Here is a 70,326-nt window from a genome sequence, read left to right on the forward strand (position 1 = left end):
ATTAATATTAATTAATCAAGTTTCGATATGAAAGATCTTGGATTAGCTGATGTGATTCTTGGTGTAAAAATAAAAAGAAACCAAGAAAGATATATTCTTACACAGTCCCATAATATAGAAGCTACACTTAGAAAATATGGTCATTTGGAAAGTAAAGATGCAATTACTCCTTTTGATGCCAATAACAAACTTAAGAAAAATAGAGGTGATGCTATATCTCAACGTGAATACTCACAAGTTATTGGAAGTCTTATGTACATTATGAACTGTAAAAGGCCCGATATAGCATACTCAGTGAGTAGACTGAGTAGATATACATGCAATCCTGGGCATGATCATTGGGAAGCTTTAATTCGAGTATTGAGATACTTAAAGCATACAATGAATTATGAATTGCATTATACGAGGTACCCTCCTATGCTTGAAGGATTTATCAATGCGAATTGGATATCGGATAGTAATGATACAAAATCCACAAGTGGATATGTATTTACTTTGGGAGGAGCAGCAATATCTTGGAAATCTTTTAAACAAACATGCATAGCCCAATCAACTATGGAATCGGAATTTATCACTCTTGATATGTCTGGAGGAGAATCTGAGTGGCTAAGAGATTTTTTGGAGGATATTCCCATATGGCCTAAACTTGTAACGGCAATGTGTATACACTGTGATAGTTTAGCTGCACAATATCGAGCTAAAAATAGTGTATACAATGGGAAGTCTAGACAAATTAGACGAAGGCATAATACAATAAAGCAATGGCTCTCTAGTGGCGTAATTTCTATTGACTATGTTAAGTCAAAAGATAATATTGCGGATCCGCTTACTAAAGGTTTGTCTAGAGAGCAAGTTAAGCATACATCGAGGGGAATGAGTTTAAAGTCAATAGAGTAAAATGAAACTGCCAAACGGAAACCTAACCTAGTTGATTGGTGATCCCATGGTCTAGGTTCAATAGGCAAATTGGTTTGGCTAGATTCAAGAAGAAACACACTTACATACCCATTCCTATGATGGAAGAAGTGTGGTGACTGCTGATGATGTAGGATACATTAGTTTAATGATATTGATACTTGTAAATCGAGTGGAATAGTAGCAGCCTATTCTTAATCAATATTACCTATATGAGAGTAAATGTGGGGTCGCATTTATGAGAATTACATGGCTACATTCTTTAAAGCTCTCATGAATCCAGGATTTGTTCAGGACCAAAAAGAACACAAACGTATGAATTTGTGATGTGTAAATGTGGCATATGTTTTGCTTATTGTCTTGGTTTATTGCGGAGATGAACAGTTCAAGATTTTATATTCACTACGTCATCTAGTAAATCGGATAAGTATATACTAAGGTAGGTTCAAGTCCAAAAGACATCTCTCCTGATGTACGTCACATCTATTGTTTACTCTTGTATCTTAGTGTTTTTAGGACCAAAGAGTCGTCTCAAATGTGGGTATTGTAGGAGTTTGAGACCCTCTTGTCCCATGTTGGTCAACATTATTTTTTCACCAGCCTTTATATAGGCTTATTCCTTTTTCTTAGTAATTAGAACTTGGACCATTTGGAAATGGATTGAAGGCTTGTGCCTTATGGTTGTGTGGATTAGGCTTGATGATTATACTATAATATTAATATTAATTAATATTAATTAATCAAGATAAGGGCCTTGGGCCTTAGGGCACTTGGGGGCCAAGGAATTAAAATTAATCTGATCAATTAGTTTTAATTTCAAATTAAGGTTTTAATTAAATTAATTAAAAACGTTTTGATTAATAGACACAACTCTTTGGAAAGAGTTGTATAGCTTCAGATACATCCAAAAGGTGTTTGAAGAGGTATGAAAGAGCCTATATAATTGGAGTCCTCAGTTCCATCAAAAATCATTTTTTTCTTCCCCCTTGTCTTCCGTACAAAATTTCCAGAGAGTAAACACACAAAGCAATTCGCTAGAGTTCTATAATCCAGTGCGGGTTGTAGAATTAGGTAGTTGTATCCTGATCGAGTAGACGTTGTAGAACCACAAGCACACAAGTGGGACTGAAATACTGTTCGAATGACATAGCGTTTGTGCTAGCCTCTGCCTTCAATTAATTCAAGTTAGTATCATTTTAATTTTTGTTACTATAACATAATTGCATTCTGTATTACAAGTATTTTTTAATAATAAAGTATAAATATTTCGATTTTGTATTTCTGTTATTTTATTGCTTCTAAATTGTTCTCTAACATAGATCTTACTTTTAAACAGATTAATTTTATTCAACACGAATTTGACATCGTACAATTGGTCAATTATCGTCTTTACTTTTATCTCCTTTGATTGGTAAGTTGATTAACCATCAACACGAATTTGACACGACACGGTGTATCCCTAGCTTTATCTCCTTTGGTTCATTTGCTCCACCAAGCTTGGGGCACAAGCCAACGACTCAGTGCAAATGACCGTTAACGAAAATTCCGTTTTTCCAACCGTACGTCCACCTCCATAACCGAACCCTTAATTTTAGCCAAGAGAGAATTAGTCATGATTAAGCACCATTACTATCTATATCTTTTAGGTTAAATTTCCTACCCTTTATAAACCTCTACGTACAGTAACCCTAACTGTCTGATCACAGAGACAGACCTGAATTTCTACGGAAATTTCGATCAAGAATTTCGAAAAAGTTTCGTAGAATCATCTGAAACAATGGAGAGTCACAATGTTTGCAGCGTCAAAGCCGATACAGGGAAGGCTCCCACTAGGCTACAACAGCGTGCCCCGGCATCTCTTCACCTTGATCAAATTGCAAGCACTGCCTCGACCAACCCTCTATCAAACGACGATGCCACAACGACGATCCCATTACTGTCTCCGGTACTCATTCCATCCCCGCATCCAGTGGCAGTAGCGATGGAAAAAGCCGGTGATCAGAACGTGAGAAGTAGTATTGCACCGCCTTTTCCTGCTGCAGGCGGGTGGCAACACCCGGCTGTGGCTCCTTTTGTGGATGCCTCAACGTTGTTTGCCATGTTTCAAACCCAGTGCATGATCGCGAACCAAGCGCGGTACTGACATTTAAAGATTTCGACTGGATGCATTGAGTTTTCGGACGAAAATTAATGGTTAGGGCCTGTGTTTTGATAGGGCTTTGCCTGCCTGCTGCATTGTGTAGAACAGAGTACAAATCATTCTCAAACATTAACCTGCATTTCTCCAGGGTTTCTGATTATATTTGACTTCATGATTCCGTATTGTTTTTCTTTTTTCTCCACCTCACACTTTTGTCTTCAAAAAATTTCAAGTTACTCTATCAAAACCACCCAAAAAATGGAAAATAAAAGCATAGAAACGACACGTTGCTGCTTCAGAACCTCGGGTGTTTGATCGGGCGAAATAAACATCATCTGTTAACCTGAACCAAACGAAAAAAAAATCCGAAAGAGAGAAAAGTTCGTACGGATGCAAGCTTGAACAAAACTACAAATGCAGAAATAAACACTTGAGCTACAAGCCCCTTGCTCAGTCTAAACTCGTTGTCTAAAAAAAAAATCGTTGTAATAAGTCTACATTTCTAGACTCGAAGCTCCCAAAACATAAATGAATCACGTCGCATTTCAAACCAAAAAATGGCGTTGGAAACGCAGTGTCACCAACTGCAAGTAAGTCTTAAACATAAAAATTACCGGGGGCAGAGTACTTCCCGAAGATAATAATCGAATTGCATTGTAAGTAAACCAATTTAATGCAGTTGCATTCCATCAAAGAAATATAAAACGTCCGAACGCACGAGTAGCCAATCCCATTTTTAGAAGGCCAAAAAAGCTCATCCTGTATGTACAATAGGCCAACAACATCCATCCCATATTCTTTAAAAACAAAGTATCTAGCATTGTCTTTCTCTTCCCCTCAACCTCTCTCTTAATAACAATTCATAAAGAAAAATTAGGAAACACCCGATGATATCATCTCGGACTTGCTTCACTAGGGCAACTGCCGCTGTTTGCCAAAATAGGCTTTCTCCATGAAATTCAGAACTCAAATTCTCCCGTCGCCTGTAAGAGCCAGCATTCCAAAAGAAAGGTCATGAGGATAACAAGTGCAAAAGGAATGAAGAACATCAAACCCTTTAAAGTACACTTTACCTTGTTGAAGAGAATATCCTTGTTGTTCATGTGCATAATGCCGTCCTTCAATGTGCACTTCCACTTGCTCTTGGTGCGCGATACCTACCCAACCAAACACACGAGAAGACAATTGTTAATCATATTGGAGAAAGAAAACTGAAAAACCTATATGGAGCCTAAATATTATAGTCCTAATGCTGCGGAGAGAGACCTTGTCAAACTGGGCCAAAACCAAATGTGCTGTGTTTAGCTCATCGCCTTGGTCCACATCATCCAACTCATCATCATCATTTTCATTCAATGGGGGCTCATCATCATCATCATCTCCAACATCATTTTGAACAACCGGAGCTGGAGTGCTCACTGGTATATCTGGAGGTTAAAAAATGATGAGAGGAGGAGGCTTCAACACCACAGAGATGGATTTATGACACTTAAAACTTATCCACTCCTACGGTAATCACAATGTTCACAAGTTTATCACTAGATTACCATGGGGAGCAGGTGTGCTGGCAACATTGTAGTCTTCATTGAAAGCTCCTTGATAATTGTATATCTGTAGGGAAAGGGGAGGAAAAGGCAACAGTTCATAAGTAAGAAAATTATCATATACTAAGAACAGATCCAGAGCAGATCAGAAAGAGGGGCATTGAAAAATAGCTGGTTCATCATCCTTAAACTTTCAAAGCACGTAGCCAACGCAACACAGCTTATTGGATAAATAAAAGATATGTATGTATCCAGAATTTATACTTCAGAGAGTTTAGACATCAAGTCAATGGTTAAGAGATACTGGCTAGTACCCGAGAGAGACTGGCTAGAGTCCAGAACCAAATATCAACAACCAAGTAAATCCCACGAGCTAATTCAAACAAGAGAAAACAAAATCCAAGTTCCCAGTACTCTATCTAAAGACTTGCACCATTTTTCCTTGACCATTGATATCACAGTCGACTCATTTCAGGCTGTAAACTACAAGTTGAAAACTTAAATATAAAATAAAAAAGCACCAGACTTATTCCCATACAATATTTCAAGTTAGGGTCCTCCAGGCAATAGTGCATCACATGGGCGACACTAGAAATGCCCAATGAAAATCACCCTGGTGGGCCCTAGAAGAGATGAACTTAATACCATGTGGATCACTTATCCGATATTAAACTGACAAGGACATATGGTACACTTGATCTTAGCCAAAAAGGTAGAGAAAGGTATTTTTGCTATACGGTAGAGACCTCCACCAGAAAAATAAAACCAATACAAATTTGATGCGGATTCCTATATTAACACTCTTTTGTTTGCCAAAAGGATGGAAAATCAACCTCCGTAAACCAACACAGCAGTGGCATGCAGATTAATGGTGGTCACTTGTATGTGTTACTCTAACATTATATATTATAGAAGGCAATTTAGACTACATAAACACACAATTTCGAGCCACATGTGAAATTTTCATAATAGTTCTTACATTGGGAGTAGAAAGCTCATCATAAGGATCAGGGATTGGTCCATCAAGTTGAGGAATCTTGAGAGTAGAACTTCGTACACGAGTTAACATCTCACTCCATGTACGGCTGGCAATGGATGAGCTCCCTTCACTGACCTGAAAGTTTATCACCATTAAATGATTAAATAGCATATAACAAAAAAGTAAAAATAAATAAAGGCGAAGCGTGCTGGTTTAGAAGTGTTTTTCCATGCTCTGAGTAACTTGAATTCATAAAGATAAAGAAACAACTATTAATAGCAGCAACAGTGTACTACTCCGACAACATAAAGATATGACCAGTCACATGCCATTGTGAAGCGCAGAAAATAGTCTTATCTAAACAATGTACTAAGATTAAAACACACAGGCCTCCTGCCCGGAATATTTGCAGCATAATGGCTAGCTAGTTACAATTGTAAATTCTAACCTTATTTAATTGATCCAAAAGAGATAAAACAACAGTGACCCCAACCATAATTTACAGCTACATAGATGAACTATAGTCCTTTGACATCAAATGACACCTAAAACATACCTTTCAGGAAAAACTAATAGACCCCAAAGGAGAAATCACTTGCAAAAGAAAATTGCAGTAACAGTGATCATAATATATGAGACCATTTGAGTCCAAGTCCTAAGTCAAACACCAGGTACTGTGACAAAACCTACAAAACTAGCCCAGAAAGACGAATATCTAATATAAATGAGGAAATGGCCTTCCAAAGTGAAGAAAATACGCTTTTGTCCATTGAGTACATTCCCATTAGAACCATTCATGATTTTTCTATCTTTCAAGAAATGCTAAGGAGACTCTCTCAAAGTGGGACTCTCCATGGACTCTCTCACACCTCACAGTTTAACGTTAGTTTTCATGCTAACATTATAAAACATTGTGCCAAAAACATGAGGTGGCAGAGAGTCCATGGAGAGTCCCACTTTTGAGAGTCTCCTTAGCATTTCTATTTCCACTTTCAGCACTTTATGATTTTTCTATCAATTACCACTTTTAGCACGTCCTACTTGCGCTAACATTCACCGGAAATTGAGCAATTCCACAAGAACAACCTACCTCATCGTTACCATTATTGACCAAATTTCAAGCATTAACCATTTTTTTCTTTCAACACTTGCAAGGCCATCAAACCCAATGGAATTTTTCATAAAATACACAGATAATTTTCCATTCAAATTTTATGCTCCTCCAATGAGTGCACAAATGAAGACAAAAAAATTCGTATAGCCAACCGTTTCATACTTAATGAGAAAAGTCTTTTTTCCACTTTAAAAACAAAATTTGTTGAGCAAATTAATTTATAAAACAATACAAAACCAGAGGGTCCATCGACATGAAAGAACAAATCAAGAATAGAAAACGACAAAACAGTCTCAAACAATCAAATTTCCCCCTTATCTTATAGCTCCTGTAGAGGCAGACTTGCTCCAGATAACCTTTTAATCCTAACAACTGAATTGACCTATAACTCGCCAAAGGAAAAAGAACAAAAAAGAAGAAGAATCTCAGCTTCACGAAATGAAATCAGAGAGGGAGAGAGAGTTCTGAATGATCACATAGGACTGTGTAATGCCATTTATTCCATAACAGTTTATGCACTTAGACAAATACAGCCTAATTGGAGCCTCTCGAGCTTTTTTTTTTTTTTTTTTTTTTTTGTTTTTGAGAAGAAACAAAAACAATTTATTAGAATAATAACATGAATTACAAAATAGTGGCTAAGAAATCCACCATCTAGAAAAACTAGCTAAGACCTCTCAAGTGTATCTATTTACAGGTAACACAACCTCAACCAAAATCATTTTATAGCTGCTAACATATCCCACACTATATAGGAGAATAATCCCTGAACGCATTTGAAAGTTTGAAACTGATGCCCAGAGGGCTGCCCAGTCTCTTACTCTACCCCATAGTTCTGCTACCCCCATTCCATTATAATCCTCAAAAACTCTTCTATTATGCACCAACCAAATGTTCCAAAAAACTGCCAACACCAAACAGCCCCACAAAGCTTTAGCTTTCCTCCCCTTTCCTAAAGCCTAAAACTTGGTGCTTAGAAGCTCGAAACAACCCTTTGGAATGACGCAACTATCTCTAACTTCCTGAAACAATTTCCACCACAACTGTATTGAGGAAGAACAAAGGAGAAAAACATGATTGACACTCTCCTCCTATTAAATCATCCACAACCATGTCCCACCAAAATATACAAGTCACCTAAACATTTGAGTGCAGTTGAAGCATGAGATAATTTGTAATTCATTGGATAAAGAGTCTCAGGTCACATTTTCTTCATATTTTCAAATGCCAGTAATCTAGTCTTAGATTTTACAAAACATAGACACCCATCCAGAGATTCAAATGAATAAAAATCACTCATACAATGGATGAATGTTACCAATCTTGTCAGAAAGTTAGGGGGAAAAGCAGGAAAGAAAACAAACCTCAATCTCAAAAATCTCAGGTGCAGCATCTCCAGCTCCATCTTGCTGGGGTATATATCCACCAGCTTGATACTTTGCAGGAAAATCTTCACGTTTTCGCTTTCCAGAATTCATCTGGAAAAAGTCCTAAAATTTTCTCCAACATTACAATAATGACCAACTATAGTGGTAATCCAACGACACCATCTCCATGGCAATGACCAAGTGAACCAAAGCCATTCAGAACTCTTTAATCATGATTTTTCTTCGTACCCAGAAACCCAGTCATTTTTCTGCTAAATTGAATTGTAAATAATAGTAGGGATTACCTGTGTTGGGGGTTGATGAGAGGCCCCTCTATCCGCCTCATCCCGCCCTTCCACGTAAGCTACACCAATAAAATGTGAATTACTACAGAACTTTTGAAAGTACAGCTATATACAACAATACGCTCCAACTTACCAATATTAACATCAAGAGGGGGGCGGTGGTTAATCCAAGTAGATGGAGGTTGCTGCAAACAGAACAAAGATAATTTAGGTTCTCTTATACTATTACTGTATTACAGTATTACTGGAAATTTATTATAAGAAACGCGTGTAAAGAGAGAGTACAAACATAAATTACATAAAGCGATGTAATTACAATCACCGTAATATCCTTACCTTTGCAATTTATTATAACTCAAGGAATGTTTGATATTTCATATTTATTAATTAGCAAAGAGAGTGCGTAGTAGTTGTTTATTAAACAGCGAAACAGCTAAATCTATTTGAAATCAAATTTAGATACATTTATAGTAACCAGTGAGAGAATTTCATACTCCCGCAATGCATTTAGAAAAATAATAACTGCATACACCTTATAGGTTCCAAATTGAGTGTTTACCATGTAGGGGCCAGATCTTCCAGTTTTCAACTCTGCATTGACACCACCATTGCTACTACCAGACTCATTTGCAGAATATTCACTACCGCCGGTAGGGATGTTATACATGTTGTCACCAGTTCCAGGTAGAGGTGTTGGAATTGGGGTTGCAGGAATTGGGGTTTGCAACGGCGTCTAGCATTACAATGAACCCACATCAACCATGTGTTTTAAGCAAAGGTTTTGATTACATAGAAAATCAAACACTCACTGGAGGGAAGAGCATCTCAGCAGTGGGAGTTTCGTACTCCTCGGTCCCTTCATACGGTACATTGAGATCGTGAACTGGAGTAACCCCACTGCCAGGCGTTCCCTTTGCCGCCGACCTCTCTATAGGATTATTTACTACACCAGCCTGCACCGTCTTCGCCTCCCAAGTCTGAGATATACCCCAAATTTAAAAATTAGCTATACCCGAGCTCATAGCTACGTTCCAACAAAACAATTAGCCCCCTCTTATCATTCAAAACCATAGAAATTGATCGGATCGAACTCGAGAACCAGTCCTCCAGAAAACCCTAAATCCATCAACACAATAAAAGAAAAAAAAACCCTAATTCTGAACCAATATCCGAAATTCAAACAATCGAAACGAAAACAAAAACTTGAAGATGGAAATCGGAAATTGAATTTACTCCTTGAAGCTCCTTCAGAACGTCTTCCCCGGGGCCGTTGTTCATGAACTCCTCGCGGACCTTGTTGATGACATCTTCAATAACACTGACGTAGACACTGCTCGTGGAGGCCGCCATTTTTGAAATCTCAGCTCCGCCTACCTCCGATTCCGTCAAGCAGAAAGCAAAATCGAATGAAGATTTCCCCGTAGAATTGAGGCAGAGAAATCTTCAGCGCAGATAATCGATACCGGTTTGAAGACCTAACATGCAATTAGGTTTGGGGTGTGTGAGTGTAAGGGAGAGGAGAGAGAGACAACGGCGGAGGATAGAGGGGCGAGAGCGAGGAGGGAGGGAGGGACGGAGGGAGGGAGGGGGAGGGGGAGAGAGAGAGAGGGGCGGACGAGAACTGAAGATTAAAGAGTGGAATATAAATAGGTTTGCATCCGATTACATGAATCGGTCCACGTGGCGAAATCTGCACGGTCCTGATTTGGGCGTGAGAGACTAAGAACAGTTTCAAGTTTCGACCCGTACAATTATTGTCCAAAAATTGAAAGAAAAAGGAATTCTTCTACACTATGTTTGGATGAGGGAAATAAACATAGAATTTTGGTAAAAGTTAGAATTTATAAATTAACAGAAACCAATTCTCTTGTTTGGATTCATAAACATAGAAATTTAGAATTTCCGCGTGGAAAAAAAACTTGGAATTTGGGACCTCCAAATCCCAAGTTCAAATTCCATGTAAATAGGTGTCATTTCTCAATTTCTATGATTGATAGTTTAAAAATAACAAATTCCGATTCAATTCCATTGTTCTTTTAGGTTAACCAAACAAAAAAATTTACAAATTCTAGAAAATAAAATCTCGTCATTTCAATTTCCGTCATTTTTAAATTCCTTAATAATTTTAAATTTCTTCATCCAAACATAGTGCGCCATCCAGAAAACTATGGCAAATGGTGGGCACAATTGTGCCCGACCACCCAATCAGGTAAGAATTGTCTGACTCTGCACCCGAGTGGTTTCACGTCATGCTGACATCAGCCATATTCAAAACTCATTCTAGAAGTGATGGTTGGGTTAGGGGCAGGGTTTGTGGAGAGATGTTGGCTGGGAATTTAGTGTTGGGTTTCAATAATTATTCAGCTTTGTTTTGGTGATTTTGTTGTTAATTGATGACTTTGATGAAATGCACGATGATAAGGAGGACGAAGAAAAATAAAAAAAATGAGGAAGAAGATGGAGAAGAAAGAGGGGGATTCGTAAAAATTAATTTTTTTAATATCAATTGTTCGGACAATTCATTTTCAAGATAAAGATACATTTAGGCAATTACCATTCACTAAGAGAATAATTGTTTATTTCCCAATTGCTTGGCAATTATTAACCTAAGGGGGTGGAACTGCTGTAATACCATCTCCCATAAAGAAGGTTAAAGGTCAAAAGGGCCAAAACATGTCCAGAATTTGACAAAACTCATCTCCACTGAATGGCTGGTTAAACTTCAATGGAGTCCACTAGACCAAAACTTGGCAACAAAAGGCATCGAGATGGCCAAGCTTGGCCTTCCACTCAACCCGTTTTTTGGGGCCTAGCAGTAGCTGTTGCATATCCACATTCAAATCCAACAACTAAACTTGGAATAATCCAAAGACTACCACATTAGGAAGGGCCATTGCTAGCTGACGTCAGCTAAACGTTAGAATTTTTTTTTAACGCAAAATTTAAAAAAAAAAATCATAATTTTCCTATCAATACCTATCCCATAAATTGCTATAAATAGCTATATTTAGCTCATTCAGTTGAAGATGGTATATGAATATAACCTAACATTGTTTATTAAAAAGTTATTTTGTAAGACTATAATTCTGGACGGGCTATGTTTAGCCTCTTTAGTTGGAGATGGCCTAAGCATAAAGCTTATTCTCCATAGGCTATGTAGTTTTTTATATTGTTGTGATTTTGGGTTAGGTAGGAATAACCACTCAACTTTTAGACGTGATTCTAAATTGGTCCATAACCTTTTAAAACATTCTAAATAACCACCTAACATTTTGAAAAATGAACACTCGGTAGGTCACTAGTGTTAGCTGATGATGTCATAACTGTTAATTGATAATGTTCTTAATGTTAAGTGACGAAGTGGACAAAAGTTGAAGCTGATTCACTAACACATCATTTATGAAGTTCTGGATCCCCAATGTTGAATACAACGATATCATGTACACTGGTTAAAGAATGAGTGCAGTCACATAATCGATTAGCCATAATAATTAGTATTGAATTCACACTCTACAAGAGTCGACTTTAAAATCACTCACTAACTACTGAAGGGAAATACCACAAGATTGTGAAACGAAGTGGCATTATCGATCATTATTTGGATAAGGGCAAAACCATTCTTATTTCAAGTATGTTTACTTTCATTTTGTATTTGGATGAAAAAATTGTTAATTAATAGAAGTTCTAAAATCACGGAATTTAAATCTCCATCGTATAAAGTTTTGATAATTATAAATTATCTTGTTTGAAAACGATGTGCGTGAAATTTTCAAACGATGAAAATTATAAATTCTAATGTTGGCTCTTGAAATTCATTGGCAATTTCTCAAAATTTTGATAGATTTTGTTTCTTGTCGGTTCAATTGTATGACATACAAGTCTTTTACATCATCTAACAAAAAAATTAGAACAATAATAATAATAATAATAAAAAACATGAAGAAAACACAACAAAAAAAAAAAGTCACTAGTTCATCATCCTGTTTTCCTCTTCATCTATAGGCTATAGCACGCTTTCGTCTAAATGTTTGAACCTTTTACAATAATTTAGGAGATGAAGAATTTCAAATATATGACGTATTGGTGGAAACACAACGCTCTATTTACTAAGACACTAGACCAAATACAATTGATGTATGTATACTTAATTGTATTCTTTTTCTTGCTGTAGAATGTGTGAGAATTATGCCTTATTAGACTCAAAACCGAAACAGAGAAACTAATAGACAAGCTATTACTTACCACAAATTAAGCAACTGAACGTATACAAACTAAATAAGTGTACCATTTCATTTGAGTATGGTCAATCCATTAACCAAGAGTTTAAGTATCCACTACAGTTTTAAGTATCAACTATGCATGTGTATAAGTTTATCTTACATTGTCGGTCCCAAGCCCGGATAAAGGAAAAGGAGAAGAAGGAACGCTGAAAGTCCTAGGATGGGTACTAACTTAATCTATAAATGACAACTTAACGCTAAAGCAAATTATGGTTTCAATTAATCAGTTATGCAAAATTAATCCTACACAAATATTCAACATGAATATAAAAAGCACACACATGATGTAGGATTTAACGAGGCAAAACCCACCACTGGGAAAATCCTCGGGCTACCAAGCCAGGAAGCACTAAGAAAGAAAGAATACATAAAGACTTACAAAACTCATCAACTAGACACTCATACCAGTTGGCAGCTTTGTCTTCGCGCTTTGCTACTCGATCTTTCTTCAGTCCTCGAGTTGAAGTGGCACGGTACTAACGCAACCGTCAATCACCTTTCCCTCGAACTTTGCACGATGCTAACTCGATCATGCAAAATGTTTATATGATGAAGTGTTTGTTTGGAAAACAATCAATTACGAAAATCACAAGGCTCATTTCCATAATTGATATTCAATTTAAAACCTCAAAGAAAAACAGCATGAAAAATAATATCTTCTCTTAAAAACCCATGCTGTTGGAACCATAAGCAAACAACAGTATTTCAATTATTTTTTTCACGCACACGAAAAACCCAATTGATGCTTCTTCAAAAATCCTTTTTAATAAAATAAGTTTCTCTGCATAAATGGTTCCCTTTAAAAACACATGCTCATCAAAAACCACAATGTGGCAGCCACTGACAAATAATGTTATATCCTTTTTAAAATCACAAAGTTGCTGCACATCTATCTTTCAAGAAAAACATGCATATATGCGGCATCTTTTTGAAACAATTTCAAAGCTTCCTTTTCAATCCTCAATGCACGGGAACCAATTTAAACTGATAAGATTTCATAACTAAAACTAGTTTTAGCTAACCATGCAATCCATATTGATCAATAACTCTACCAACACCCAAACACGTTTTGATAACACGGATTGAAAAGTCTCAATACCATCAGATTAGTCCTAATGCAATTAGACTATTTTGCATGCTTTAAAATCTCGAAAATAAAGGAATAAGATATTTTAAAGAGATAAACCACACAATGGTTAAGAGTCCTATATCAAAAACAATAACATGAGATATAGATGAAAGTAGTTGGATGTATGCATGCAAACGTACCTGAATATTTATCGCGTGTAGGTAACATCTTTGCATCGAAAGTGTGAGAACCCTTCCTAGACTTAAACTATTACAATTGAAAATGTATAACAAGTCTAAGCTATTACAGACTCAGGCATTATGTCAGGGATTGCCAATTTTACCCTAACAATCTCCCCCTTTGGCATTTCCTTGACAAAACCCTCAATAACAACATTTTAGAAATCTTAATCCTTATGCACTGAAGTCTGTAATCTGCACACAGTTAAACAAAACACCCGTGACGTACAAAAATATAGATGTTGCAAGAATGTTAAGATAATCATTCAAACATATCAACATCCCTCATCGTTCAACAATTAAAAAGAGACTTTATTAAGAAATCCAAATAAGAACATAAATATGGAAACTCTCACAACTAAAAACTAAAAAGAACCTGCTAGCTAAAATCTCCCCCCCTAACTAAACTGTCTAGTTAAAGTCTCTCCCCCTAACTCTAGTCTCTCCCCCTTTTTGTCACAGGGAAACGCCAAAGCCAATAATCAATCATGCTTGACAACACCATCGTTGTCCGAAACCCAGTAGAGATCATAGTCCATATCGTCTTCGGGATCTTCTTCGGGATCCTCTTCTGGATCATCTTCTGGAGTAAGAGTAGGCAGCGGTGAGTGGGCCGGAATAGGTGGACAAGGAGGACGAGGAGATGATGGAACACAATCAGGGTGGGAGTCATCCTCGTCATCAGAGGAAGAAATATGAATGAGAGGAGCAAACAAGTGATTGGGAAGGCGATGAAAACATTGCTCCAAATTAGAAATACGATGACTGAGATCAGTTGTGGAGGACTTAATGAAACGTTCGAGCAAAGAAAATTTCTTGTTCAGATCAAGCATTTGTTGGAAGACCGCTTGGGAAAAATTAATATCAGGCGAAGCTGAACAATCAGATGGGGAAGAAAACAATTTACGTTGCACAGAACGTGTACGGGGAGGAGAGAAGGAAGGAGTAATAGCAGGAGTCTTGCCTTTCAGAACAGGAGGACATGCAGACTTGCGTGAGGATGCCATGAAAAAAATTGTATGGAAAACAAGAATGAGGACGACAGCAAAGGAGGATGGAGGCCACGGTATAAGTAACAAACGAGTATGAGATGTTTGACTGATAATGAACAAAGGAAAGGCACGGGTATAAAAAGACCAAACAAAAGAGAAGTCCAAGTTCAACCCCACTTAAAAGACCAAAGAGATAAGCAGATAAAAATTAATAAATAAACTAAGAAAAAAGATGAAAACTACTCATTATCTAGAAATCAAAAGGAATAAAGCAAACAAAAAAAAAAAACGTTTTTTTTTTTAATTTTTTTTTTTTTAATGTCCACTGAAAATAATACAAACAAAAGAAAGCCAAAATAGTCAGGACTATAGAGATGCAATATGATTAAACAAGCCAACTCAAGAGCAACCCCTAAACTCACAAGGAATATGCTCAAATTTCACTCAAGGTGTTTGGGGTGAAGTGTTTACACTCAAAAAGATCATTATGTGAATACTCTACCATAGGCTTGCAGATTAATCTTATCTCCACACATCAACCACCTACCCTCAAGAGATGAAAGAAAGTCTTACGAAGGGTAGTAACTAGGCTTAGGGACTGGATAAAGTTAAAAGAGAATAAGGAGAATAGAAATTCGAGAAGCTATAGAGTCCTTGAGACACAAAACTGGAGAGAGTTTGATGCAGAGAGAACCATTAGTGCACTATAGAGTGGTCTGCACAGTGGATATATTTGTGGTCTTCAAGTACAACTGGACCTTTGAGGATTGTCAGAGATAAACACCCACCATGTATGCATACATACACCTTTTGATTCCCTTTTTCGTGTTCCTTTTTCTTTTCTTTTTTTTTTTTTTTTTTTTTTTTTTTTTTTTTTTCGGAATCTTTTCTTAACTGGGGAGGGTGCTATCAGCACTATATTGTGGTCTTCAGTAGTGAACCAACCGTGGACCTTTCTTAAAAAAATATTTGATGCAATTGTCTTTGATGTTGCAACGGAGGTGAGAATCAGTGTATAAAAATGGAAGAGGATAAGATACACTTAAGGAGAGGCTCAATAATGCAGATAGGAAAAATAATAAGGCACTGGCTTTATATGATAATGATGAAGAACGTAAGTCATAATTTCATCTCAAGAGGAGAGTAAGTAGTGATACAAAGCCTTGAGAGATCTCAAAGCAAGTTCTAGAGAGTCAAATCACATAAGATATATCACACAGAAACAATTAAGAGTGTATGAAAAATGCATACACTAATGGAGGCTCAAAAGCTCACAGGGTGCAGAGGTGCAGGTAAGAAGTCAAGTTTAATCAGAGAACATACATATAGTATCAACCACCAAGGCAAAATATATCATGTTTAGCACAAAGCAAAGAATTTTGTGGACAAAAGTTGTGTATAAAAAGATATGGAAAACCTTTTTTTTTTTTTTTTTTTTTTATGAAGCTAGAAAAAAAAAAAAAAAAAAAAAAAAAAGAGAGAAAAAGAAACATGAAAAATGAAAACCAACAGAAGTTAAGACACACGACATATTCCTAAAGCCTTGCGAAGGGTTTCAAAACGATGAGTGTCTAAAGGCTTAGTAAACAAGTCTGCAAGTTGATGTTCAGTGGCAATGTATTCCAGCACTAAAACCTTCTCTTCAACCAAAACACGAATAAAGTGATGACGAATGTCAATATGTTTGGTACGAGAATGTTGAACAGGATTTTTGGAAATGTTTATGGCACTAGTGTTGTCACAGAAAACAGAAAAGGAACTTTGATGAATGCCATAATCACGAAGCATTTGCTTCATCCAAAGCAATTGCGTACAACAACTACCAGCAGCAATGTATTCAGCTTCGGCAGTGGATAAAGAAACACAGTTTTGTTTCTTACTATGCCAAGCAACGAGATTATTTCCAACATAGAAACAACCTCCAGAAGTACTTTTTCGGTCATCAACATTTCCTGCCCAATCGGCATCGGAAAATCCAGCAATTTCAGAATTGGTTTCAAAGGAATAATGAAGACCATAATCAATTGTACCACTCACATACCTGATGATTCTTTTGACAGTTTCCAGATGCGATTCTTTTGGATCAGCTTGACAACGTGCACAAGCACCAACGCTGAAAGAGATATCAGGCCTACTAGCAGTAAGGTACAACAAGCTTCCAATCATGCTTCTGTAAAGTGTTTGATCAACACTTTTTCCATTTGGATCCTTGTGAAGTTTTGTGGTTGTTGCCATGGGATTTGAGACGGGTTTTGCTGAATGCAAGCCAAATTTTTTAACTAGGTCACTAGCATATTTTGTCTGAAAGACAAAAATACCATCTTCACTTTGTTTGACTTGTAATCCCAAGAAAAAATTTAGTTATCCACACATGCTCATTTCGAATTCACTCTGCATGACCTCAGTAAATTCTTTTACAAGTGTGGCAGATGTGGAACCAAACACTATATCATCCGCATATACTTGTGCTATCACCACGTCCTTCTTGATTCTTTTGACAAACAAAGTCTTGTCAACAGCTCCACGTGTATAACCTTTCCTTAACAAGTACGATGAAAGTTTGTCGTACCATGCTCTCGGAGCTTGTTTTAAACCGTACAAGGCTTTCTTCAAACGATACACATAATCAGGATGCTTTGGATCAACAAATCCCTTTGGCTGCTCCACATAGACTTCTTCTTGAAGTATTCCGTTTAAGAAAGCACTCTTGACATCCATTTGATATAATTTGAAACGCAGATGACAAGCAAAAGCCAGTAACAACCGAATGGACTCCAATCTCGCAACGGGTGCAAACGTCTCATCAAAATCCAAACCTTCTACCTGAGTGTATCCTTGAGCCACGAGACGAGCTTTATTTCTCGTGATGATGCCATGTTCATCAGTTTTGTTCCGAAACACCCACTTTGTTCCTATAACATTTGTTTCTTGGGGTCGGGGAACAAGGTACCATACATCATTGCGAACAAATTGATCGAGTTCCTTTTGCATGGCCATAATCCAGTCATCATCTAAAAGAGCTTCCTTGGCATTTTTTGGCTCAATCTTTGATATATAGCACGTAAAGTTTACTACAGCAGTAGTTTTACTTCTTGTCAACATTTGATCTTCTACGTCACCAATGATGTCTGACTTGGAATGATCTTTTTGCACTTGTTTGTGTCCTTTCCTCAAAACTTTTGTTGAGTCAATATTTTGGTGCACTTCTCCCTGAGTAGCGGATAACCCATCAATTGATTTGCTTTGAAAGAATTCTTCATCTGAGGCAGGTTGTTCAACATTTAAAAGAGAGTCATTCACAATGACATTAATGGACTCCATAACATTTTGTGTTCTCTTGTTGAACACCCTGTATGCTCTACTTGTGATTGAGTATCCTATAAAAATTCCAATATCACTTCTTGAATCAAATTTTGCTAACATTTCTCTATCTCTGTAAATGTAGCATATACTACCGAATACTCGCAAATGCTTAACATTTGGCTTCTTCCCTTTCCAGATCTCATAAGGTGTGCATTTTGTACCGGGTCTAAGATAGACTCTATTTGCCGTATAGCACGCAGTGCTAACTGCTTCAGCCCAGAAATGCTTTGCCAAACGAGCGCTTGTCAGCATGACACGACTCATGTCAAGTAAAACACGATTCTTTTGTTCCACAACTCCGTTTTGTTGAGGAGTAATAGGAGCAGAAAAATTGTGATCAATACCTTTTTCATCACAGAACTTAGAAAATGATATGTTTTCAAATTCAGTTCCATGATCAGTTCTGAGTTTTACCACACGATCATTTGAATTAACTCTATCATTTTGAATTTTATTCAATAAACCGAAGAATGCAGTGAATGCATCAGATTTCTCTCGCAAGAAGGCAACCCAAGTAAAGCGTGAGAAATCATCCACCAAGACAAGTATGTATTTTTTCCCCCAATGCTTTCGGTTTGTACTGGTCCAACCAAGTCCATGTGCATTAGTTCTAAAGGCCGTGAAGTTGAGATGTAATTTGTGGATTTGTGTGCACTCTTTGTTTGCTTTCCCACTTGACATTCTCCACAAATTCCAAGTTCTCCAGTCAACATCGGTAAGCCCCTCACATACTCTTTCTTGGAAAGCTTGATCAAATCCTTACAGTTCATGTGACCTAATCGTTTATGCCATAAATCCAAAATATCATCAGTTGCCTTATTGCATATGTCAGACACATGTAACTCATTTGCATTCACACAATAACAATTGTCCTTAGACCTTTTTCCTTCAAAACTGTCAACCTCTTTAGCAACCTTTACACTACATTTCAATTTATTGAAAAGTACTTCAGCATCATCATCGTCACAAATTTGACTAATGCTAATTAGGTTAGCTTTAAGTCCATCCACTAACATGACATTTTTTAAACATGGAATTCCTAGTGTTTTGATTTCTCCTTTTCCAACGATCCTTGCTCTTTTTTTCCATCTCCAAACGTGACTGCTCCATTTTTACAATCCTCGGTGAAAGATGTGAACCATCTTTTGTCTCCAGTCATGTGCCTTGAGCAACCACTGTCTAGATACCAAGTATCAGACTGACAAGATGAGAGAGCAGTGAATGCCACCAAGCATGTAAAATTGTCTTCCTCAGATGAAGGTGACACCTTATCCAATAGACAAATTTGAGTCTTTTTTCTTCTCCATACTTGCTTTAAGTTTGGAGTAAGGAAGTTAGGCATTATTTTTGAAATTCTATTCATTCCCTTTGGGTGAGCCACAAATCTCCTTTTGAGATTTGATTTTTCAGAAATCCAAGAAGTTTTAGTCTTATTTTCCTTTTTAAGCTTGTAACACCTAGGTCTAATATGTCCTATTTTTTCACAGAAGTGACAAATAGGAATAAAATTTTTTGACCTAATGAACTTCTTTGGTCCAACAAAATTTCTTACGAAATTTGACTCTTTTGTAGTGATGCACGAATTTCCAAAAGGTTCATCACTACTCACCTTCATGCTAGGTTCTTGTAACGCTTTAACAAACTTGGTAACAGAAGTGGACGAACTTCCAGTTATATCAAAACCTAGACCGCTTTTATCACCTGAAATCTTTCCATAGCTCAACATTTTGTCAATTTTGCTTGAGCCAATGCTAAACTCTTCAACTTTCTTCTTTATGTTACTTAATTCATTTTCAAGACCTTTGTTGTCTGATGCTAGCATATGTAACTTCTCCAACATTGACTCTCGTAGCTTTTCTGCATGTTCCATTTGAGATTGATGCTCGATTTTTGCTTCATTCTTCTCACTTTCAAGCTGCACGAGTTTATTTTTCAGTTCTTCATTTTCCTTCTTCACTTTCATGGTGATATCATACAGTGCAGTGTACTTTTGTAAGACTTCTACGGAATCAGGCTCTTCAACTTCCGAATCATCCGTCTCGTATCCATCAAAAGTTCCAAAAAATGCAACCACTTCCTTATCATCTTCAGATTCCGTGTCTTTCTCTGAATCACTGTCGCTCCACGTGGAAGTTAAAGCCTTGTTCTTTTCATCCTTCAGCTTTTTAAGAGTATTGGCACATTCATGAGCATGATGTCCATACCCTTGACATTCAAAACACTTGTCTCTGTCATTTGAACTTTTCTTTTCACCAAGTTTGACAAACTTAGAAGAATTTCCATGAGAAAAATCTCGAGAACGAGGAACTTTGGAATTTGAATCAAAATTATTTCGATTTTCACGTCCTCTGGAACTTCTAAGTTTCAAAAATTTTCTAGCTTGTTTGGTGAGAAGAGCAAATTCATCTTGAGTCAGGTTTTCAAATGAATCCTCATTCACTTTTTCATTATTGACTTTGAAGGCTACATTTTTTCCTTTCTTGACTTCGGTAAAGTCAGACTCATATGTTTGTAATGACCCAATCAATTGTTCCAACTTGTAGGTGTTTAAATCTTTCGATTCTTCTATAGCTGTCCTTTTCGCATGAAACCTAGAAGGAAGAGACCTTAGAATTTTCTTAACAACTCTATGTTCTGGAATGCTGTCACCAAGATTGTGACAACCATTGACAATTACACTAAGTTTAGCATAAAAGTCAGAAAAACTCTCATCATCTAGCATTTTGATATTTTCAAATTGTGTGATGAGATTTTGAAGCTTGGATTCTTTGACCGTGGAGTTACCTTCATGAGTAACTTCAAGAATATCCCAAGCTTCTTTCGCCGTTGAGCATTTACTGATGTAGTTAAATTGCTCAGGCGAAACGGCAGTGAACAACGCATTCAATGCTCTTTGATTGAATGTGCTAGAGTTGCGTTCATCTTCACTCCATACCTTTCTAGGCTTAAGCATAGAATTAGTAACAGAAGACTGTCCTTCGCCTTTGGTTTCTTCAACCGTTGGAGGTTCCCAGCCTTCTTCAACCGCAAGCCACACTCTATCGTCAAGCGCCCAGAGAAATGATTTCATCTTTGCCTTCCATGCAGCGTAGTTGTCGCCATCAAAATGTGGCGGATGAGAAACTGAACCCATAGACCGATTCATCCTAGACTACCCACGGATCTCACTAGATATTTTTAGTGACCTGCTCTGATACCAATTGAAAGTCCTAGGATGGGTACTAACTTAATCTATAAATGACAACTTAACGCTAAAGCAAATTATGGTTTCAATTAATCAGTTATGCAAAATTAATCCTACACAAATATTCAACATGAATATAAAAAGCACACACATGATGTAGGATTTAACGAGGCAAAACCCACCACTGGGAAAATCCTCGGGCTACCAAGCCAGGAAGCACTAAGAAAGAAAGAATACATAAAGACTTACAAAACTCATCAACTAGACACTCATACCAGTTGGCAGCTTTGTCTTCGCGCTTTGCTACTCGATCTTTCTTCAGTCCTCGAGTTGAAGTGGCACGGTACTAACGCAACCGTCAATCACCTTTCCCTCGAACTTTGCATGATGCTAACTCGATCATGCAGAATGTTTATATGATGAAGTGTTTGTTTGGAAAACAATCAATTACGAAAATCACAAGGCTCATTTCCATAATTGATATTCAATTTAAAACCTCAAAGAAAAACAGCATGAAAAATAATATCTTCTCTTAAAAACCCATGCTGTTGGAACCATAAGCAAACAACAGTATTTCAATTATTTTTTCACGCACACGAAAAACCCAATTGATGCTTCTTCAAAAATCCTTTTTAATAAAATAAGTTTCTCTGCATAAATGGTTCCCTTTAAAAACACATGCTCATCAAAAACCACAATGTGGCAGCCACTGACAAATAATGTTATATCCTTTTTAAAATCACAAAGTTGCTGCACATCTATCTTTCAAGAAAAACATGCATATATGCGGCATCTTTTTGAAACAATTTCAAAGCTTCCTTTTCAATCCTCAATGCACGGGAACCAATTTAAACTGATAAGATTTCATAACTAAAACTAGTTTTAGCTAACCATGCAATCCATATTGATCAATAACTCTACCAACACCCAAACACGTTTTGATAACACGGATTGAAAAGTCTCAATACCATCAGATTAGTCCTAATGCAATTAGACTATTTTGCATGCTTTAAAATCTCGAAAATAAAGGAATAAGATATTTTAAAGAGATAAACCACACAATGGTTAAGAGTCCTATATCAAAAACAATAACATGAGATATAGATGAAAGTAGTTGGATGTATGCATGCAAACGTACCTGAATATTTATCGCGTGTAGGTAACATCTTTGCATCGAAAGTGTGAGAACCCTTCCTAGACTTAAACTATTACAATTGAAAATGTATAACAAGTCTAAGCTATTACAGACTCAGGCATTATGTCAGGGATTGCCAATTTTACCCTAACAAACGCGTCAGGTAGTCGACAGCTGACATTCCGTTTTCGCGTCAAATTCCTATGATAAATTAGTATGCGACTAAAAACCTTCAATCTGAGATTGGGATTCTAATCTTCAATCCGAAAAACTTTTTCCTCTCTGCTGTAGCTCTTCTTAATCGATCATTATTACGAGAAACAGATTTCTGGCTCGGTGGAAATTAAAGAATGACGACCCTTCTGATGAAAATTAAAGTCGGAAATTTGGAAGCTCAATTTCTACACGTCGTTTCATGATTTTCAGTCGAATTATCCACATGCCCGTTCAAGGCCAGTCTAGTACTACTCTCCTATTGCCTTGATAACTTCACCGATCACACAAAGAGAGAAGGTATCCTCCAATGCACGACGTGTTTTATAACAACGGAGCATCATTTGAAAACTATAGTGAGCGAGGTACCTCGTGCCAGTCGTGAATGTTTTGAGGGCTTTCTTGTCATCTGCTTCTGAGAGTACTCGTGGCTGAAGCGCCCTGCATATTGACGCAGTAATTTGTCTCGCTTCTAACAAATGGGGTATAAGTTGTCAACATATCAGTTTGGAAGATATGTTAGGCAACGAAGAACGTGTGAAGGAATCTACTGTCTTGAGTTGCAGATGGTAAAACCAATTGAGGGATCTACTTGAGGGGGAAAATTAGACAGCGTTTTTCATCATTGTGACTTCAATATCGTCAAGTTCCGGATCCAAAATCAGTGAAAATATAACCCTGCATCCAGTTCGCAAATAAAAAGTAAAATAAAAACAAAAATAAACGAAATACAAGATTGGAAAAAAAAAACTCTCTTGTACAAATAACCAAAAATCCTTATAGGTGTACATAAAGTAGTAGAACTCTCAAATCCCACTTCTAACACAATACCATCTCGTCTAGCCCTAGTTTTGTCAAACAACCCCTACCCTGCCCAGTGAGTAGAATATATAATATGTCACCCAAGCGATGCCGTTTGACACACTCTAGATAATAGAGTACTTATATAAAACCATATGTCATATAATTCCATATCTCATTATCTCTTCACATGTTAGTTATACTTCATAGTATGTTAATGTAGGGTCCTTTTCAACCCCAAGAGTCCAAGGAACACCAGCCCAAGGACACAGGCCCAAAGGAAGGCCAACGCTCGACAAGATTGAGAGGACAATCTCGAGGGCTATAGAAGACTGCTAACAATCTAAATTGTCTATCAGTGACGAGGCCAAGTGCTTCCCATAAGGTACTTTTTGACCTCTAAGGGCAAGGTGGTGTACATATAGCTTTATAGCACAAGGTCCCAGGAATAGAGAGACATACCTACTTAGACATTAACTCCAGGCTACGTGGAGGCTATCCAACAGAACAAAAGTCTATGAAGGGACATAAAGGCTGACAGATAAGGCGTTTGGATGCGGGGTCCCACCAACTTCATATTTCAGCAAGGAGTTCGGCATGAGTTGTCTCAAGAAAACATGCAAGTGAATCTGAATAGATTTCACTTCGTTGCCATGTGTTGGCCAAAGAACAAAGGGGCATCTAGCATGTCAAATTTAAGGAGACTGTGTTAAGCCTTTATAAGGAGAATGGATACCCTTTATAATGGGGTTGGACAAATTGAGAGAGAAAAGAGACTGTGTTAAGCCTTGAGTTCTTAATAAAAGAAGGATGATACTTCTTTGCACTCGGGGCTCGTTAAGTCCATAATATACACCTAAATTTAATAGAAAAATAGACGAGGTTAATGAAAAAACCAATAGTACAACACATTATTAAATTCGAAGTCTTAAAAAAACTAATATGTAAGAACTCAAATTAAATTATGGATAAAATTCAGAAATCATTTCTACAACTGGAAACATTGGTAATAGTATACTTTCTCAAATTTGGGCATAGGGCCGTTGGCCCAATACAGTCTCACAATTTATAAGGTCTCTCTCGAGTCTCTCGTACCGACCCTATTCCCAACCGTGAGAATAAGTTCCCCCACTACCCACACACATGGCGTAAAGCTCAACTACTCACCGGCCGCTCTGCTACCATCTCTCTCTCTCCTCGATCTTCACAGAAAGCCTTCAGCTTTCATTGTCGCAGACCCTGAAAATGTCTGGTGGCTTCTTCAGGGTAAGTCGAATTGTATCGGATTTCGACTCAATTAACTAACCCAGATCTTCTAATTCAGAAGCTTTAATTTTTACTGATTGACTTATTTGGATTGTGTTTGTTCAGGGTACGTCCGCCGATCAGGACACTAGGTTTTCCAATAAGCAAGCCAAGCTACTAAAATCTCAGAAATTTGCGCCTGAATTGGAACATTTGGTTAGTCTCTTAATTTTATTTGTTTGAATATAATCGAAATTTGAATTTGCATAGAAATTTTGTTAATTTTTGAGAATTGGGTATTGCTTAAGAGTTGACGAAATCGGGTTTGACCAATTGGTGTGGTTAATTGTGGATGAATTATGTGTTGTAGGTCGATATGTCGAAGGTGAGTATGGATGTTATGCGCCCGTGGATTGCTAATCGGGCAACGGAGCTTCTTGGGTTCGAAGATGAAGTTCTTATCAACTTTATTTATGGTCTTTTGGAAGGAAAGGTAATTTATTGCTTAGCTGATAGGTTTACTGTTAATTATGGCTTTTCGTTAGTGCATAAGTATGTCTAGTTAATAATGAGGGAGGGTGAACCATATGATTTCCCATAGTGATAAATGTTGTCATAGCCCTTCACCTAGATGTCAACTTGTGTTAATTTTGATTATTTATTGATTAAGATTTGTTGGTATGAGATCCCTGGGTCTGTGCATTTGTGGTTAATAGTTATGTTGTTTGAACTGCATATGTTTGCTACAATTTGTAGGTGAATGGGAAGGAAATTCAAATATCGCTTACCGGATTTATGGAGAAAAATACTGTGAAGTTTATGAAAGAGCTTTGGACGCTGCTTATCAGTGCGCAAAACAATGCTAGTGGTGTACCTCAACAATTTTTGGATGCCAAACAAGAAGAAGCACGGAAAAAGAAGGTTAATATATTTTCAGTGTCACATCGAGTTCCAAGTCTGTTGAGATGATACAGCTTTATTAATGATATTGTGTTATGGATTCTTGCAGGAGGAGGCAGACAGGTTTGCAAACGAAATTCAGAAAAAGAAAGAGAAGGAGAGGATAGATCAACAAGAGATGTTGAAGATGGTAATAATATTTCGTGCTGGAGTTCCATTCTCTAGAGCTGGGTTGTTTTGTTTTAACTTCCGTTTGTGTTTTCATGCATTCAGCTAGCTTCTGCAATTATTTGGGTTCATTCCTTTTCCTCAAACTACTGTAGGAAGGAGGGGCTGGTAAGAAAGCTAACAATGCTGCATTGGAGCCAAACACAAAGCATATGTCACCAAGGGATTCAAATGATCGTTATGAGGATGAAAGAGGAGCTGAAAAGAGGAATGGTGTGAAGGCAAGGAACAAGTAAGAAATTTGGAATTGTTTTACCATTCATTAGTGTTGTTGTTATGTGTGCTGTATAACTATGCTTTGCACTTATGCTTAACAAACTTTTCTGTGCATTATGTGTGCTGTATAACTATGCTTTGCTTTGCACTTATGCTTAACAAACTTTTCCGTGCATGGGAATTGTTGAATTGTTTCTTTTCAGTACTAGTAACCATTTGTCTAATTATACTATGCTTCCGTGTTCTTCAACTATATGGAATACTGTAGCCATATCGTTTTGTTGTCTACACGATTTGATGTGAAAGTTCTCTCACTTCTTTTGTTAATTTTATTGTGTAAAACCCACTGTCGTTCTAAAGGTTATACGTGTAATCTCCTGCAGGGTTTCCAGATCTCCAAATTCAGAAAATTCATCTTTGTCTCCTCGGTAATTATCGTGACTATCATCTTCCGTCATTAATATTAAATATACTGCTCGGTTGCTATAGAGCAAATAAAAATTTGGATTTCAGTTCTTTTAAACAAAGGTCCGCCTTCTAGGTCTATCAGTAGGTCACATTCTAAGCTAAAAGTTATCCGAGTATGTTTTGTTATTGAAAATAAAAAAACTCTCGTAATTTATTCTCTTCTGGTTTAAATTTCCTGTTTTGATTTTCATTTCTTAACTAGACTAACATTTTTTTTAGATATTGCATTTATCTAGAGTTTCTCATATATACATTGATAATTCAATTTAGATTTCCTAGCTTTTTCGGGTCTCACAATAATTATAATTATTTAGTGAAAGACACCGATCACGAAGTATTTCCAAGTCGCCAAAAGCATCGAGACGATCCATTTCTTCTGAAAGTGATCGCTCTCCACCAAGACGGCCTATTACAACTGTTCGGAGGCATTCACCTGAGGGATCAATCTCCCCGAGAAGAAGATCACCTTATTCCAGGCAAAGATCTAGATCAAATTCCCAACAAAGATCACCCTCTCCATATCGGCGTAGAGTACGTTCTCCATATTGGCGTAGACCCTCACCTGTCCGGCGCCGCAGATCACCCTCACCTGTCCGGCGCCACAGATCACCCTCACCAGTCAGGCGCCGCAGATCACCCTCCCCTGTGCGGCGTCGCAGATCACCCTCCCCTGTGCGGCGTCGCAGATCACCCTCCCCTGTGCGGCGCCACAGATCACCCTCCCCTGTCCGGCGCCGCAGATCACCCTCCCCTGTCCGTCGCCGCAGATCACCATCGCCTGTCCGGCGTCCCAGATCACCCTCGCCTGTCCGGCGTCGCAGGTCACCCTCACCTGTGCGACGTCGCAGGTCGCCCTCTCCTTTGCGACGTTGCAGATCTCGCTCACCTGTGCGTCGCAGATCACCCTCACCTGTACGACGGTCTTATCGAAGATCCCCATTGAATACACGGGATCGGTATGTGTCTCCCTTGCAGCATAGGTCACCAGTTCGTAGCAGGAGGTCACCAACTCCTCTGCATAGGTCTCCGTCTCCGCATGGTCGAAGTTCATCTCCTATTAAGCATGATTCCCCTTCGCCAATCAGGAGAACATCAAAGCTTCGAAGATCTCCCTCACAATCTCCTCAAGAAAGAACCAGGTTTATATAACTATGTTTTTTTAAGAATTCTGTTTTTTTTTTTCCCTGACCCATAGGCTTTTGTTTGGTGCATTGCACGCCAGATTTAAGCACATTAGAAGTTCTGTAGTGGTATCAATTTGTGAGATTAAGTTATGGAGAGCTTTCCTTGTAGGGACTTCTGTTGCATATTGTCAATTAGTTCTTAGCTACCTGTTTAGATAATTTTTTTTTATAAGGCATGTTGAGAAAAACAGCGATCTTATAAAAAACAGTGTTTACAGATCCCTTGAAAAAACTTCTCCCGTGCCACACCGGTCTAGCTCGCATGGGTCATTGCAGAGGGAATTAAAGAATGGGAATGATTCGCGTAAAAGAGCAACAGATTTCTTGCCATCACCAGAGAGGTCTCGCATACTCTCAGAATCTCAACCAGGCGTAAGAAATTCTAGTGAAGAAAGGAGGTATACATCTTGGCTGCATATTTGATTCAAATGATCTCACAACGTTAGTCTTTGATTATTTTATTAGTTTTGTACTTACTATTTCATGCTGCATTAGAAGAAGTTTGTCTAGCCCAGATGAGAGTCCAGTTAGACGACCAAGGGAGCAAATGACTCGGAATGTTAGCTCAAGTCCTCCAAGGAAACTAAGAGAACAACTTCGTCGTGGAAGTCCCGACACAAGTGAAGAGTAAGAACTGAACTATACTAGGTTCATTTGCATTTGAAAATTTATCAGAATATTGTTGATATACTCTTTGTTATCATTTATCATGGTATTATTCAATTCAAAATAAATAAATTATCATAGCATTAGAAGATTTTCATTCTTTCAATTTATCTTTACTAATTTTGGATTTTTTGGTGTGGTATCAGCAAGCCGATAGTTTCTCCTGCTAAGGTTCGTAACAAGGAAGAGTACTCTAAGAATCGCCTGGGTAATAAGGACTTCAGAAACAAAGAGCAGGAGATGAAGAGGTAAATATGCCTGCAACACATTTTATAATGCATATATGATTTTACTTGGATGCACTTAATTTGTAGATCTGACATTGTTACACTCCTGACAGTGGGAAATCTTCTGGGAGGGGGGTTCCTGAAAGTCCTGATCAACAACATTCCCCGACCATATATAAGGACTCTCTACATGGTGAGATGCAAAATCCCAATGATGGTAGAAAATCTGATGAAAAGAACCGCTCTCATTCAAAAAATTCCAAGGACAGTGATCGGCATCACAAACTTGGATCTGTGCACTCATCAGTTGAAAAGGTTGATCCTAGTAATCGAAGTGGTACTGTTGATTCTGGTTCCGAGGAAAGTGGAAAACGCAGAGGTGGGGATAAGGGAAAAAGAAAGAATAAGAGATCAGAGAGGCAAGAAGTTACTTCAGAGGATGATTACAGCAATGATTCTGAAATAGACGAGAGGAAGGATGCTAAAAGGAGAAGGAAAGAGGAAAAGAGATCGAGGAAGGAGAAGAAGCGCCGAAGACGTGAGGAGAGACGTCGCAGAAAAGAAGAACGTCGTGCAGAGAAGCTGAAAGGGAAGAATTACAGTGGTGCTTCTGCTTCAGATGGTGAACATGTAGGCAGGAGGGAGCTTCATTCAAGTGACAATGAAGAGACGGAGGCTGTTCAGAAGAAACTTGAGATTGAGTTACGCAAGAAGGCTCTCGAATCACTTAAAGCAAAAAAGGGCATTAGTCACTAAATTTGTTTCTGTGTTTGGACACTGTGATGTTTAATCTTTTTAATTATATTAAACAATAACATTTCAGATTTGGTAGGAGTATAATTTGTTTGAATGTGAGTATTTCTATGTTTTGATTACTGTTTAATGTAATCTGTGTTTACTGCTGGCAGCTTAAGTGGATAAATGAGGATTTCCTGAGCAATTCTCTTGAGTTCAACTTTATGCAGACCTTGCTGCTAGATTTTCTGGTAATGGTTGTCTTTTGTGAATTGTGAATATGATTTGTTGTTTTGTAGGATGTCATCATCATATGGATGTGGATTATTGGTTTTTGTCTGATTTTGATTTTGAATTGGAGTTCTAGTTTTTTTAGTTGTTGAACACTTGATTGAATTTTGTATTTGGGCATTGTTAGCTTGTTTAATGTGCAAAGTTGGTTATAATTTTGGGTAGAATTTGTTCCGGCCGTATGATTGGTTGACATTATTTGTTTCTTACAACGTAAAGAATCTGAAGGTCTGTTTCATTGATGAGCATTTACTAAAACTAGCTTCCTGGTTAATTGGTAGATGAAATTTGTGTCAACTAGGTGTGAACTACTTGAGCAGATCATGTGCAGATTCACATTTTGACCATTGATTCAGGTAAGCTTTTCTATGCCTTTACGGGCTCTTTTAGAGGAACAACGCAGTGTCTCTAGGGGAATCCTCTTTCTCCCTCTTTCAATCTAATAATCTCTCTCTTTTCCCCTCCTAGTTTGTATATTGTTGTTACTTTCTTACTTCATTTGTGTTTAAATTTTAAGGTTGGCAGCTTGAGAGTTGTTCCTCGGACTAATTTATCTAAAATTGTCCACGGTGCTGTGGTCTGGATTTGTCCGGTCCTGATGTTGATACCAGCTATAAGGTTGGTTGGGATGGTAGTCACATTTAATTTTGATAGGAAAACTTGTTATAATACTTTTCTGTCGTTGGGCAGTACCGTTGAAAAATTGTGATTTTAATCGTTCATTTAGACATGGTATGTGAATCTTTGGCTGCAGTTTTTACTCTCATTTCCTTTCAATAGTCGGTCATAAGTATTTTCTGCATCTTGGCATGGATTTCTATTCATTTTCGGAACTACAATGACACATCCATTTTGATGTATTACCGCCATTTGCAAAAGGATTTGTTTTGCGGTATATGATTAACTTTGAGGTTGTGAGATGGTTTCCGTTGCTAAAGTAAATAGTTTGTTACCGTGGATGCTAGTAGTCTATGCTTAAGAAGCTTAAGAATTAGCATTTAAGTAGCAAATTGATTGTGTGAGTTTTGTTGGAGATGTGAAGCATGGAGTTGTATTTGTGACGTGTTGTCTGACTTAGCATAAGTAGATGCGGCTTATGGTTATGGACTTGGATGCTGATACCAACCCTCATGGAAGGGGAATGAAGGATGAGAGCTCGTCTGTTTTGTAGTGAAGATCTCGGTGAGCATACTAGTACACGATTATATTTTGCTTGCCAGGTTGTGTTTAAGGTTTTAGGTGGTCTTCGACTGAAAATTTGTTTACGTGTTCCCTGAGTTAATATGTTTTCTGGGTTGTTCTTTTTGGTTTCCGACCCTCACCCGTCCATCCTTCACTTTTCGCAGGTAGTCCCTAGCAAAACTCCTATTCAATAGGTAGTTTTCGTGTTCCCTGAGTTACATCGACCTACTTGCTTTAGGCTTCGAGTCTTATGGTACTTCTGTTAAAGAGCAGATAACCTCTTGCCGGAGATTTTGCTCAGTAACTGGGAATACACACCCGTGTGTTGGCATCTCCGGTGAGAGACAAGATTTTTGCTATCCCACCGGCGTGTTGCCATTAAAGTTCCCGAGATCTCTTCTTGCTCACTCTCTTATGGTGCTTCAACGAAACTACCAAAATTATGGACATTAAGTTATTTAGACCATATTATGGAATTCAAATCCGCTTCAGACTCTGTCCGGGGGCGACGGACCAAGGAATTCAGGTTGTTCAAGAGAGAAAGAGATTTGAGTTGTTCAAGGCTTGGTTTTGTATGAAGTGGGCCAGTGAATGTGCCAATGAGAGAATTTTCTGGTCCATCGGGTCTGGATATATTCAGAGAGGATCTGAATTACATACTATGCATCCGCGGGCCATGCCTATCTTATTATTTCTGTGGAATATAGAAATATCATGGCTCTATGTCATTTTCTGGAGGTTCAATCCGCCATTAAAATTCTTGGTGTCCAATTTTCCTCAAGTAGATATACCGTGCCACATGGCGCCATTTCATTCGCCTGCTTCCATACCCTCCCATCCAGATAATATTCGTGCCAAAGGCTCGTACTGTGCCGGAGCCTGTCATGGATATGCAAAAAATCTGAAGTGTGAGGGAAAGAGCCACTCTTTGCATCAATGGCTCCAACTCTCACTTCCAATTCGTTTTTTCTAACCTCCACACCCAACCCATCAAGAGCAACAAACCTCAAGAACCCGAGGCTCTCGGTCTTCGCCAAGAGGGCAGGACCCTTGTCTGCGTTTCGGTTTGGTAAGTCCGGGGACGATGGTTCAGTGTCGGACGAAGGACAAGCTGATGACTCCACCAATTCCAGCCCTTTCCGGTTTAATTTTGGCAAAATGCCCGACGTAAAGTCTTTGGTCCCCGTTGTGAGTCGGCCTTCTTTAGGTCTGTCATTCGGGAGCCAAAGAGCGAAGGACCCTGGAACTGTGTTTGTTGCTGGAGCAACCGGGCAGGTTGGGGTTCGGATAGCGCAGACCCTTCTGCGTGAAGGTTTTAGCGTACGGGCTGGTGTGCCTGAGCTTGGTGCTGCTCAGGAGTTGGCTCGAGTTGCTTCTAAATACAAGGTTAGCTTCTCAAACCAATTTTATGAACAATGTCAGTTGCAACAATGTCGTACCAGACTTTATAATGCTCACTTCGACCACGGGACTGATGTAACGTTGTCTAAAATTAACCATGATGATTTTTTTGACGGGAATTATAACGCCTTCTTAAACAATGAAATCAACATTAAAAGTATCGATTGCTTTAGTGGTAGAAGACTTATCTTTCGCTGTGCAAGCATTTTGTACACTAGATCATATCAAATGATGAATCAAAACGCCTCAACGCGGTCGAATCCGTCTTCCAAGATGCTGAGTCCATTGCCAAAGCCATTGGAAACGCCAGCAAAGTAGTCGTCACCATTGGCCCTGCCGAGAATGGTCCAACGACGGAAGTCAGCCCATTTGACGCCTTGCAGGTGATTCAAGCTGCCCAACTGGCCGGTGTTGGCCATGTGGCGATAATCTATGATGGAAACTCAGTGGGATCATCAACGAACAATGTACTAGATGGCATATCTTCATTCTTCAACAACCTCTTCTCGCGAGCTCAGTCATTGACAGTCGCTGAGTTTTTGCAAAAAGTCATCGAAATGGACGTTAGCTACACCTTTATAAAGACAAGCTTGACGGAAGATTTTTCGCTGGAGAGCTCTTATAACATTGTTGTGTCAGCTGAAGGAAGCGGAGGTGCAAACGACTACAAAGTAATGTAATGTAATGTATGCAATATTAGTGTTATGCTTTCGTTTTTATTTTTTGACATTAAACTTTCGTAGTTTGTCCTGATAATATTGAACATTACACAACTAGGTAGCCAAGTCTCAGATTGCAGCCCTGGTGGCAGATGTTTTCTCAAATACTTCCATGACGGAAAATAAGGTACACAAAACTGAAGACATTGCAGATCACATCTTTCGTCAATTGGGCTCTATCTATCTCAGCCGGTTTGACCGTTGTGATAAATGTGATCGATCAAACATTACTTTTTCTTTCCTTCCCATATGTATATATTCAAAGTTATTACATACATTGATTGGTTACTAGTATATAGTATTTTTCTGTTGGCTTCCCTTTGATTTAAATTATTTATTTTTTATGATTGGCAAGGTTGTGGAAGTATATACCGATCCATCTGCACCCATGAGGCCTGTAGATCAGCTTTTCGGGTAGAACCCTAGTCATGTTTTCTTATTTAAAAAATTACTTTATATGGAAGATTTTTCTAACTGTGGTGCATGTTTTATTGGCTTTATATAGTACCATCCCTGAGGATGGAAGAAGGAAAGCTTATGCAGAAATGATTGCGAAGGCAAAGGCGGAAGAAGAGGCAATAATAGCTTCCGAGAGAGCGCGCGAAGCAGCTGAGGCGACGAAGAAACTTGAAGAAGAGGTAAAAAAGCTGACCGAGCAAGAAGCTCGCGCCTCAAGTTTAGCTGAAGATGCTCAAGTGAAGGCTGATACTGCAGGGGCCTCAATAGATGGCCTTTTGAACAAGGCAAAAAACATTGGCACAAGGATGTCGTGGGAAAAGTTTAGCACACAAGTTGTGGATACAGTTCAAAAGTCCATAGAGACGCCAAAACCAAAAGTGCAGATTGCGACCGTCAGAGGACAGTCAAGGGCTCGGACTTTATCTCCACAGAAAGCGGTTTCCAAGCCAGTTTCAACTCCAAAACCAGCTTCTTTGAAACCTAAGGAGCAGCCAAAGCCTAAAGCTGAACAAACAGATGCGAAGAAAGAAGTGAGGAAGGTGTTCGGGGGCTTGTTTACGCAGGAAACTGTGTATGTTGACGATGAGTGAGACGATTAATTACTTGCCAAGTAATAGTCTTTTCAGACTATTTTGGTGAAGGAATGTGTAGTAGATTGTGGTGTTATTGAAATTTGGAAGATGTTTAATTTTACACGAGTTCTAGCAAATAATTTTTGTACTGGTTAAAGTCTTTTCTCAATGAATAATGAATTACTCTCTTTCGACATCTTCTTAATAATCCAAACCTTAATTAAGTGAACATTTGCAAAAACACCATACGAAAAACTAATTGCAGAAACTTATGACCTAAGTTACACTAAACTTAAAGCAGACGCGGTCCATTTAAAGCACTTAAAACACAAAACTAAAGTGAAACATAACGAAATGATTCAAAACACTTATCAAATGATTCCGGATCAATTCCAAAACTTGGAATACATACGGTGACGTATATATTAAGATCACATTTCCAGTCGTCTGGTGCTGATTAGGTGCCACTGAACTCAAGGAAAATGTTTTATTAGTCATAAACATTATGTTATAAAGTTGGCTCTTCCATATCAATATCTTATAATGCATCACTTAGCACTGTCTTCTCCAAATAAGAACGACTTTAGTATTAATAGACCCTTCCTTTGGGGAACAAGAAATTGTAGCTTGCTAACAAACCCTTTAGTCGGAAAATCGGCTTAAAATTCGACGGGAAAAATATATTTTCTTGTAATGATATGGAAAGATTATAGTACTAGGAAACACTTCAGCAAACGATACTTAATTGCCATGGTAGTAAAATTTATTACTTGTAAGTTTTGTTAAGTGTTGACACACGCAAAAAAACATGCTACGGAAATATTTACAGATTGATCATCGGGAACTCAGTGAAAAACAAATTAAATAAACAGAAAAAGTTCATAATTCTTTGAAACCCTAACCCATAATAAGGTTCATCAGAGCACTCAGTCACATAAGTTGTGATATAAAATGTTTTACGTTAGTGCCTCTAGTATTACTCGTTAAGAAACAGTGTTTCTCCTCAAATGCTTTTCACTAAAAACTTTAGTTTGAAATTTCTAAAAGATGATTTAGCCAAATTTATTTTGGGTCTTTAAAAAAAATTATGTAGATTATTCTAATTTATTTTTAGGAATATTTTTACCTAAAAATTATTTAAATTCCGATAAATAATGAAAAATCACTTACCTACCTCATTCTTACACATATGCACCACATGAAAGGACATGGAAAACCACACATCCTACCCCAATGCATAGGTTGGTAGAGAGAGAGAGAAAAAAAAGGAAGAATTGTTTGATGAAAGTGAATTTTGTGTGGATGTTTGAACAAATATATAGTTATTTAAAGAGTTTTTGGGTGGATTTGATTTAAATATATTTTTAATTGTTTTAGCCATTGGATTTAATTTTGGGTTGTTAGATCTTGTTTTTTTTATTGTTGAATTTGTTCATATTTGATTTCAACCGTTGGATTTAATGCATTTATAAATTTGACTCTTTAAAAAAAAAAAAGATTCTAGACCATTAGTTCAACCAAAGTGGGTCTTTTGATAATAAAAATAGTCATTCGTCTTTTCTTAAGTGGCCGACAGCGTCAACAATTGAATCCTAACCCCTAACTTTGACTCATTTGCTAGGTTTAATTTGGCCCAAAAATAAGTTTTAACCAAACCGTTTTTTAGCCTATTGATTGGAGAAGCTTTGAGTGAGTTTAAAACTTAAATTTTGAGTTTTAACCCAACAATTGGAGTTTGTCACATAATTAAAACTTCAAAAGATATCTATGTCATGAAGTTGAAGTTAATAGGTTAGGCCATCTCCAACCGAAGAGGGGCCAGAGGGCTCCTTTTAGCCCTATAGCCCTCTAAGAAATTAATATTTTAATGAACAGTGCCAAGTCATTTTTCTTACCACCTCCAACCAAAGGGCCAAAGGGCCATAGGCCAAATATAGCCCTATGACAAAAAATCATTTCCAATGGAGGGGGCCAAAGGGCCATAGGGCCAAATATAATTTATTATTTTAATTGAATTAATATGGTTACTTAAATTAAACTACCTCAATAATTTTTCGAGATGGAATGTTAATAATTTTTCGAGTTGGAATCTCAATAATTTTACGTCTCGGATTTTGAGTGCCACATGTCAATATGTGAGTAACTTTGTAGATTTCTTGTCAATAAGAAATCTCAATAATTTTACGTCTCGGATTTCTAGTGTCACGTGTCAATATGTGAGTAACTTTGCAGATCATTAAGGAACCGGCAAAAGGGTGGAGTCGAGAAAAATTGAACTCCATCATGATGTCGTGCATCATATTACACAACATGATTGTGGAGGATGAGCAAGATGGGTATATTGATGGAGAGTCTGATGACGACCAAGAAGATCCAAATAGGTTAAGAAGGGCTCGTGCAAAAATATATGACGGGCCTAATTCGCATTTGAATCCAAGAACCGGTAATTTCTTTAAATAAGTACATGATGAGCCATATAATGATACGTTCGCGTGCCACAAACAAGTGCCTACAATAGGATCTTGTTGCACATCTTTGTGCTAAAAGAAGCATGGACTATGCGTTTAAGTTTTATGTTGTTAAATGTTTTTTGTTAACGTTGTTTAATATTGTTTCATGTTGTTTAAGTTTGATGTTATTTAATGATCTTCCATATTGTTTAATGTTGTTTAATGGCTTAGGTAGTTATAGGAAAAAAAAATTAGAATTTTTTAGTTTTTATTTTTAAATTTTGTCCCAAAAAAAAAAAAAAAAAAATCAAATCCAACAGCTAACTGGCGTCAGCATGATGTCAGCTAGATGTTGTTAGCTAGCATCACGCTGACGTCAACTAGCTGTTGCATTCAAATCCTAGGCTGGCTGGATTGGGCTAACCAGTTGGCCTAATTTGCTATTTTTGGCTCGGTGGGGCCCACGAGCCTTTTGGCCTAGCTCTTGATTGGAGATGGTTTTTGTTTCATTTCGGGCTATTTTCGACCCTCTAGCCCTCTAGTCGGATCGGTTGGAGATGGCCTTAGCTCCAGCCTCCAGGGCTCCATATATATGTGCATGTGTTTTTACAATGAATTCGTTGAGATATCACCAAACAATTGACCCACAACATCTTTTGGAGATGCTGTAAAACAACAAAAACTTTATTTTAAAGAGCCAAATTCAAAAAAATTATTTCCAAGAAAGCAAAATGAATAGACACTCTTTAAATTTAAAGAGCAATTATTCACTTGTTAAATATTAAAAAAAAAAAAAAAACCAATAAAAATCAAGGATGGACCCTTGAGCAAGGAAAAAAGAAAGAAAGAGAAAGGTGTTCTAGAAAATGAATGGGTTGGGTTTAAATTGTTAATAATAAAATATTCAAAGTTTGTTAAAATAAAAATTATTGGAGAAGAAAAGTTAAACTAAATAGCTAATATAAATTCTTGACACTGTTCATTTGATAGTTTAACAAAAAAATTAAAATTTCTCTTGGATATGCTCTTATGGAAAAATACTATAGTTTGCTTGTCAAATGGGTTATCAATTCAGCTGACTTCATTTCTCTAAAATTGGGTTCCTTCAAAGAACTATTAGGAGACAAACGGTGAGTGTTAAATAGCACTACAACCAATACCCTAACTACACATAGATACGGAGGAGGATTTTCCCCCTTCCTAATCTTACTGTAGGTTTTTGGTCTGATTTCAGTCCCTAATGTGGTTTTGGTCAGTTCAGCTATGGATGCCTTATCAGTTTATTGTATAATGACAATAGTTTCTTTTCTTATCAGTCCCCATCTATTTCGAAATTAAAACTAATTAAATTCAATCCCAACATTGTTTCCCATGTTTTTATTTCTTACTCTTCCATATGTTATATTTGTGTATTCATCAACCATATATTATCTTATCTTCTGATTTGAACACTAACATATAATAGGATGCCCTTTGCTTTGATAACTTAAAAGTCAAAGCTTTTGTTCTATTGGGATGGTTCTTGAATTATATCACTATTTGCTATATGTATATGGAGTAATGTTAGGGAGATTAAATTTGTAGACAAAATTTTGTAAACTAAATGATATAGAAGTTGATGATTGGGTTTTACTTAAACGTTGACAAACGTGCTCATCCTATTGGTGACAAATCATATAGTTTGTAAATTTTGTCTGCAAATTTAGCCTCCCTAGCATTACCCATGTATATGTGTATAAACTGCGTACTTTCTCTATTAATGTCAGGTGTAAGAATATTGTAATATTTTAATGTGGCTCACGTGATACAATTTATGTTTGATATACTCAGGCCATCTCCAACTGAGGACTGGCCAGAGGGCTCGTTTTAGCCCTTTGGTCCTCCAATATATTAATATTTTAATAAACAGTACATAGCCATATTTACCTCCATCTCCAACCGAGGGCCAAAGGGCCAAATATAATTTATTACTTAAAAACTACAACTTAAATTCAAATCTAACGGCTAAGTGACGTCAGCTAGTCGTTGGTAGATAACGTCATGCTGACGTCAACTAGCTGTTGGATTTGAATTTTTTTGGGCTATAAATAGGGTGGATATTGGGTTATATTTCACACAACTTTAAATTCAATCTATTTCAATTCAATCTCTTTCAATTCAAGTTGCAATGAATTCCAACTTTGGATCCTCTTCGGATTCCAACTGAGGGTCCTCATCCAATTCCTAATTGGAAGAAAAATGGACGCGGATGAGATGAGAAGATGAGGAGTCTGATGAAGAAGATGAAGCATGGCGCAACGCACAAAACATAGCAGCAGCCATGGCTATGGCCATGGTGTGTCAGCAAACTGCGTAACAACCTGAATGGGGTGGCTTTGTTGCTAGTTGCTCTTACAAACCACGAAACAGAGCGATGAGGCATGCCAATCTAATGAACAACTATTTTAACCCCAACTCGGTGTACACATAAGAGAATTTCAGATGTCGCTTCCGGATAAGGCGTTATGTCTTCAAGCGTGTACTTCATGATGTCCAGCAGATCAATCCATATTTTTGACAGAAACATGACATAGCAGGCTGCCCTGGTTTCTCACCTCATCAGAAGGTTATTGTTGCACTCTAAATGATGGTCTATGGCTCCCTAGTTGATTCAATGGATGAAACCCATAGTATGTTTGAGTCTACATGCCTTGAAACTCTTTAACAATTTTATGTCATAATTGTTCAGGTTTACAAAGATGAATACCTTCACTAGTCAAATCAAGAAGATCTGGGTCGACTTCTTCGCAAAGCTAAAGACCGTGGGTTTTCGAGCATGATATGATCATTAGACTACATGCATTGGGATTGGAAGAACTGTCCCATCGGATGCAATGAAGCTTTTGCGGAAGGTCAAGAAAGCCAACTGTTGTGTTAGAGGCGGTTGCCTTGTATGACACATGGATCTTGTGACATCCCACATCGCCCAGGAGAGTGATCCTTAAATGTATATTCCCATCCCTATCTAACACGAAGCCTTTTGGGAGCTCACTGGCTTCAGGTTCCGTAGGAACTCCGAAGTTAAGCGAAAAGGGGCTAGAGCAATCCCATGATGGGTGACCCCACTGGGAAGTTGCTCGTGAGTTCCCAAAAATAAAACCGTGAGGGAATGGTAAGCCCAAAACGGACAATATCGTGCTACGGTGGTAGAGTGGGCCCGGGAAGTGATCCGCCTCGGGTCGGGATGTGACAGATCTGACATGCTTTCTTTGAAGTCCCTGGATCCAAAAATGACATTACAGTTCTTGGCCATTCACTCTCTTCAATATCCTGACGGAAGGTAAAACATCTCAACTTGACTACTACATCAACGATCGTTATTATAATATAGGGTATTACTGGGCATATGACATCTACCCAAAGTGGGCGACACTTATCCAAGCAATTCCAAACCCTAGGAATGACGCCGAAAAGTTGTTTACCTTACACCAAGAGGCATACCGGAAAGATGTTGAGAGAGCTTTCATTATTCTACAAGCACGGTGGAAGATCATCAGCGAACCGACAAGAGGGTGGAGTCGAGAAAATTTGGACTCTATCATGATGTCTTGCATCATATTATACAATATGATTGTGGAGGATGAGCGAGATGGGTATATTGATGGAGAGTTTGATGGCGACCAAGATGATCCAAATAGGTTAAGAAGGGCTCGTGCAAAAATATATGATGGGCCTAATTTGCCTTTCAATCCAAAAACTGGTAGTATCTCTATAAATGAGTATATAAGGCGCTCTAGAATGATACGTTCATGTGCCACAAATAAGTACCTATAACAAGATCTTGTTGCACATCTTTGGGCTAAAAATAGCATGGAGTAAGAGTTTAAGTTTTATGTTGTTAAATGTTTTTCAAAATGTTGTTTAAGTTTCATGTTGTTAAATGTTTTTTTTATGTTGTTTAATGTTATTTAATGTTGTTTAATATTGTTTAATGTTATTTATGTTATTGAAAAAATTGAAGGAAAGATTATTGGAAAGGGTAAGAAAATATAATGTAAATAATTGAAATAGAATGAAGTGAGATAATATGGAATGGTGAAAATTATGTGAGAAATGATGTAGGAATGGCTTAGGTATTGCTTGAAAAAAAAAAAAATTTTAAATTTCATAAACCAAGGCATAATTTAAAATTTTAAATGATGTAGGAATGGCTTAGGTGTTTTTGAACGACTTAGGAAAAAAAAAGGGAATTTTTAAATTTCATAAACAAAAATTTGGCCAATAAAAAAAAAAAAACAGTTGAATTTCAAATTTTGGAAACCATTCATATCGGTTATATTCGACAGGAATAAGTACTATTACTATCGGTTATATCCGACAAGAAATTTGACAAGATTAATCAAAATTTTGGCCTAGCCCGGGGCTGGCTAGCTGGCTGGATTGGGCTAGCCGGTTGGCCCTTTGGCCCTTTCAGATTTCATGGGGCCCACGAGTCCTCTGGCCTAGCCTTCGATTGAAGACGATTTTCAGGCAATTTTCGGCCTTCTGGCCCTTTGGACCCTTCGGTTGGAGATGACCTCAGTTAATGAATATTGTTTTTGAAACAATCTTATTAGTCAAATTATAAGAATTGGTTTCCTATTTTATTATTGTGATGGGTGGTAATTAATTACGGGCTTCATTATAAAACATTTCATTTGTTTGCATATAACATTGCACATACCCATCTAATGTGTACACTAATGAAAAACACGTATTAGAGTTTTAACATGCAAGTAAAGATAGAGAGAGAAACCTATAATTTCCTCCATAATGGCTCATTTATGGATCGTTCAAGGTAGAGATTGTAGATGACCTTATGTAATTTATGTATTCCGCAAGTAATAGTTTGTGAAAGTCATGAAGTTCAAGATCTTGGCTCATATATTAGGTCTTATGATTTTACCTAATTTTAAAGTTTACATCAGGCACAACGAGATGAAGTTTAGGAGAATGATTTACATGGAATGGATTTACTGTTGCCACGGTATCTCAATCTAATAATACAATGCTAGATATAAGTTTCTCTATCCACATGACATTGCATTAGTAAATCGGGATGCCATGTGACAAAGCTATGCTGCGGTGAATTCATTTCATGTAAGTTGCTCTCAAAGTCTAAAAATGCTTACAACAATCAAAATACATAGTATACGACTGTAGATATGGGAGAACAAAGTAGGGAGTTTCAACATAGATGTAGGATAAGTGCTCGACTATTGACCATGAATATCATGGCAAGTAAATAATGTGAGGTCGTGGAGTGTTGTCCCACATGAGAAAGTTAAGGGACATTGTACGTGTTCATATTAAGAAGTTCAATTAGTATTCTTTTTTATTGCCAATTGATTTTTAGGTGAATTGTAAACTTCTTTTTTATGAGATTAGAGAGTATGTTTGTGCACATTTGAAGCCTAATGTCTGCATGTATTCAGTAGTTAAAATTGTTCACTATTAAGATCAATAATTTTGTCATACATGAAGGAGCATTTAAAGATGTGGAGTGTTGTCCAACATTGAAAAGTTAATGTTCCTTGCACGTTCTTTTAAGACGTTCGACTACTTTTTTTTATAGCCGATTAGCAATAAAATATATCAAAACTAACATTATTCTTGATTTAGGGTGGAATCTCAACATATTTCACATATTACTTTTGCCTTGTTTCGTTCTTGATACTTTCCTAATTACCTCTCCATGTCAAGATATGACATAAATTTTACAAATTCTTCAATAAAAAATAGAACTTTTTCTACTATAGACACTAATAAAACATGTTTACAGCATGCTAGCTTAGAGCATCTTCAAAGAAGATGTCAAATTTTAAACATAAAATTTGAATTTAATGGCCTACGTGACATTTTGACATTTTTTAAAGTTTTATTCTCTACCCAATATGTCAAATTAAACTATTATTTTATTACACTATTTTATTTTCATTTTATTTTTATTTTTTAAACGCCAAACGAAGCCCAGCCCTTCTTTCTTGACTTCTCCTGATCATCTTCTTTCTCTCTTTTTCTGAAACTTTGTATATACCTGCTTCTCTTCTCCATCATTCTCTCAATCTCAATTTTTTCTCCTTTCGTTGATGATAAATTTAAAAGAAAAAGTAAAACAAAAGGATCGCTGCAGGAAAAAAATTGATATTTATATTTTAATGGATCTGGATTCGCAAGATTGATGCAACTTTCGCTAGACAGAACGGTGTGCACAGACGAGAACACAAATTAATTTCCATTGTTGAGAAAAAATCCAACTATGAAGACCACGGCGAAGAAGGGAGGAGCAGATTTTCTTTTTCAGGGATTGCAATGAACATTCGAGAGCTCTTGTCTGAGCTACGCTGCGAAATGGAGAAGGACAAGCTGCGATACTCTTATAAAAGACAAAAATAAACCTCACATCAGATTTACGTTTAGGTTTAAACGCTATATCAGCAATCTTTACCCTTGGGTTTTAGGTTGAGATTGTGAGGTTTGTTTCTGGGTTTGGTTCCCAAAAAAGGGAAGAAGAAGGATGAGCGGCGAGTGAGATTTTAGGTTCCAGTGAGAGAGGAAAGTTGGAGATTTGATAAAAATTTAATAAAAAAACATTTAATAATGAATTAAAAAATATTTGAAGCTGGTGTGAAATTTGGTGCAAGGGGAATACATGTTATTCCATGTTATGCCACATCAGATTTGGCTGCTCGGTTGGAAATAATTGTTGGTTTTTTCTTTTACCATTATTATTGATTTGAACATTTTGACATTTCATTTGAAGATACTCTTAGTATTTTTCTAGATTTTTAAAAAGCTTATGCTAGCATATTTCCCAGTAATATGACCAATATCAAGAATTCATTCGTCAGACAACCGGATGATGCTTTTGATGCTCTTCTTATCCCAATTCTTACATGCTCTTCTTACTTATTACATGGAGTTATTAGATCCCTTAATTGTTTGTGCAGAAGCGTACACTCCATTGAGTGAGTGACCAAAAGATATCGAACAAGAATTATAGAATTGATTGAAATTTTCCTTTTAACAAGTGCTAACCAAAATAGAGGAAGGACACTAAAGCAAAACAATGTATGACGAGCCAGTTCAATGTACCATGTAAAGACATTGAAAAATTCAGTCCTTTTACAATGCATATGTTAAGTAATTACTCGTTTAGAAATACTTTTAAATGGTTGAAAGTACTTTTGGTGAAAATATTTTTTAAACCAATTCTTAGTAAATATGCAAGTAAATTCTGGAAAAACGCTTTAAGTGTTTTCAGCAAGAAGTACATAAGTGGTGTCAAAAACAATTCAAGTGCTTTTAAAACCCAAAAATATTTTCTCAAAAAGCACTTTCAATCATTATAAAAGTATTTCTAAACGAGCCGTAAGTCCTTTTGCAATCCTACTATAAGTACATATTCATGCTAATGGATACACACACATATACGAATTGCTAATATGCTTGCCAATTTAAATGATTAATGGAAAAAAAAAATTAACATCTCAAAATGTATATAAGTACACACACGTGTGTGTGTGTGTGTGTAGAGAGAGAGAGAGAGAGAGAGAGAGAGAGAGAGATATTCAGACAATAAGATGCTGAGTATTTTAATTACACCGTATATATTGACAACATTATTTGCACAATGTATGTAGTATTTGATATGTATGCGCCAAGAAAAAGAAAATCGATAGAACTTAAGACAGGCATAATATCAAATTAATTAGTCCATGTATTGGCTACATTACTAAGCATATGACTCTAATTTTTTCCATCATCCAAAGCACCAACTGGGTCTTTCTCTTAATATGCATCATTTTGCTTAATTTGAAGATCATGGAAATTTAACTCTTCCTATATCTCCTCACATCCTTTACAAAAACAAGAATTGGCAAGTCATGATTTTTTGAGATGTGGGCAAGCATACAGCGCGCATAAGCCTTGGCTACATGCATCTGGCTAGGGTTCTGTCAAATGTCTTCAGCAACATCGGACATTTGTAAACCCTAATTTCTACACAACAAAGGCACATGTGTATATATAGCTTTTTCATATTTCCTTGCATTCTGATTCAATGTATTTATAAACACGGTCTATCAATCACTAAAAGGGAGTTTTATTCGCTTCAATCACTACTTTCAGTTCCTCGATCGATCATTAAGGCTAAATAATGTATATAATTCGGTCAAGATGCATGCGCTTTGAAACTCATAAATATATAAAATCTTGAAAATCTTCAGTTTCTTTATTAATTTTGAAGATTTGAACAATCAAATTGAACCCTTCCCAACAACACAAGGTTAATTATGTACGAACTCAAATGAAAATTCGATACACAATACCAATAAATTATGAATCAACAACATAATGAATAAATAAATTAAAATGTATAAACATGAAAGAAATTAAGATACCGGGATTGAAATAGAGTAATTTCAGATTCATCAGAAGAACTTTCTTGTAGTATTTGCCGTTGATGACGACGAATTTTGAGGCTCAGGTCCTAGTCTAAGCTCAAGGTCTAACTCCGAACCTGATAACTGCAAACTCTTTTCAAGTTGATCCCCGCGAACTTGTGGTGTACCTGGATTTTGATGATCCTTGTTATGTGATGGTGTTTGAGAAAGCAGTGCGAGTTGTTGCATAGTGGTGTCACTTTCTTCACTGAGAAACCAAGGCCATGGTGCCCTTATTGTGTTTCTATCAATATCACGACCAATAGGCTTATTGTGTTGCAAAGAATTGATGGTAGGGAGTATTGGAGAGTACAAGGATGGCATCTTTGGGATGTCCAAAAGGTATTGTTTTTGTTGTTGTTGGTGGTGGTGTTTAGTTTCGATAGTATTAGATGAGGAGACTTGCTTGAGCTTGGCCTTGTCTTTTCGGTGAATGTTCATGTGCCCTCCTAAAGCTTGTGCATTAGTAAACCCTCTTTTACAAAAATTGCACTCATACAACTTTGCTGCTTGTTTGTTTGCTCCTTCTTGTTGTTGATCATCCGATGTCATCACCTGGTCTGAATTTTCTTGATTTGCCCGACTAGACTCCATCGCCAAAACCAAACAATTAACCGAGAAAGAGTGATGAGAAAGAGAGAAGGGAGAGATGGAGACAGAGAGAGAGAGAGGGATAGAGAAAGGGAGAGAGAGAGAGAGAGAGAGAGGGAGAGATAGGACAACTAGCTTGTTGGTAGCGAAGAATTATATTTATTTAGGGAGAGAAGGAAGGCCTGCATTCTAGATATTAATTACCTAGAAATTATTTAATTTCTTTCATAGTCATAGCATGCTATGCAATTTCAATTGTACCAAGGACAAACAAATTACAAAACTTACTCATGTTAAACTAGACTTGTTACTCTCTAATTATATATATACACACACACATTTGAAAAACAAGTATTTTGGTATGTTTGGTCTTAATTATATATATATATATATATATATATATATATATATCACTTCTATTAGTTTTTGTTGTATTATGGTGGGATCATTATATGTTTGGATACCTGTAAAGAAACCAACAAAATTAATTTGTATCTTTTCTTTTATATTTATTTCCAACTTGTTTTGCCTTTGGTGTTTCATAGTGGAACTAATTTAAGCACATATATATGCTTTAAATTATATATAGAATCTAGGTAGAACACATACAAAAAAACTAGTCACTTTTCTTTCTTTCTATTTTGGATGAAGTGATAACAACTCTTAGACAATCCCCACATAATGATAAATAAGATGATTTTGAATCAGCTTGATATGATGACTTCAGTCTACTTCTTAATTTGTTTCCTTGTTCTATCGATCATGGCAAGAAGTATTACTAAAAATAAGTACCATTGTTTTTTTTGGAGGGGGAGCGGGGTGGGGATTGTTTAATAGTTTATATACTTGACAGTTCGAATCACATAAGATCTTGCTCTTTGAGATTATAAAGAGAACAAAGGAATTATTCTTATTGTGACATGAGATTTTAATTAGCACATTTTGTGTGCGCTTAAATTATTTACGAAAATTATATTTATAAATATTATTGACAAATATCTTAAATTTATTATGCAAGCGTGCCAAAATACTAACTACTTTTTTTTTATTTTTTTATTTTTTATCTAATGACACGTCTCTTCTTAATATTAAAATTTGAATTCTACTGATACATATATTTTTAATGTTAGAATGGTGCCAAATTTGAATTCTAAAATAAAATAGTAATAATACATGCATGCATGAGTTATCAATGAATTAAGATTAATTGTATGACATAATAGTATGAGAATTATCATTGATGATGACAAACTTGTCTAAAAACATCACCACCTTAATGTTTGATTGATTCCAACTTTTCCATTTCAACAATTGTTTACCACTTGTGGAGTCCTAGTTAGGGTTTTGGCCGACCAGGCTGCAGCCATATGGTATCTACAGTGTTATAAATATATATATTGCCGTTTGACAGCCAAAGCCTTGGTAAGACTTTGAAGGTGGGGATGATTGTGAGCAAGTCGGCCAAAGTCCGACAAGTGAGTCCAACCTGGTAGTAAGGTTTCATGTGTCATAAAATGTAATTAGCACTCACAGAAATGAGAAAAACGAAGCTGGCAATTAGATTTAAGTTTTCATAATAAGAACCAACTGGCATCATCTCAGCCCTAGATATTTGCCACGTGGAAGCATAAGACCGATAGTTGCTTGATTTTTCTTTAAAATCAATTCTTAACGAATACACTTAAACTTTTATAAACTCTTTACATGTTTAATTGTTTGGTAAGGAATGTGAATATAAAGGATTGATGCTGAGAATGAATGAGTATGAGATAAACACATTCTTTCAAAGAGATCTTGAATTTTCAGGTGACTTTAAAGTGTTAGTAAACAAAGGATATGAAATGAATATGGTTTTATAGACTCTCTTAGATTTTAAATGAATACACTATTAAACAATCATTTAAAAATCTGATTGAATACTCGTAAATTTGTTAAAGAATAAATATATAAGATCTCTCAAAGAGCCCAATTCAGTCACCCTGATTTGACTTATTTTGTTTCTCTAACTTTCAAAATTTGGTTTGTTTAAAAAGGGATTTGGAAAGCCATTAAATACTACAGTCTGGTGGTATTATTCTTTATTTAGAAATGAGAGGTTTTAGGTTCGAATATCTTGAATGACAAATTAAATGCCAAATTAAGTTGTCTATTATGTAACTTAACCCAACTTTTCCTTACCTAGTATAAAAATATTGATATACTAAAAAAAAGGGGTTTGGGAAGCACTTAGAGAATGTAGGCCTTTATTTAGGCTCTTTCATGGCCCATGGGTAACACTAAAGAGAATTACGGCTTTTGTTTGCGCTCTCTTTTATGAGATATTCATGAATTGAGTAATGGTTCTTACTGGAGGAATTTCACTTGTCTATGCTGAAGTTGTTTTTTAATATTTTTAATTTTTACTATTATTAGGGGATGAGGATAGTTCGAAATTATTACAATAATTCAGGAGAGGTGGGAATGTCGAACATGGAACATATGAATAAAAACCCAACACTCTATCCATTAGGATATTCGACCACATCCGGCTTTGGTGAAGTTGATCTAAGAAATGTTATGGAAAAGCACCAAGGCTAAACTTTTATTTGATTGTTTTCCAACTAATTGTGTGACAAGTTCAAAAAAAAAAAAAAGGATTCTTCAGATATAGGGTTAGGGTTAAATTGAATTTGAAGGGGAAAAGTTGTATTTGCCATATATTCCAATCATAATTCTAAGAGGAAAAGTAACCGGATCATAATCTTCATTTTTCTCATATTATGGTTATCAAACAATTAAAGAAAAATGGAGAAAAAAACGACAAAACAGATGGTGAGAAGAACCGAACATTATACGGAAACAAAAAGATGAGTAAACAATGGAATTCAGATATTTTCTGCCAGAAAAGCGTTGCATCCTGTTCGCATTGTCGTTCTCTTTGAAACGGTGTGTCAAAGGGTCCAAATCGGACACCAGGGCTCAAATTTGTTATGTTTTGACTTTGATGCTAATTTTATATCTTTTTAATTGTTTTTTTTGTCCTTTCAACCATCTGATCCATCTGATTCACATCACAAAGTGTTGATGCCTCAAAATACAAAGTCATGGCTAAACTTGGTTGGTTCAAGTCATAGCACTCGTGCTAGTGACAGACTCAGACCTGGATATCCAAGTGACCCCTGCAATCAAGGTATGTTGGTCGAAATTTGAAGGGGACAAAGCCATAAAGTAAAAATGATGTGGAAAAATATGAATAAATTAAAGTAAGATATAAAAAGAATAAAATACTAGAGTACGTAGTGAGTGTGATGGACCATAAATTATAATGTATTATGTAGGTAATGGAATCTAGAGCGTCTAAATATCCATAGCTGAAGTATACAACATAACACATCTGAAGTTGTTAACTACAAAGTTAGTAAGAACAATCCCTACACTGATGAGGAAAGATTATGCCACCATCGCTCAACGTCAAAAACCCCAAAACTTACTAAATCTTGGAGGGGTGCAAAACAAAAAATACGAGTAGGCAAAATCAAGTATCATATTGTAAATCAGAAATTATAGTTCCAAAGTATCATATTGTAAACCGCAACACATAAGGAATACCATGGCATCAGTGAAAATCAAGTATAACTAGAAAACAGGTTTAACGCAATCATCAATAAAACAGATATGGTATGCCCGTCAGATAATGCAGACATACGAGCTCATGCAGAGTTTTTTGACATGAACATGTTGGGTATATAAATCTACGCTCTAGTAATATTACATACATGTGAAGCTGGCGCTAAGTGCATCACATACAAATCCTAGTTACATCACATACAAATTCTAGTTACATCACACAAACTAGTACAAGCTAACACCTACAATGAATTCAATGCGTAACGGTGCATGTGAACATACATATGAAGTTGGTCCTGACACCGAACAATACTATAGACATCGTGTAAGCATGCGTGATGCACGGATAAGTCATATATAAACATGCCATGGATAATCTCTCAAATCACAAGTGTCACAAATCATAATTTCGTACAAAGGATTTCATAGTAGCAAAACGTTCCAAAGTGGGGTTCACAAGATTATAAATCACATCATCGTCAACACATAAAACACTTGCATTATCTAAGTAAAAGTAAAGCATGATATAAAAGTATCATGTAACAACAGTTTTGAAAACATATATGTATAATATAGTTTAAAGGCAAAAGCCTATACATATACACCGTACGGTCGTAGCCGCCATGTCTTGCACGCTCTTGTACACTCGAGATAACTTTCCTAAAGTAAAAAACAACCTTTATTTAGTAGCTCAAATACTATAAAGATTATTGAAAAACAGGGCTTGAACTATCATTTCTAGCGCATGAAAGCCAGTGTTCGACGCCACAGCACCGCGCAGGCGGAAGGTCGACACGCGCCACCACACATCTCCATGCGTTGGCACGCGCTGGGAGGTGGTTGGCATGCACCTCCTCTCTCCTCCCATCAATTTGGATTTAAACCCACATTGATGAGTGAAGAGATTTTGAATAGGCTATAAATAAGTTGGGTTACTGCTCATATTACCTATTGGTTTTATAGTGGAATCCTAACTTTCTTCACGGTATCAGAGCAAGTTGTCTTACATGCAAAGCTCAACGGCCACACGCGCTCCACGTCATCCCATTTGTGTTTACTAATTAGGACTTATCTTTGGGGTTTAATTTTCTGATATTATTCTTCTTACCAAGGAAAATATATAATGTACAAGATTGATTTACAAGAAAAGAAACATCAAATAATATTGATTTACAAGAAAAGAAACATCAAATAATATCTTTCCTAGTTACAAGTAGATTACAAGGACCCAAACAAGTAACTAAACTAATTACAAAAGGTCAACTCTCCAACACTCCCCTTCAAGTTGGTGCATAAATGTAGTGCATGCCCAACTTGACGAGAGAGTTGTAGAAAGCTTGACTTGCAACAGCTTTAGTTAAGATGTTCGCCAATTGATCCTCTGACTTTACGAATGGGAATTGAATAATATTCCCATCCAACTTCTCTTTAATGAAGTGTTTGTCAACTTCCACATGTTTCGTGCTATCATGCTGGATTGGGTTGTGTGAGATATCAATAGCTGCTTTATTATCGCAAACCAAATCTGAGGCCAACTTTGAAGGACACCCGAGCTCAGCAAGTAACCTCCAAAGTCATAATAATTCATATACTCCTTTGACCATACCCCTGTATTCTGCCTCTACACTTGATAAAGCAACCACTTTATGTTTCTTACTCCGCCAAGTCACTAAATTACCCCCCACAAATGTAAAGTATCCAAATGTAGATCGTCGATCAGTAATGTTTCCTGCCCAATCTGCATCTATATAACCTTATATCCAGCAATGATCATTTTTGAAAAACATGATGCCTTTCTCGAGGAGGACTTTAGGTATCGTACGATGCGTTCAACCGCACACATATGTGTATCACTCGAGGAATGCATAAATTGACTAACAACACTTACTGCATATGCAATATTAGGCCTGGTATGAGATAAATAAATTAACCTCCCAACTAAACTTTGATAACGATCTCTGTTAGTGGGAACTTGATCAGGGTGCACGACAAGATGGTGATTCTGGACTATGAGGGTGTCAGTTGGTTTACAATCAAGCATCCCTATTTCAGCTAACAAGTCCAAAACATATTTTCTTTAAGATAGAAATATACCCTGTTTAGATTGAGCTACTTCTATTCCGAATAAATATTTCAATCCACCAAGATCTTTCATCTCGAACTCGGTTTCTAAGAAATCCTTTAGCCTTGAAATTTCGTCTTTATCATCACCCGTAACAATCATATCATCCACATAAATAATAAGTGTCGTCAATTTTCCCATTCAACGTTTCAAGAAAAGTGTATAATCGGCATTGCTCTACCAGAATCCATATTTCCTCATAGCTGTCCAGAACCTACCAAACCATGCCTGCGGTGATTGTTTTAGTCCATACAATGCTTTATTCAACTTGCACACTACTCCGGGTTGTGAAACTGATGCATAACCAGGTGGAATATCCATATACACTTCTTCTTTAATATTGCCATGTAAGAAAGCATTTTTCACATCAAATTGCTGTAATGGCCAATCTAATTTGGCTGTCAATGAAAACAACACTCTTACCGTATTAATCTTTGCTACCGGGGCAAATGTATCTGTATAATCAACACCATACGTCTGAGCGTATCCCTTGGCCACCAATCGTGCTTTGTATCGTTCAATGGACCCATCAGCTTTATACTTAATAGTGTACACCCATCGACATTTGACTCTCTTCTTTCCTCGAGGTAATGGAACTAAATCCCATGTTTGATTTTTCTGAAGTGCATCCATTTCTTCCTCAATTGCTTTGGTCCATTGGTTGTCAGATAGTGCCTCATTCAATGAACTTGGTGTGCTATCATTGGATATTTGTTATACCAAAGCTTTGTCGGGTTCTAATAATTTTTGTGACGACATATAATTAGCAATATGGTATTTAGAGCCTTTCATTGTTTCCAGCGAATATCGATTGGCTGGTTTTCCTCGGTTGTGACTGAAAGGTAATTGATAATTTGGATTATCGGATACATCAACAAGGATAGTAGAGCTTACCTTAGGAATATTCGCAGGAGTATGGTCATTTGGTGGTATTATATTTAGAGATGAGGGGGAGTAGTATCAGTTGAAGTCTTAGAATTGGCAAGTGGCAGTACTGTTGCTGTGGGTAAGGACGGCGCTGCCGTGCCTACTGTTGGTTCTGTGGGCAGCATTACTGTTGCCGTTGGTTCTGTTGGTTGGGTTGGCAGCGTAGCCGCTGTAGGCTCAGCTGCTGGTTTGGCTAGTGGCAATGGAAGATCAATGGTAGCACCCATGGACCAATCATTCTCGTCATGTAGTGTCTCCCCTTGAGGAGTAGGATTGGAAAAAGCTGAAGGGTAATACATCTTGGACTCGAAAAAAGTAACATCCATAGTAACATACATTCGACGTGAAGGAGGGTGGTAACAACGGTACCCTTTCTGATGAAGTCTATACCCCATAAAAATACAACGGAGAACACATGGATCAAGTTTCGTCCGTTGATTTTTATGAAGATGAGCAAATGCAACACATCTAAAAACTCGAGGTGGGAGTACCAAAACAGACAATAGATGCACGAATGTAGCAATGACTTGTAAGGGTGTAAGAAAATGTAACAGTTTGGATGACAGGTTGTTGACAAGATAAGTGGCAGTTTGAAAAGCAACATAGAAGTGGGAAACATGCGCCCCAATCAAGAGTGAGCGGGCCGTTTCTAAGAAATGGCGATTTTTGTGCTCATCACCTCATTTTGTTGAGGACATGTAGTTTCATGTAGAATTCCGTGATTAGTTAAATAATGTGAAAAATCATTATTAACATATTCACCGCCATTATCAAGACACAAAATCCAGATTTTAGTAGAAAGTTGTGTTTAAACCATGGTGTGGAAGGTCTTAAAAGTCGAAAATACATCACTTTTATGCTTAAGAAAGTATAACCAGGTCATCTATGTGCAATCATCTATGAAAGTTACAAACCACCTAATACCAGATGAAGTAGTAATCGGCGATGTTCCCCAAACATCCGAATGAACAAGACCAAAAGGAATAACACTTTTATTAGAATTCAACGGATAAGAAACACGGTGGCAAGTATGCAAGTGTCACATTTAAAGTCTGAAACTGAACAACCAATAAATAAATCTGGAAACATATGCTGCAAATAACTGAAAGATGGATGACCCAAATGGTGATGTCATTACCATATCTGATGCCGTTTGTGATCACCGGCTCCTTAGGCGAGATTGACTCGTCGTGTATTGACATCATCCACAAAATAGAGATCCCCATCTTAGTACCATGCCCAATTATCTCCTTTGTGAGAATATCCTAAATAAGATAAAACTTTGGATACATTAGCACACAATAGTTTAATTGTTCAGTAGCTTGGCCATGAGACATTAATTTATGCTTTAGTGAAGGTACAAGTAATGTATGAGGCAAAGAGATGGTTGGCGTGAGGCGCGCGGTGCCAGCGGCAGTTACCGGTGATGTGACACCATTAGCATTAGTAATATTATGTCGTTGTGGAACGGTATCATAAGCTAAATCAGTGGGATCATAAGTTATATAGTGTGTGGCACCGGAGTTAATGATCCATCCGGACTGAGTATCATCGCTATTCATATTAAAAGCATAACCACAGTTACCTGAGGACTCTAGAAACATATCGGAAGAACTCGAAACAGGAGAAGGATCATCCTGAGATATCAAAGATAGTTGGGATACGGAGGTGGCAAGATTGGCTTGCCCAAGCTTGGCTTGCTTGTCCCATTCCCGTTGTTTCCAAGGCTTCAAAGGTTCCCACCAGTCAAGATAGCCGTGCAATTGAAAACAATTATCGTGGTTATACTTCTCACTACCGCAGCAAGTACAATCACCAGCCAAGACGGGTGGTTTGGAACGAGGATGACGGTGATCCATGGTGGGGTATGAGGCTATCTTAACAGCAAAGAGTGAGCCACATGCTGGGCTCAGGGCAGTAACCTAAGGCTGCAGTCCTGGCTCTGTGCAGTTGGGCTTTTCAGAGGCGCAGGGATGAGTGGAGTCGCGACTCGTGCTGCAGGCCGAGCCACCATTGTTGTCTCACTTGGCAATTGTCCTTCGATATTCATAACAACATGTCTCATTCCTTCCTCGCAAACATAGGCAAAGGTTTATTCGAGGGAAGGAATGAGCTTAATTTGTAGAATATCACTACAAATTTTATCAAACATCTCATCCAATCCTGCAAGAAAAGTGTAAACACGATCCGTTTGAATAATTTTATTATAAATTTCAATATCAGTACCGCACTTCATTAGATTGGGTTAACGATAATCAATCTCTTGCCACAAAGATTGAAGATCACTATAGTATGTCTCCATCGATCGTCCGTCTTGCCTCATACGAGAGGCCTTACAAGTAAGATCATAAACTTGAGATATATTGGAGCCATCATAATATGTGCTAGCAACTGCGTCCCACACTTCCTTTGCCGTCGGTAGTCGAAGAAAATACCAAATCAAACTGGGTTCCATATAATTGATGAGCCAACCCTACAATGACGTTCTTCGTATGCCATTTAGTGAAGGCCATATCGTCGATAGATGGATGGGGATTACTCCCAAACAAGTAGCCTAACTTGTCTTTTCCAGCAACGAACATTTCAACAATTTGAGACCAAACTCCATAATTATCACCACTGAGTTTGATGCTAATCGAAGCAGTAGAAGAATCATGATGGACAATCTGTGTAACAACTTGTGGTAGAGGTGGGGTAAGATTCATGGTAGGGTCAGTTAGGGTAATAGTGTTTAGGGTTGCAGTGTTTAGTATAATAGTAGAATCAGTTAAGATGGGGTTGTTTCCACCATGGAGTGGTGGTAGGTTCTCCATGAGAGGGTTGAGTTTGCTTGAGGGAACGGGCAGAGCAGAAATCCTAGGATCTCTACTCTGATACCATGCTAATTAGGGCTTACCTTTGGGATTTAATTTTCTAATATTATTCTTCTCACCAAGGAGGAAAATATATAATGTACAAGATTGATTCACAAGGAAAGAAACATGAAAGAATATCTTTCCTAATTACAAGCTGATTACAAGGACCCAAACAAGTAACTAAACTAATTACAAAAGGTCAACTCTCCAGCAGTGTTGTCCACGTGTTAGGCTTGAAAATTTGTCACACGTAAGGAGGTGTAGGGCTTATAAAAGGTTAGGCTACTTTGCCTAGGGTAGCCAAACTTATTTGTAAGTCCATGCAAAATCCCTCATTCTATTAATGTGAGATTCATTCTCCACAATGATAAACCATTTTTGGCATCGAATGGCGACACTTTCTTCTGGCATTTGTAGATCGAAGCCTTCCCAATCCAATAATGTCATGTAAGAAGATTGTGACTAGAAACCGTCGTTCTTGGCATGGACAACGGAGAGGTCTTCGTGATGGTTAATGCAAGTGATGTGAGACAAGTATTTCATAAACACAAGAAATCGTCTTTAGACCACGTTTGCAAATTATCTCCATTAGAACACAATTACCAAATGCAAGTTTTTACATCTCCTTACGCTTCCCCGTGCCTTCACCCTCTACAGTTTTCGCCTCTACATCTCCTTGTCCATGGTGGTGGTTGCTCAGTGTGTTCTTTGTCTCTTTAGGTATAGTTTATGGATGTTTGCTACAATTTAGCGTAGTAAGAGTTATGCAAGAGACATGTATCTCAATTCATTAGGCGTATTTATCTTTTATACATTCAAGGTTATAGGTTTGATTCTTTGTTCTTATATTAGCTTGTAAAAAAAAACAATAAGAATGATTTAAACTGGAAATTTCTTTCAAGATGAAAAGTTCTTCATGTGCTCCAAGTATATGCCGGTGACATATGATTGTTGAGTTGAGTCCACATACATCTAGACTGGCAACCTTTATGTGCTCAATAATAACGCTTTCACCTATTTCAGCTTAAAATTAAGCTAAGAGTGATATTAGAGAGACCATTTACTTGAATCATATTTTGTAAATCACATAATGTGGTAGTTGATGGTTGGACTCATTCTTTAAATCATTAAAGAAAAAATCCAACTATCAACCGCCGTATCATATATATAATTTACAAAATATAATATAAAAGCATGATCTTCCTACCATTTTCCTTAAAACAAACACATTTGTTTAGGGGCTTGTCAAACTCAAAGCAATGCTAAACAAACTTGGTGGTGTTGGTAGATCTTAATAGATTTTTTTTTTTTTTTTTTTTTTACTTATTGAACTGGCTATAACTCATGGTTCTTCATCGGGTTCGTGGAGTTTAACAAAAATCATCTCGAAATGAGTTAGACATGCATTATTGCACACGCGTAAGATCTTGCGAATACTTTAATCTGTTTTGCAAAGTTATACAAAAATAATTTTAGATCATATTTTTGTGTCATTTTGTTGCATCATGGCATTCCGAGAATGCTTTGGCACCCAAAAGGAATTTTATTGTTTTTATTAGCATTAAAACTCCAAAAAATTTGAGCTTAAAAAATAAAAAAAAAATAAAAGCTCCAGTAAATTTACTTATATACAAGACTCACTAAATGAAAAGGATGCCTATTCACTTATTAGAATTTTCTAACTTATTGGACAAACCACGACCACAATTATATTATCAGAAAAACTGGGAACTATAATTCGTAGTTCGATTTTCTTAACCTTATTTGCGATGCACCATAAGTTTTTTAAATGGCTGTGTGAATCCACTGAGGGCGCCCACCTCACGACTTTTCCAAGTAATGATTTTGGATGCAGAAGATTTGATATCTTTAGTAGTGGATTGAGTTGAAAAATCAATATTCCTCTCACTTATCTTTTCATGCAGTTTCATGCGGATTCCTCAACTCCCACATATTCTGTTCTTATCATCTATTTCTTAACGATTTTTTTTTCTTTGAATTTGGCCCCCTTCTTCTACTCACAGCATATTTCAGAGTGACCTCAATACATAACTGTTTGTCTGTCTCAAATAAACTATATATTGTTGCATATGAAGCAGCATGTAATTATAGATTAAAAGTGGGTATGCATAGTGGTAATGATTTTGGTATATAATTCAAAATTACAGCACCGATCGTTGATAGCAATATCATCCATACTTCCAAGCCAGCTAAGAGCAATTCCAGGTGTAAGGGCTCCCCATGGCAATTGGCAATTGAATCTTTTTCATTGAATAGTACCTGTCTTTAATGAACAGTAATTACATTTTGCATCTCCACCTCTAAACTAAATAGCCATGGCAAAAGCCGATAAAATATTAGTATTTTTTCTTTTATAAAATAATAAAAAATAATTTTATTTGTAATTTTGAATAGGATTTTTAACCGGTCTCGTTATACTACGTGTCATTATCCAAAAGTACAATTTTTGGTGATAGATTTCGATAAGATTTTTATCCAATTCCGTCACGCCACATGTCGTTACTTTTTTAGAATCGTTGAGGATAGATTTCCGACAAGATTTTTAACCAATCTCGTCACACCACGTGTTACAATCTGTTTAGAATCTTTGAGGATAGATTTTGATAAGATTTTTAACGAATCATGGCGTGCCACGTGACATTATCTACAACCTAATCATTTATTTGGTCTCCATATAACCCACCATCCATCCTAAGAAATCACACACCAAAATCAAAATCTCTCAAAATCTCTATCCTTATACATAGATTCTCCTTCCTTCTTATAATGTCTTATTCAAGGATGTTTTGGGAAATCGATAAGTAAGAGAAATAATTGTTTAAGCAAGGGGAAGAAATGTTCAATCTCCAGGAGGGAGAAAATGAGATGGAAGAGGAAGAGGATGAGGAGGATAGAATGAGAGATGACGAAGCAAGAAACCAAAGAGCCTCACATTCCCATTGAGTAATCCAAGCTATGGCTGAGATCTCCAGACCCAGGCGTTCTGCAAACATTGATAGAAGTAGGCAACGACGAGGTAAGGATCTCAAGGACAATTATTTTGACCATAACAGTGCATTCCCTGATGTGTACTTTAGACCTCATTTTAGAATGCAACGACATTTGTTCAATAAAATCATGATTGTTGTTTGCAACCATGATTCTTACTTTGTGCAAAAGAAGGATGCTTTTGGTGTCATGGGGTCTCCTTCCTCAGCTAAAAAATTAATGATGTCTTGTGGATGCTTGCATATGGAGCATCTATAGACCAAGTGGATGGGATAGCGAGGATGGGAAAATCAAGCATATGCATACATGATGAACAATTCCAAAATACAAATATATTGTGCTCAAGACGCCACTAAAGAACCCGTGTAATACGAGCTATTAGAAAGGGATGGATGTTACAATGAAAGGTTCATTCAACGATATACTTCACTCCAATCCTCATACTATCACAAAACCCGGCAAAGTGACCTGATAGAGCACTTGTGGAGATTGAAACAAGCTCAAGAAACTTAAAAATAAGCTTGTGGTGGAAGAAGAATGCTCTTAGTTTGTTTGTGTGTTTTTGAAGTTCATTTAGTGTGTTTTTTTTTATTTTGTATGTTTATGTAATTTTGTTTGGTGTTTTTTTTTAAGTTTATTTCTCGCAACTGCATCTCATTACCCATAATCAGATCATGAGTAACTTCAACCCAACTAGAACACAATGCAACATCTTCAATAAGTGTCCAATTTGTACCTGCATCATTAGCCTTTTTTTTTTTTGGAAACAAAAGTATATAGAAACTTTGAGAGAAAGATTGGAATGTGGTTGAAAGTATTTGAGAAAATATGAAAGTGCGGTGTAAGGTGGAAGATAAAGATAAGGTATTTATAGAAAAATAAAATCTTTTTTTTTTAATTAAAATTTTTTTTTTCAGATTTTTTTATTAATTTTTAACATTTTTTAAATTTTTTTTTATTAACTTAATTAATTTCTACCGTTGGATTGCAAAACATTTGAAATCCAACACTCCAGATTGTAACACGTGGCATACCGGTAACATATCAGATTAAAAAAAAAAAATTAAACCGAAAAATGTGGACCATTGATCTGGAATCGAATGGCTCAGATTGTGCCATGTCATCTAGCCCTTGGGAGAGTTTTGAAAAATTTTTTGACCGTTGGAAATCAAACAGTCTAGAAAAAAAAGCTATCGAAATTCAATGGCCGAGAGTGTGACATCCCGTCCCGGAAATACCGGAAACGTGCATATGAAATGACCCTTTTACCCCTAGCTTGTTTTCGTATTATTGTTTTTGGTTGTTTTGTGTGGTGTTGGCAAGATTAGGGCCACACACACACACACTGTCTCACTCTCACTGTCTCTCTCTGTCTCTCTCTCTCTCTGCGAGTTCCCCGAGCCCCATTCCCTTTCTTCCTCTTTGAAAACGTACGGACAAACCCCAAAACCCCTCAAACCTTAACAGATCGAAGAAACCAAGTGCACCATCAAGTTCGTGAAGCTGAGAGGAGTCCAGTGGTACCAATTTCAGGTAAAGACTTTGACGTTTTCACGTCGATTTTACAAGCTCCGTTTTAGTCACTGTTCATGCAAGATTAATCTAGTTAGTTTTTGAACTTTTGAAGCTTGTAGTTGTGTTGGTGAGGTCCCAAGGAGCCTCGGAGTGCTTCGTTGGACAAAATTGGACGTCGGGATCGTCCTGTTCTAAGTTGGCCGGTTTTGAAGAATTTGCACAGGTATAATCTAGTGAGTTTTAGGCCTTAAATTGTGTATGGTTGTGTTCTTCTAGTTTAGGGCTTTATTTTGGTGCAAGAAACGTGAAGAATGGTGGAAAAATGAGCGAGAAAACCCAAGTTGCAGGTTTTCCCAGTTTCCGGCGCCGGCGACGTCGCCGGCGATTGAATGAAGAAGGCGACAGAATATTCCGTCAATTCTGACGGAATATTCCTGACGCCGTTAACGGAACCTGTTAGTTTTAACGGAATATTCCGGGGTTTTAACGGAATATTCCTGACGGCGTCTGTTGACACCGTCAGTGTGCATGGCACGTGGCCGCGCGTGGGGGGCGCGTAGGTCCGTGCCTTGGCCGGCGCGTGGGGGCGCGTGCGGCGGAGGAAAATTATTTTAAAAATATGGTTGTGATCTTGAGGTTGTGTAGAGCACGTGGGTATATTCATTTGTCCATTTTGAGCAATGTATGAGAAGTTATTACGAGAAGTTAGTTATGTGCTTTAAAGTTAACGTTTTTATAGTTGTTTCGCATTTAGGTGACACGTACCCCGAGGACGAGCGTGCACACGCGAGGCAGGGGGGCTACGACCCTTCTACATACCAGTGAGTGGGCTTTTGTTTTCCGTATATACCTATATACAATTATTTTCCCAGAAATTGAGTAAAAAGGGTTATTTGCCTTATGCCATGCATGTTATTATTATCGTTTATGCATCATTGCACGCATTAGTAGTGGCATACATATATATGCATATTGGGTGCTATGGACGCACAGGTAAGTGTCAGGTAAGTGGTATTCATATTTACTTTCAGTAGTAGTTTGAGAGACTTAGAGAGCTCATAACCTGCACCCCCGGTGTTAGTGCTCCCGCCCAGAGTAGGGCACAGTCCTTCACGTGATGTTCACCTCCCGCACCACACACTCAGCTTGGATCCAAGTTAGGTGCATAGGTCTGTCGTACAAACCACATTAGGTGGTTCCAACTCGTAGGTGACTCACGATTATTCGCACAGCCTTCACGTGATCGTAGCACTAGAGCGTATATATATGTTACAACCAGGCCTGTCGTACAGACCACCTTGAGTGGTTCCGACTCGTGGGCAGGTTCAGTTATAAAGTTGAGATTTGAGCTCTAGATGCAGCCGTACAGGTCACGTTAGGTGACTCCGGCTGCCAGATGTTATGACGTTGATATGATTTTTACCCGGGGCACTTACATTCATTATGAGGCTTTAGCATGGCATATCTTGAGCATGATTGGCATACCCTTGAGCATGTTTGGCGTGTTTATACATACGGTTATATGATTATTTTCTGGGAAGTATACAGGTTTTACGGCGAGGGGTTAGAATGTATTTTTGCTAAATGGTTTTCAAAGAGCTTTGTTTTTGCCCACTCACGCTTTTGTTTTGCGCCCCTCCAGGTTCTAGTTGCTTAGCCGTTGCGGTGGTTTACCCTGAGGGCTGTCCGGTGTTTCTGACAGACACTCCCCATTGTAGGGTCGCCTTCGGGCGTACTACTGTTGTCTTTTTCGTTTGGGCTGCTATAGACCTGCTCTGAAATTGTATCTCACTTACTAGCACTTGTTTTAGTAACTTGTATGCTAGTTTTTAATTACTCGTACTTTTATATTACTACTTTATTAGCTTCCGCACGTGCACATGGCTACGTCACCTTTGTGTGACGGCCAGCACGCTCCGATCTCGGTCGGGGTGTGTCAGAGAGGCTGCCACGTTGCACGCAACAACGGCTACAGACAGCTTGTCCAGCGCAGGCCCCATCACCTGCAAACCTTGTCGGTGACGCGCCCCCACGCGCTTGACGTAAATTTTTTTTTAACATGGCTGACGTCGGCTTGCATCACTCTCCCCTCAAGCGCTCGGACTTTGGGTTTGTGCCTGAGCTTTCCCTCGGGTTCCCCCTCAGCCCAATAACCCAAATGAGCTAGAATCGCTTTGGCAGACAATTGGGTTGCTGGAGCAGCCTGTCCACAAGACTAAACTATATATTGTCATATGAAGCAGCATGTAATTATAGATTAAAAGTGGGTATGCATAGTGGTAATGATTTTGGCATATAATTCAAAATTACAGCACCGTTGATAGCAATGTCATCTATACTTCCAAGCCAGCTAATAAGGAGTCAATATGCACATATAGGTAGAGATATCCAAATTGTTTGGAGCAAATGTGCTTTTAGAATTTGAATTTCTTTTTACAATTTTGATTAAACTAAGTTTAACTTCGCTTGTATAAAAAATAAAAAAAATAAGTCTTTACTAAAACTTTTTTCAACAAATATGATAAAATTCGCTAACATTAATTCCTCAACATGTACGTCAAGTCTGCCACATCAAAACAAGCAAATAAAACTGTGTGCTTTCTTTTTTGTTTCTTTTTTTCCCTTGTTTCTTTATGGCGTAATAATTTTTTGGTTGGACTCTAGCAACCGAAATCATCATATAACTACAAAGTTCACCGCAAAGACTAGTAGCACTAGTGGTTATTGTGTTTGTATTGGGATTATCAGGATCCAATCAGCTATCTAGTAGGTGCATGAACAGCTGCCCCGTGTAGCTTGTCCTGGTCACCCACTATCTGATAATAATCCAAACCAATGCTAATAGCAGCATCACTAGTATTTTGCATGCAGAGAGATTAGATGTTAGAGGTTGGAGATTAGAGAGCAGAGAGAGAGAGAGAGAGAGAGAGATGAACAGCAGAGACAGAAGATGGTCGCTTGAGGGAATGACAGCCCTTGTCACTGGTGGAACCAAAGGAATTGGGTTAGCTTCTCTGTATCTGGATAATTAAGACCATTAATCTTCGAAATTGTTATTAGTACTTTAAAAATCTCATTTCACACTTTAAATTTTCTATAATTAGAAAGAAAAATACACTTGTGAAGAGTGTAGAATGAGATTTTTAGAATGTTAATAACAGTTCTCTTAATCTTTTTTAATTTCAAATTTTCCTTTACATGCAATGTAATATTCTCTTTATTTCTTCTTTTGTCCCTTGTTTTCTTCGATCTATTTTACAATTATGAGTTTGAATCAATTTTACGAGAAAATTAGACTATTAGTCTTTGAATTTTGACTAAATTGGAATTTTGCTCTGAATTTTGATTCAACTCCTTTTAATCTCTAAACTAAAGCAAATTTTTAATTTTATTTTGGGTAATATTGGTAGAACTTCCGTTTAAAATTAAGGACAAATAAGAGAAATTAAGGGCAAAATAAAGAATAAAGAAATGGGTTAGCTATTAAGAACATTGCTCCAGTAACAAGTTCATAGATGAATGCCAACAAATGTTTAATCTCCAATTTAACTAAAATTCAGGGGCCAATGTTTCATTTTTTTCTTAATTTTGCTGCTCTATTTTAAAATTGATAATGTAATTATACAGGTATGCTATAGTGGAGGAATTGGCAGGGCTAGGTGCAATTGTGCATACTTGTGCCCGAACTGAAGTTGACCTCAATGACTGCCTGAGTCAATGGGAGAAGAAGGGTTTTCAAGTTACTGGTTCAGTCTGTGATGTGGTGTCAAAAACTCAAAGAGAGGAGCTTATAAATAAGGTCTCATCACTCTTTGATGGGAAACTTAACATCCTTGTAAGTACAGGACTCCTCAATTAATTGAAAGAATAATTTCAAGGCTTAATTATTGCAATGCCCCCGAAAGTATTTTTGAATCTCACTTTACCTTCCGAAAGTCATTTTGACCCATTTTGGCCTTTAAACATATTTTCATGTACCATTTTGCTCCCTTCCTTTAAGTCTCTTAAATATTCTGTTAAAGATGTTGAAAGTTTTGGCAACAATTTCATCAAAGATAATGTTAGAAGTTAATACAACGGTTGGCATCTAGAGAGGTCAGTACATGATTAAGTTAGAAGATTAATGTGTGTTCATGAATTTGAAGGTTGAGATGAGTTTAGGGATGAACTCATTTGAAACAAAATGAATCAAATATTAGTCAATTGTCCATAAGAAGAGTTTTCAAGTAATTAAGCGAGTGTAGGAGCTATGTGTAGCCTTTGAAATTCACACTTTCTCCTACAATATACTAGTGTATGAGATGCACGTATATTTAAACAATTAGATTAAAAGTATCAAATTGTACAATAGAAATCCAGCCGTTCAATAAACCAAGCACTCCGTACACCGATATATTATAGAACTTTCACCAAGTACCACTCAATTTTGGCTTTATTATTGTTTTGTTATGGATTTTTTGTCATGGAGAAAATTGAAGTGGTAATTTGGTAGTAGCAGACAAGATGTCTTGGATCCTATATAGTTTGAGAAAAGTCAACTTTCAGGGAAAAATTAAGAATTTGAAGTTAGTAGAAGTTAATTTTTCTTCTCTAATCTATAATTGTTGTCCAATAATAATTTGAATCAACAAAGTTGAGACCATGATAGTATATGAAATTTTTTTATTTATACGGTGAAAACCAAACATCACATGTGACAGTGGCAACTCATTTTCTCTTTGCCATTAGAAAAGTTATCTTCCTTTCTTTTTTTTCTCTTTTCTTCGTTTCTCTCTATCTCTTTGTTTCTCCTCCTACCAGATGAATTTAAGATTCATATCCATGTTTATTCCCGAGTTTCAATTTAGAATTAAGGGTTGAAAAGTAGAGAGAAAAGAAGAGAGAAAATTTGGGATGGGTGGGGTGGACGGAAGATATGGAAGATGGAGGGGGACAAAAGAGTTAGAAAGGACTGAGGGATGAAGAGACAAAATTAGGAGTTTGATGGACAGCTTGATTCGTTTTTCATTTAAGTTTTTTAAATTTTTTTTTCTTTGATTACAATAAATACAGGGTAAATTACATTTTACCCTTTCAGATTAAGGATCGATTTCAATTTCTTACAACATTTTAAAAACATTTCAATTTTATACATTTACTTATCATTTTATTTCAATTTCATACAACCGTTAAAGAATCTGTTAAGTTAACCGTTAAGTGATGACGTGACAAATATAAGGTCCCTATTTGTGTTGACGTGACTGTCACATTTGTGTCACGTGGCTAAACATTTAATAAAAAATTTAAAATATTAAAATAATTAATTAAAGAAAAGTAAATTAAAAATAAAAATAAATAAAAAATAAAAACACCCGACACCCTTCCATCCCCTCCACCCGAGCTTCGTCTTCCCCACCCCCTTCTCCCCAGCAGAGCCCACCCTCAAATCAGACACACTCCCTCTCTCTCTCTAATCCTAGCTCCAAAAATCCAATATGCCTCCGCCCCATCAGCGTCACTCCCACTCTCACCGCTGTTAGATCGACCCCAAAATCTGGAGGGCACGCGCCAGAAACTCTGTCCAAATCCCCTCTCCTCTCCAAGCCTCTCATTCTCTGCCGGATCTCCGCCCTCCACTTCCTCGCTGTCCCCACCACCGACGAGGTCTTCGCCATGTTGCCGGAGTTCTTTACAGCTCGCCGTCTTGCGTCCCTCTGCATTTCAGATTTCATCGATGCAAATCCAGAAGCTCTGTGCGTGAAAGCAGAGAAGTGCGTTGGTGGGATAGAGGGAGATGTTTGCAGTGTTCTGATTTGTGGTTTTTCAGAAGAGAAAAAGATAGAGGGATAGGAACTGCCAGTGGCCCGAACGGCGAGGAGTTGGACGCTGACGACGACGGGGATTCAGAAAGACAGGACGATAAGGGGATTTTTGGAGAGAGAGAGAGAGAGAGAGAGAGAGAGAGAGAGAGGGAGTGTGTCTGATTTGGGGGTGGGCTCAGGTGGGGAGAAGGGGGTGGGGAAGATGAAGCTCGGGTGGAAGGGATGGAGGGGTGTCGGGTGGGGAAGACGAAGGTGGGGTTCTGGTTTTTTTTTAACTTTTCTTTAATTTTTTTTTTAATTTTTTTTATTAAATGTTTAGCCACGTGTCACAAATGTGGCATCATGTCATCACTTAAAGGTTAACTTGGATTTTTTTAACGGTTGTATAAAATTGAAATAAAATGATAAGTAAATGTATGAAATTGAAATGTTTTAAAGATGTTGTAAGAAATTAAAATCGACCCTAAACCTGAAGGGTAAAATGTAATTTAGCCAAAAATATATAAGAGGAATAATTTTTAAATGGGCTTTTAAAGTCTTTTTATATAAGGTTAAATTTGGTATTAAAAATTTCATGAAAAAGTGCGTGGAAAATAAGACTATGGGGTGACATATCAGCACTCATAGTTAATTGGATAATTGTGATGATAATGTTTGTGCTAGTTAGTCGTCCAATCTATGGAAAAAATTGTTGTGTTTATGCTAAACCTTTCCAAAAATGTGTGTCTGTAGATAAATAATGTGGGGGCTAACAGACCAAAAGCAACATTAGAGTACACAGCTGAAGATTACTCATTCTTAATGAGCACCAATCTTGAATCTGCTTACCATTTGTGCCAACTTTCACATCCTCTGCTCAAAGCTTCAGGATCTGCTAACATCGTTTTGTTGTCCTCCATTGCTGGTGTGGTCTCACTAAATATTGGAACTATATATTCTGCAACTAAAGGTGCTTAATTATTTTCCTTATATAGTTTTGAGCTTTATATGAAAACAAAATCAATGGATCGTCTGTATTGTAGTGGACTAGGAAGTTGTGCTAGTGTTTAATTAGGTTGTTGCTAGGCCTATTAAAAGGCTAGAATTGTTAAGGAAGGAGGAATTATGTATTTTGAATGATTTTACGTAAACAGAGACTAGTTCTCCATATGTCTCTTAGGTCTAGTTGTGCTTGAGATTTCAATAATCCTCCCTCTGTTTTCCTCCCCGCATTAACAATCGAGCTTAAATTGTGTGGCCTTTCTATATTGTCTCTCTCAGGTGCAATAAATCAATTAGCAAGAAACTTGGCATGTGAGTGGGCAAAAGATAACATAAGGACTAACAGTGTTGCACCTTGGTTCATCGCCACTCCCCTCGGTGATATGGTAAGATCATTATCATCACGTGCTTGTGCATGTTTTTTTTTTATTTTCATTTGTTTTTTATTTTTAAATACAACCGATATTGGGAAGGAAAATCGAAACCGGACCTAAGGAATATAGGTGAATTCTCCTAACCACTTACATTCCGAGTTTTTTACATCTAATGTCCTTAAGCATGCTTTAAATTCAACCCCGTCAACAATTCATTAATAGGATCTTTCAAAAGTCCGTAATCAAATCAGAATAAGAAGTTGGATTGTGACTAAAAAACATGGTGGAATCACAACACTAGTGGGCTCATACACAATGAGGAATTCAACTCTTGATTTTGAAATAATTGGATTTGTTTATGTATGTTGTCCAATATTATAGTGGATAAGATGTTGGATTTCTACCCATGTGTCCTTGATTTAAAACTCCCTCTTTTCTAAATTATTGTAATAGTTTCGAACTCTCCATTTCCCCTAATAATGGTAAATTAAAAAAAAAATGGATTTGTTAGTGGGAGTAAGAAACAAAACAAAATTTCACATTAAGAGAATAACCATGCTCAAATTAAAATCAATGTTGTAGGCCTAAATTTAACTGAAGGAGAGAGAGGGAAGTGACATCAAAGAGATAAAAGAGACGTATAGGAAAGTTCTGTGTTTGTTATTCCCCCTATTTTGTGTCTTTAGTTATAGTAAAGATAAAAGACTTACGGCGTTCACAAAAAAAAAAAAAAAGATAAAAGACTTACTTGCTCTACAAGTAAGAAAATCCTAAGATCTTCTCGATTACATAAGGATCCTAAACACAATTTACTTGGATTTACACTAATATTTATTTATTGAAACCTTATTGATTTATGATCGAAGTCCGTTGACTATCCATTTTTGCATTTAAACATGACATGTCACCACTTTGTTTTTTTATACTTTATTTTCGGTTAAACTTTATATCACCAATCAAATATAATTAATTCATTTACTTTCCAGATTTTCATAAGATTAGTTAGATCTAATCAATTCCTACATTTTAGGCAAAACAAACTTTGATTAGTTCAGACCAAAAGTCTATTTAACACCTAATGTATCTATTTTGTGCAATTGAAGTCACTCCTCTTCCTCTTTGTCATCTTTTTACTCCATGAACACATGCCTCACCAATTTTGGAGTACATAATGGGTACAAATTTACAGTACTTTTTTTATGAGTTTAGAATGTACCCATATATGAGTTGAATGCATTTTTTTGGTCATATGGGTATATTCTATGCAAAATGTATCCATATATATTGCACTTTTTGTTTGGATCCGTGTCATGAAGACCAATGTTCTGTGTACATTGTTTTTTTTTTCTTTTTTCTTTTTTATATGTGTTTAGAATGTGCCCGCTTGATTGTTGGTAGATTAATGTTATGTTGGTTTCAAATTTTACTGTGCATTGTGTGCCTTTTATATTTTTTTAGGGAATAATTTATTACAAAACTTGAAGTCCATAAATTAAGGAATCTTAAAAAGAAATAGTTGATATGGAAATACATTAATATCAATAAGATGCAATGCACAAAGTCAAAGTACTTTGATAAAAAAAAAATTGAAAACTAATAAGGTTTCTGTGAAATAATATTGATAACTAGAGACCACATCTAAAATCTCCTTTTATTTTTTTATTGAAGAGCTAGACAAGTTATTAAACAATTATTGATATATTACATCCATTCTCTCTTCTGTACGTGCAGTTTCTCGGGAAGGAAAAGGCATTGGAGATGATAAACTCTCGGTGCCCTTTAGGACGTCCTGGGGAGCCAGAGGAGGTGTCTTCCTTGGTAGCATTTCTATGCCTACCTGCAGCTTCTTACATTACTGGGCAAACTATTCTCGTCGACGGCGGGGTGAGTGTCAATGGCGTGCTCTTCCAAGGAGTATGAATTGGAAACATGTCTCATCTATCGAATTCCAAAGTGGTTGTGCTTTAAAGCTTACGTGAAAATAAGCCTAAGAAGGTGATGTTAATGTTCTAATGAAATAAGTAAATAAAAAGATCGCCAACCATTTGGTCAGCATCTAGTTTTCACTCTATTTAAGGAGCTTTCAAACCTCGTTAGTATTGACAATTGGTTTGAAACTGTAATGTATTAAATGGTTTTACTCTAATTATATTAAGGTCTTTTGTGATTAAACTTTTTATGTTTGGTTAAGTAGTTAACTTGTGACAATATCAGTGTCTGATTTATTAGTAGTGCCCGCTGCAGTCCCTTTATAAAATCTTGACAGAAAAGAATGTCAACTTTGAAATTTTGTCCAAACTTAAGTAGAAGATAAATTAATCATCAAGAAAATATAATCCCTAGAAGTTAATATCCATTTATTCATTCAACATTTATTAAAATACAGTGAGTTATCCAATCTAATCATAAACATCAAACGAAATTCAAATCACAATGTGTGAGTACGTATACGAACAGTTTGATGTTTTTATTTTTGTTTCTGAAATGATGCTCATCTCAACACATTTTTTTTTTCCTGCAGCAAACTCATTCCACGTTATCTCATATTTTATACATCCAACTTCAACTGACCCATCCAAAGATTGCATAACCCCATATTAATATTGTTTGGACAATTTGTTCGTCAAGTATTCTCAAAACTTCATATGTTTCGGGCTTTTAATAATGAAAACTTTAACGAAAAGTTTATGGTACCGTTCACTTTAATGAAAATTCATATTTTTATACTAAAAAATCAATCATGGTACTATTCACTTTACTCTTTATTTTGTCCTTATTGTTAAAACTCAAAGTTTTCAAATTATTTTTATTAGTTTTTCTTTTAATATATTCATTTTCTTTTTTGGGAAACATTATATATCGAGAGTTATTCTTTTTTTTTTTTTTGGTCAAATCCTTTCCTAAGACCATCTCCAATGGTTGGGCTAAAAGCCAAATATTTTGGCCCGGAAAATTTAGCTTTTAGCCCAGAAACAACTTTTCTGCTCCAACCGTTCTAGCCTAAAATTTTAACCCGGGATTATTAAAAATGAACTTAGACTATTTTTTTTTTGTTAAATTAAATTTAAAAAATAAATAAATATGTAGACTATCGTAAATTAATTTTATAAACATTTTAATCTAAAAAAAATTAAATTTCGATAAATATTGGGTGGAGTCCACTTTGATTTCTGGGCTAAATTTTGAGGGGAATTTGACCTTGGTTTAGCATTTAGCATTTAGCCCCAATTTTCCCCTTGGGTTGGAGTGGATTTGGGGGAAAATTTTAGGGGGTAATTTAACTTTTAGCCTACCATTGAAGTTGGTTTAAGAAATGAAGAAGTTATATTAAAAAAGATAATTACAAGCCAAAGGCCCACAAACAAATATTGACAATACAAAAAGGACCACCTGAACTATCTTACAAAAGGCCAATCCAAAGCCCAAAAAATGATACAGAGCTCTGGAACATTCTAGTGTGCTTCCACTACCGCAACAGTGCTTTCCGATCATCCAAAACC

At 36.9% G+C, this 70,326-nt stretch overlaps 7 protein-coding genes and 2 pseudogenes across 14 annotated transcripts; 4 read left to right on the forward strand and 5 right to left on the reverse strand.

Moving 5' to 3' along the window:
- Nucleotides 1–2,611: 2,611 nt before the first annotated feature.
- Nucleotides 2,612–3,194, forward strand: LOC137714259 (uncharacterized). The gene has a single exon (XM_068453512.2). The coding sequence runs from the start codon at nt 2,693–2,695 to the stop codon at nt 3,056–3,058; it is 366 nt and encodes a 121-aa protein (XP_068309613.1). The 5' UTR covers nt 2,612–2,692; the 3' UTR covers nt 3,059–3,194.
- A 522-nt stretch (nt 3,195–3,716) lies between these two features.
- LOC137715756 (transcription initiation factor IIA large subunit) lies at nt 3,717–10,155 on the reverse strand. 3 transcript variants are annotated; one of them, XM_068455098.2, is made up of 11 exons: nt 9,598–10,155; nt 9,174–9,341; nt 8,924–9,097; nt 8,498–8,549; nt 8,365–8,423; nt 8,057–8,182; nt 5,579–5,713; nt 4,603–4,666; nt 4,322–4,482; nt 4,129–4,212; nt 3,717–4,038 (listed from the first exon to the last, which is right to left on the reverse strand). In XM_068455098.2, the coding sequence occupies exons 1-11, from the start codon at nt 9,712–9,714 to the stop codon at nt 4,015–4,017; spliced, it is 1,164 nt and encodes a 387-aa protein (XP_068311199.2). In that variant the 5' UTR covers nt 9,715–10,155; the 3' UTR covers nt 3,717–4,014. The 3 variants fall into 3 exon arrangements, with proteins under 3 accessions (XP_068311199.2, XP_068311200.2, XP_088547583.1); XM_068455099.2 differs by having other exon boundaries at nt 8,057–8,170; nt 9,598–9,980; XM_088691457.1 differs by lacking the exon at nt 4,322–4,482 and having other exon boundaries at nt 9,598–9,980.
- Nucleotides 5,144–5,325, reverse strand: LOC137716641 (U2 spliceosomal RNA; annotated as a pseudogene).
- A 6,304-nt stretch (nt 10,156–16,459) lies between the features above and the next one.
- Nucleotides 16,460–17,270, reverse strand: LOC148698194 (secreted RxLR effector protein 161 pseudogene; annotated as a pseudogene).
- A 35-nt stretch (nt 17,271–17,305) lies between these two features.
- LOC148698195 (uncharacterized) lies at nt 17,306–21,440 on the reverse strand. Its single transcript, XM_088690400.1, has 3 exons — nt 19,917–21,440; nt 19,040–19,221; nt 17,306–18,710 (listed from the first exon to the last, which is right to left on the reverse strand). Exons 1-3 carry the CDS (start codon nt 21,438–21,440, stop codon nt 17,306–17,308), a joined length of 3,111 nt encoding a protein of 1,036 aa, XP_088546526.1.
- A 3,245-nt stretch (nt 21,441–24,685) lies between these two features.
- On the forward strand, nt 24,686–29,714 carry LOC137714879 (uncharacterized). Of its 4 annotated transcripts, none has more exons than XM_068454037.2 (12): nt 24,686–24,906; nt 25,012–25,101; nt 25,256–25,378; nt 25,642–25,806; nt 25,895–25,975; nt 26,109–26,245; nt 26,613–26,657; nt 27,012–27,836; nt 28,091–28,279; nt 28,377–28,508; nt 28,694–28,795; nt 28,888–29,714. In XM_068454037.2, exons 1-12 carry the CDS (start codon nt 24,886–24,888, stop codon nt 29,528–29,530), a joined length of 2,553 nt encoding a protein of 850 aa, XP_068310138.2. In that variant the 5' UTR covers nt 24,686–24,885; the 3' UTR covers nt 29,531–29,714. The 4 variants fall into 4 exon arrangements, with proteins under 4 accessions (XP_068310138.2, XP_068310139.2, XP_088547584.1 ...); XM_068454038.2 differs by having other exon boundaries at nt 28,380–28,508; XM_088691458.1 differs by having other exon boundaries at nt 28,100–28,279; nt 28,380–28,508.
- A 402-nt stretch (nt 29,715–30,116) lies between these two features.
- LOC148698196 (protein PLASTID TRANSCRIPTIONALLY ACTIVE 16, chloroplastic-like) lies at nt 30,117–34,321 on the forward strand. 3 transcript variants are annotated; one of them, XM_088691460.1, is made up of 9 exons: nt 30,117–30,156; nt 30,318–30,418; nt 30,888–30,982; nt 31,147–31,176; nt 31,256–32,368; nt 32,602–33,054; nt 33,161–33,229; nt 33,458–33,516; nt 33,608–34,321. In XM_088691460.1, exons 5-9 carry the CDS (start codon nt 31,919–31,921, stop codon nt 34,149–34,151), a joined length of 1,575 nt encoding a protein of 524 aa, XP_088547586.1. In that variant the 5' UTR covers nt 30,117–30,156; nt 30,318–30,418; nt 30,888–30,982; nt 31,147–31,176; nt 31,256–31,918; the 3' UTR covers nt 34,152–34,321. The 3 variants fall into 3 exon arrangements, with proteins under 3 accessions (XP_088547586.1, XP_088547587.1, XP_088547585.1); XM_088691461.1 differs by lacking the exon at nt 30,888–30,982 and having other exon boundaries at nt 30,119–30,156; XM_088691459.1 differs by lacking the exons at nt 30,117–30,156; nt 30,888–30,982 and having other exon boundaries at nt 30,313–30,418; nt 31,147–32,368.
- Nucleotides 34,322–45,033: 10,712 nt separating this feature from the next.
- LOC137715015 (uncharacterized) lies at nt 45,034–45,639 on the reverse strand. Its single transcript, XM_068454214.2, has one exon. It carries the CDS (start codon nt 45,637–45,639, stop codon nt 45,034–45,036), a length of 606 nt encoding a protein of 201 aa, XP_068310315.2.
- Nucleotides 45,640–62,461: 16,822 nt separating this feature from the next.
- LOC137716071 (tropinone reductase homolog At1g07440-like) lies at nt 62,462–68,998 on the forward strand. Its single transcript, XM_068455466.2, has 5 exons — nt 62,462–62,674; nt 63,298–63,505; nt 66,204–66,420; nt 66,732–66,838; nt 68,558–68,998. The coding sequence occupies exons 1-5, from the start codon at nt 62,601–62,603 to the stop codon at nt 68,744–68,746; spliced, it is 795 nt and encodes a 264-aa protein (XP_068311567.1). The 5' UTR covers nt 62,462–62,600; the 3' UTR covers nt 68,747–68,998.
- Nucleotides 68,999–70,326: the final 1,328 nt, after the last annotated feature.

The sequence above is a fragment of the Pyrus communis genome, chromosome 3, assembly GCF_041283825.1.
Source record: "Pyrus communis isolate YQ-2024b chromosome 3, ASM4128382v1, whole genome shotgun sequence".
In the NCBI taxonomy this organism is placed as follows: domain Eukaryota; kingdom Viridiplantae; phylum Streptophyta; class Magnoliopsida; order Rosales; family Rosaceae; genus Pyrus; species Pyrus communis.

Bases quoted from the DNA above. Each gene is read 5' to 3' on its own strand.
- LOC137714259 (XM_068453512.2), top strand. From the start codon at position 2,693: ATGGAGAGTCACAATGTTTGCAGCGTCAAAGCCGATACAGGGAAGGCT.
- LOC137715756 (XM_068455098.2), bottom strand. From the start codon at position 9,714: ATGGCGGCCTCCACGAGCAGTGTCTACGTCAGTGTTATTGAAGATGTC. The intron at 8,424-8,497 runs GTAAGTTGGAGC...TTATTGGTGTAG, and splicing joins CCCTCTTGATGTTAATATTG to CTTACGTGGAAGGGCGGGAT. The intron at 4,213-4,321 runs GTCTCTCTCCGC...TTGGTTGGGTAG, and splicing joins TTTTGGCCCAGTTTGACAAG to GTATCGCGCACCAAGAGCAA.
- LOC148698195 (XM_088690400.1), bottom strand. From the start codon at position 21,440: ATGGGTTCAGTTTCTCATCCGCCACATTTTGATGGCGACAACTACGCT. The intron at 19,222-19,916 runs GTGAGTAGTGAT...TGTAGTGTAAAG, and splicing joins TACAAGAACCTAGCATGAAG to GTTGCTAAAGAGGTTGACAG. The intron at 18,711-19,039 runs GTATGTGAGGGG...GGTAAAACTCAG, and splicing joins ATCAAGCTTTCCAAGAAAGA to AACTGATCATGGAACTGAAT.
- LOC137714879 (XM_068454037.2), top strand. From the start codon at position 24,886: ATGTCTGGTGGCTTCTTCAGG. The intron at 25,807-25,894 runs GTTAATATATTT...GGATTCTTGCAG, and splicing joins AAGAAGCACGGAAAAAGAAG to GAGGAGGCAGACAGGTTTGC. The intron at 26,658-27,011 runs GTAATTATCGTG...ATAATTATTTAG, and splicing joins AATTCATCTTTGTCTCCTCG to TGAAAGACACCGATCACGAA.
- LOC148698196 (XM_088691460.1), top strand. From the start codon at position 31,919: ATGGCTCCAACTCTCACTTCCAATTCGTTTTTTCTAACCTCCACACCC. The intron at 33,055-33,160 runs GTAATGTAATGT...TTACACAACTAG, and splicing joins GAGGTGCAAACGACTACAAA to GTAGCCAAGTCTCAGATTGC. The intron at 33,230-33,457 runs GTACACAAAACT...ATGATTGGCAAG, and splicing joins CTTCCATGACGGAAAATAAG to GTTGTGGAAGTATATACCGA.
- LOC137715015 (XM_068454214.2), bottom strand. From the start codon at position 45,639: ATGGAGTCTAGTCGGGCAAATCAAGAAAATTCAGACCAGGTGATGACA.
- LOC137716071 (XM_068455466.2), top strand. From the start codon at position 62,601: ATGAACAGCAGAGACAGAAGATGGTCGCTTGAGGGAATGACAGCCCTT. The intron at 66,421-66,731 runs GTGCTTAATTAT...TGTCTCTCTCAG, and splicing joins TATATATTCTGCAACTAAAG to GTGCAATAAATCAATTAGCA. The intron at 66,839-68,557 runs GTAAGATCATTA...CTGTACGTGCAG, and splicing joins CCACTCCCCTCGGTGATATG to TTTCTCGGGAAGGAAAAGGC.